Source organism: Protopterus annectens, chromosome 2.part1 (assembly GCF_019279795.1).
Source record: "Protopterus annectens isolate FY-2018-M chromosome 2.part1, PAN1.0, whole genome shotgun sequence".
NCBI classification, from domain to species: Eukaryota; Metazoa; Chordata; order Ceratodontiformes; family Protopteridae; genus Protopterus; species Protopterus annectens.
The window spans coordinates 1,563,293,007-1,563,365,095 of NC_056729.1; positions in this window are offsets into that span (position 1 = coordinate 1,563,293,007).

Here is a 72,089-nt window from a genome sequence, read left to right on the forward strand (position 1 = left end):
TCTGTTATTTCTTTCATTGACTATTGTGATCTGTCTCTCTCTCTCTCTCTCTGCAAGTAGTGGGGGTTACTGTTGTTCCACTTCATTCATATTCAGTGTTAACTCGTAGCCTAGAGGTTTACTGTGTGGTTATAAGTGTTAGTCATATATCTTTGAAATAATTTCGGCAATAGCTGTTTGGCTGGCTGCTTTATACCTACAATCAACTGCATTACAAGCTGGCGTAAGTACAAACTTGCAGTGTTAAAGATAGTATTGCATTTTATTTTTTATATTTATTTGTTCACTGACTATAGTGGTCTGTCTGCAATTCTGTTTTTCTTTCATTGAATATTGTGATCTGTTTCCCACTCTCCCACCCTGTTGGTGTCTTCTTCTTATAGTTGGTGGCTTTGCAGTTGCCCGCCCCTACTGTAAATTTGATTTGGGACACTCCTGTCAGTCTAGTGTCATTAGCTCATTCTACTTAATACAAAAAGAACATTTGAGAAAGCCAACCCACTTAGTTTCCTAACCTTTTGCTTCTCTTTTCTCCCTTTCCTTTAATATAAATAAATAAATAAATAAATAAAATCTTTGCTAGAATCTCCCTGTGTTCTGCTTAACTGTAACAAAAAAAAAATACGCTTGTTTGCTGCCTTTCCTGTAACTAGTCTATTCCGATACAGATTTGATATATCCAGGACTGTTTGTAAGCTTCTGAGCCCCCCCCCAAGCCTTTCTGTGTTGGAGGGAAGCCTGCTAGCTTATCAGTGGGAGTGGTAAGCACTAGGTAACCTATCTACCACATAAGGAGTGGTTTCTGGCCCAGTAATTGTAGATGTGAAGTTGTTCAATCTCACCTTCATTCTTACTGATGGGTTTGGAGCTGATCCATCTGCTCCGATACAGCCGTATGCAAAGCTCGAGGTCTTCAGTAGCTTGAGGCCAAGCCCCTATCCCATGTTGCACTGTGAATTACCTCAGATCTAGTTTGCCGTGGCATCTGATCAGAGGTTCCAGTTCAAACTTAGGCCAGTACTTTTTTTCTAAACATATTTCGTGAAAGTTATTTCTAAAAAAATTTTCTAAATAGTTGTTAGTATTGGTAGTTAGCCTTGTATAGCTTCTTAAAAGCTCCCCTTTCCCATGTGTGGTTATTTAGAGTAGATATATCGGCCTCGTGTGTTTTTGGCCTAGTTCTTTTCTGCTGTTTTCAGATTTATCTGTAGACATATTATATATATATATATATATATATATATATATATATATATAGCCTAGTGTTGGCCTTTTGTATTTGGGCCCTAGATTTGTAGTAACTCTTTCCTGTCAGGCTCATTTTTTTCCTGAGTGCAGTTTAGAGCCTAGTACTTTCTTATAATTGGTGTGTCATTTTTTCTTAGGCTCCTTTGTGTGGTGTGCTATAGAGCCTAGGTTTTGTGTTGAATAGTGTTCTGTATTGTGTGCATTTTTTCTTAGGCGTTTTGCGTGTGTTGTGTGATAAAGCCTAGGGTAATTTTGATTATTTGATCTGTGTTTCCTCATAGCATAATGGCGGATGACAAGGATAAACACCCAAAGTCTGGGTTTAAAAAGTGTCCAGACTGCGGTCAGAAAATGTCTGTTACTGATGGACATGTAACTTGTGTCTACTAATTAGGAGCTGTCCATTTTCAGGAGTCTTGTAGCATTTGTCATTCTTTTTCCTCTAGAGTGTTACTAGAGAGGAAAAGGAAATTGGTAGATGGAGGCTTGTTATAGCACCCATTTCAGGAAGCGTTGAGTGACCAGGATGTGGCCAGTAAGTCTTCCAAGTTCTCTAGATCTTAAGGGGACTCTAAGGATCCAAGCAGTCAAAAAAATCTAAAAAGTTGGAGGATTCTGCGACATCGGCTCCACAGACCTTGGAGCCGACTGTCTTTTCTTTTCAGAGCCGGCCCACAGCCTTGTAGCCAGTATCCGAAAGGCCACTATCTCCACTACTTCAGTCGGCACCGTTGGTGCAGTCTTTTAGTTCTTCGGTCAGCCTGTGGATTTGGATATGGATTGATTGGTGCTGAAGCTTTTGCAGGCACCAGGCCTTGCTAAATTGTTGTTGGCTCCCACCCAAGCAGCTTCGGAGCCAAAGACCACTACCCCTGACTTGACTATTCCTCCTGCGAGCCATACCGGACCTTCGGGCCAGAGGGAGCTGACCTGTTGATCGTGGAGCCTTTGGAGCCGAGACCTGCTCCAGTGTCCTCGGCTCCATCCACTCTGACATCCTCAGTGCCGACCAGGGACTCTAGGAGCCGACACTCTCCAGTTGGGTCCAGGGAGGATAGTCGGACCGACTTGTCGGTGCCGACTCTTCCTCTCGGGGCTTCGACTCGGATGTGCTCGGCTACTACCTCCAGCTCGGAGCCCACGGCCTCGGTGCGGGAGGGGTTGGCGGTTCCTTCAGATCCGTCGACTCCTTCACATCGGAGCCGTGGTGCCTTCGAAGCCATGAGGAGAGCCTTGTCCCCCAAGACATCCTCGACTTCAGGACTTGCTTCCTCATCCCAAAGTGCCTTTGTCTGCTTCTGCTTCCATTGTCCAGGCTAGACGTAGAGACCCAGATCCTCAGGTAGCCCCACAGGGTGCCCCTTGCTCTTCAGAGACCTCCCCAGAGGCTCCCACTGAGGAGGTCCCCAGGAAGGGATTGTGCAAGAGGAGACACTTGTACTCCCCACAGGAGTCTTTAATGTCCGACACTGACTTGGATGAGTCAGAAGGGTCCCCGCGGTCCCCCTCTGAGGATATCTCCTTTGCTGAGATACTCAAGATCTTTAGGCAGAGGGGTGATTGGCAGTCCAAAACCCTACTGAGGATGAATCAGTTCTCCTGAAGGCTTTCGGGTCTCAACCATCTACCTCTTGGGTGTCTCTGCCCTTCGATGAGCTCATGCAGTTGGTCTGTTGGAGGGTGTGGGAGTCACCAGAGTCCATGGAGCCTGTTCCTTGGAGGCCTAATAAGTTTATATCGTCTCCAACAGATAAAACATTCTTGTCCAAAGGAGTCCCTGCTGATACCGTGGTGGTGGTGGCAGCCACCAAAAAGGAAATGTCTGAGACTTCCTCGTCTATTCATCCTCCTAATAGAGAGTCTGGGATCATGGATAGATATGGGAAATGCATGTTTAGTTTAGCGACTTTTACTCTCCGTTCACTGAACTATTTGACCCATTTCACTAGGTTTCAAAGAGATCTCATATCATATGCAGCTGATGGAACGAGTAGGTCAGCGGATACAGGAATTGCTCTCAGAAGACATTCCTGGATGCACTTGTGTTCCTTCGCGGAGCCCTTTAAGTCTTCATTCATAAACACCCCTTTTGATGGCTCATCCCTTTTTGGGCCAGAAGTGAAGGAAACTGTGAACAGGAGGGAAAGACTCTGTCTGCCGTCGGAGTCCATTTTTCCACCCCTACTCGGCCTTACCCCAAAGGCCAAAGGGGAGGAAAAATGTGGTTCCGGAAAGCCCAAGTAGCCTTTCAGGACACACGTGGTGAACCCCCCTCTAGGGGCAGAGGAGGGGGTGATAGTGGAAGACGCCGCCCTCATGGCAAAGGGGGTCCCAACATCAGTGTGACAGAGATCACTTCTCTGGTCAATCCTACCAGCACTCCTGAAAGGAGGCCCGACTGTCCTGCTCTGGAGGCAGTCGGGGGTCGCTTATCTTTGTATCCGCATGCCGGGCAAGAAATATCAAAAGACAGCTGGGTACAGAGTATTATTTCCAGAGGGTACTTCATACCTTTCGCCACACCCCCCCACCCCCCATCCACAATGAGAATACCAGATGTTCCACCTAATTACAGGGAACAAGCAACTATAGAGGTCCACAAGTTGCTAGAAAGAGAGTCATCCAGCCAGTCCCAGCAGACCTAACAGAATTCAGAATGTACTCAAGGTTCTTTTTGGTTCCAAAGAAAACAGGGAACTGGAGACCCATTTTGGACCTCAGCAGAAGTTCCGGATGGTCATGCTACAGTCTATACTTCCCTTTTTAGGGAAAGACAATTGGATGTGCTTGATAAATCTCAAGGATGCGTACTACCACATAAAAATGGCCAGGCCATCTGGAGATCATCTGTATTTCCGGCTGGGAGATAATCATTATCAATTTCAAGCCCTGCCCTTTAGTCTCACTACAGCCCCCAGAGTGTTCACCAAATGCATGGCAGTGGTCACAGCTCACCTGAGGCATCTAGGATTCCAGGTGTTTCCGTACCTAGATGATTGGCTCCTTACCGCCACCATCGGGCATCAACTGATTCAGACAACAGAATACACACTTGACACTCTGCAGTCACTTAGGGATTACACTCATCTCAGAAAAGTCTGCCTTGTCACCATCGCAGCATATCATTTTATCGGGGCAGAGTTGGACACTTCAACCACCAGTCTAAGACTACCAATCGAGAGAGTCTTTCTTCTTCGTCAGTGTGTCAGCACATTGATATCGAAAGACAGAGCACCAGCTTCAGAAGTTCTAAAAGTATTGGGTTTGATGGCTGCAGCGATCCTGGCCATACCATTAGCAAAGATGTATATGAGGATTCTTCAATGGCTGTTGTTCACTCAATGGTCTTATCAGGAACTTCCAGTGGATCATACAGTTTTAATTATGAGCTCTTGCAAGAAAGATCTCCAGTGGTGGTTGACGTCTCTTCACGTATCCATAGGACGCCCCTTTGTACTACTCCCTCCAGTGGCCACTATGACCACGGATGCTTCCCTAATAGGGTGGAGGGGTGTATTTTCAGGGAAAGACTGCCCAAGGCACATGGACGGATCAAGAGTCACATTTGCACATCAATGTTCTGGAGATGAGAGCAGTACTTTTGGCGTTGCAATACTTCCAGGACTCTCTTCCCCTAGGAACAATTGCAATGCAGACAGACAATATGTCAGTAGTCTGGTACTTGAACAAGCAGGGGGCAAGTCTTACCCCCTTTGGCCGAGAAGCCCTCGGAGTTTGACAGTGGGCTGTTTCCTCCCAGCACTTTCTGTTGGCAACAAACATCCCGGGGAGATCCAACGTCATAGCAGACAAACTGAGCAGGGCAATCATGTTGCCGCACGAGTGGTCCCTCAAGAAAGAGATTGCAAACAGGATTTTCCGCAAATGGAGCCAGCCTTGCTGCAACCTTTTTGCCAGCCACATCAACATGAAATGCAGAAGCTACTTTGCCCTGATTCCTCCTCCGGGAGAAGCCCTGAAATACGCACTCATACACAATTGGCCCCCAGTCTCCTCTATGCATTTCCACCCATCCCATTGATACCCAGACTTCTACAGAAAGCAAAATCCCTGGGAAGGACCATCATTCTTATAGCCCCTCATTGGCCTCAGCAGATTTGTTTCCCATTCCTTCATCATCATCTTTTGGAAGATCCTTGGATTCTGGACCCAGTTCCGGACCTTCTGACATATCCATTGGGCGACCTCCATCCTTCTTTGCAGTCACTGAAGCTGACAGTTTTGCTTCTCCAGTTCCCTTCATAGCCAGGCTTCATAACTTTTCCAATGAGACAAAACAGATACTTTTGTCTTCTCATAAGCCGTCCACTAGAAGATTATATCTTAGTAAGTGGAAGAGATTTTCCATATGGGCTTCTAAGCAGAACATTGATCCTTACCAAGCCCCCTTGAGATCCATACTAGAATTCTTGACTATAATTTTTAATAAAGGAGCGGCAGCCGCAACAGTTCGCGTTCACTTGGCTGCTATATCTAACTTTCATCTCTGAATTGACAGGCTAAACATAATGTCCCACAAGTTATCCAAGGCCTGCCTTAAGGGAACATTTCATATGAGACCTCCAGTGAAAACTCCCTATTCTTCTTGGAATCTAAATTTTATGCTGTCTCATATAGTCCTCCCCCATTTGAACCAACATCATCTTGTGATCTCAAATATTTGTCGTGGAAAACCATTTTTCTGGTAGCTATCACTTTTGCCCGCAGAGTGTCAGAACTTCAAGCTTTATCTAACAGCCCTCCTTATTTGATTTTTCATGCTGATAGAGTTTCTCTTAAGACAAACCCCTCTTTTTTGCCCAAAGTTCAGAATCTAATATCAACCAATGGTGGCCTAACGGTTAAAGTGATTGCCTTATAAACACAAGGTGCAGGGTTTGAGACTCACAAGGGATAATTGACTAGGCTTACAATGGCTCGCAAGGGCAGTTAGCCTAGTACTAACCTAGGAACATATTGGATTGGGGGTGGCCTAATGGTTAAGGTGTTTACCTTATAGACACAAGGTGCAGGGTTTGATTCTCACATGGGGTAATTGGCTAGGCTTAAAATGGCCCACAAGGGCAGTTAGCCTAGTAGTAACCTATGAACCTATAAAGTCATTGAGTTACCAGTTTTCTTCCCTAATCATTCCAATAAATTGGAGTGTATGCTGCACAAACCTGATGTTCACAGACAGCTCAGATTTTATTTGAATAGAACAAAAGATATCAGGAAATCAGACCAGCTCTTTGTTTCATTCTCTGAAGCCAGAAAAGGTAGACCAGTGGCTAAAACAACTCTTTCTAAATGGTTATCTGATTGTATCACCTTTGTCTATTCAGCTGCTAATATGCCTTTACAACACAAGATTAAAGCGCACTCAACCAGAGCAGTTTCTACATCTTCTGTGTTCCAAGCCAAATTGCCCCTTTATAACATTTGTGCAGCAGCCACTTGGTCTAAACCTCAAACCTTTATCACTCATTACAAAGTTGATAAGGCCTCCAGGGACAGGGCTTCCTTTGGGTCTATGGTTCTGAAGAATGTACTCCCGTGAGCCACCCGAGATTGATGGTGCTAGGGACGGTAACCATCAGTAAAGAATGAATGGTGAGATTGAACAACTTCACATTAAGAAGTTATGTACTCACCATAACGTTCCATGTGTGTTGTTCATCTCGCCTTCATTCTTACGTACCTCCCTCCTTCCCCCTCCTAGCTGATAGTTGACCTAGAGTTAGGTCTCATCCTGGATGCTCAATTCTTCTTCCCCTCCATAGGAGGACAGCTGATCCATATGGTTATAGTAGACGCAGCAAACAAGATCTGAGGTAATTCACAGTGCATCATGGGACAGGGTCTTGGCCTCGAGCTACTGGAAGACCTTGAGCTTTGCATACGGCCGTACTGCAGCCGATGGATCGGCTCTGAACCCATCAGTAAGAATGAAGGCGAGATGAACAACTCACATGGAACGTTATGGTGAGTACATAACTTCTTATTATTGGCCGTTTGGTCAGTTTTACCATCTCTCTGAACTTCCTGATTTAAAACCCCGCATTTGCACTTGTCCCCCCCTTCCTTTTACTAGTCTAGTCCAGATACAGATTTGCTGTATCCAGGACCTTTTGTAAGCTCCTGAGCCCTCAAATCCTTTCTGTGTTGGAGAGAAGCCTTCTAGCTTATCAGTGGGAGTGGTAAGCACTAGATAACCTAGCTACCACATAAGGAGTGGTTCTGGCCCAGAAATTGTAGATGTTCATCGTGTTACCCTGCTGCAGTCATCACACTCGGGTTATCCTGTCGTCAGGCGGTTCCGCAGTCGGCCGGATTTCCAAAGTCTTGGTCCGACGTCGGTTGCTGTCGCCTCATCCCTGACGTCAGTGCGCCAGGGGTACATATACTGCAACAGACGCCATTATCTTCAGTCTTTCTTGCCGCGCGGTGCCCGAAGCAGAAGCAGTTCGCAAGTGCTGGCCGGCCGACTCCTGAGATTGTCGAATTTGAATTTCAGACTGAAGTCTTCTATAAAGCTAAGTACCCCGTTGGGGAAACTTTTCTTGCCTCAGACCGATGTCAGAAAAAGTTAACAATTGTATTTCTTGTGGGAAGCAAATACCTCATAAGGATTTTCATTCTTATTGCATACCTTGCCTAGGCCCTGATCACGACGTCACTTGTCGTTTTTGTGCTAGGTTTAATAAGCGTACTATTAAAAGGCGATTTGATTTCGCACGACACTTTTTTGGTAGAAAATTTAACTATAACATGCCGTCGGAGCTACCGACTACCGGCGTGCACAAAAAATGCAGGGACAAGGACCGACAGCCAAGACCTAAACCCGATTCCGAGGCCTCGGTTGATCCGGTCTCCGGTCCTCCGGTTATCAGTGAGGCTCCGAAGCAGCCCCTGACTACCACAGTCCTGGAACCCGAGGCCGCTACGGATATTTTGACGGAATGTACTAGGCCGACGCAGCCTTTTACTTCAGGCCCTTCCGACGACATACTTTCTAAGGATGTCGGTGCTTCGGAAACGCCATCGGTTTCTGAGGGCGTTTTCAGACCAACGACTCTCACAGTCAAAACGTTTTCTAAGTCTAAGACTCCTTCTAAATCTAAAGTCTCCTATTCAAGGCCCTATGCCTAAGAAACAGATGCTCAAAATGGCTGAAGATTTGATTTCTCTTATCAGGGGTTCACAGGCTCCTCCTGACAAAAGGCCTAGACAAGAGGAAGATCCTGCTTCTTCTGAGCAACTGTCTATTTCTTCGGATTCCTCTGAAGACCAAGACTACTCCTACTCTCCTTATGAAGATTCTGATGCTGAGGACTCTATTCCCTCAGCTTCCCCTCCTGAAGACTACTCTTTTGGGGAAACTTTACACACTATGAGGGAACATTTCCACTGGGAAGGTCAAGAAAGGAGCCACTTTTGAGATTTTAAGTATTTTTCTTCATATTATTTGCTAAGTTTTTCTGCATAGCCGCCTACTTTGAGCATTTTCTGGCTTGTTAAACTTGATTTCTGCATTGGTAACTGTATTTAGAACACAACCTAGAGCTGTTTACTGAATTTCCTGTTTGCACTTATTTTTAAAATCGTTTTTTTCTTAAAACTTGCATTTTATCTGTCTCTGGCCTAGCACTCAAGTGTGGGGTCATTTACTGCACTGTTATAACTAGTTGATACTTGTGAACCTCTGCTATCTTTAAAAAAAAACAAAAAAACTTGCTTTTTTCCCACTTTTCTGAGATTTAAAAAAGTTCAGTTACAGGCTTGCTGTTCTGAACTGTTTGTAAGTTTCTTGGAGGCCATTTTTTGCTTGGGCTAAAGGGAAGTCTCTCTGTTCATCAGTGGCAGTGATAAACATTGAGCAGCCGGACTGCACCCGTGGGAGTGGTTACTGCCTTGAAACTGTAGTTTTATTGGCCATTTTGGGTCAGTTCCAAACTCCTTGATCTCCCCCTCTTAAAACCAGATTGCCTCGTGGTTTTGGCGTCTTTTCAGACTTGTTGGCTGTTGGGGAAGCACCCACCAAGAGGAGAAAACGCTGAGAGAAGAAAGGAGCCACTTTTGAGATTTTAAGTATTTTTCTTCAGATTATTTGCTAAGTTTTTCTGCATAGCCGCCTACTTTGAGCATTTTCTGGCTTGTTAAACTTGATTTCTGCATTGGTAACTGTATTTAGAACACAACCTAGAGCTGTTTACTGAATTTCCTGTTTGCACTTATTTTTAAAATCGTTTTTTCTTAAAACTTGCATTTTATCTGTCTCTGGCCTAGCACTCAAGTGTGGGGTCATTTACTGCACTGTTATAACTTGTTGATACTTGTGAACCTCTGCTATCTTTAAAAAAGCAAAAAAACAAAAATAATCTTGCTTTTTTCCCACTTTTCTGAGATTTAAAAAAGTTCAGTTACAGGCTTGCTGTTCTGAACTGTTTGTAAGTTTCTTGGAGGCCATTTTTTGCTTGGGCTAAAGGGAAGTCTCTTTGTTCATCAGTGGCAGTGATAAACATTGAGCAGCCTGCCTGCCCCTGTGGGAGTGGTTACTGCCTTGAAACTGTAGTTTTATTGGCCATTTTGGGTCAATTCCAAACTCCTTGATCTCCCTCTCTTAAAACCCTCTTTTGCGCATTTTTGTACATAGTGCAACAACGGGCAGCGCCGCCTAATTGGGTTTAAACTATTCCTGGCTCCATGAAGTCTGCTCTTCACTTTTTTCCCTTAGAACTGCTCTATCTCTCAAATTAAACACCATATTCTCATTCTAAGGCCCTTCACTGGTCCAAATAAGTAATCTTACAAGTTAGCACTATTAAACCATAAGCACTACTTACTCTTATACTCTCTACGATTACCTTGACCCCTATTGGTCCGTCTTAATTCAGTTTCCCTATATTACTCTAGCATGTCCAAAGGTCAGTCAATGGTTTCCTCTCCAGTCCAGCTAGTGAATCTGGGAATTTTGAGGCAATGTTACAACTGTCTCATGTACACGGACAACCCTCTCCTCCTCCAAACAGGTTCAAATATATCGTAGGTAAGAACTGCTGTTGGTACTCAAAGACGCCTTCCGACAAGTGAGAAACTGGTAAGCAATGTCAGGAAACAGAAGGAGTCACCACGTAAAAACCAATACTCCGTTTGTAGCAAGGAATAAAGTAACGTTTAATAAAATAAAATGAGCGCTTTCACATAGCCAAGCTGTGCTTCTTCAGATTAAATTACATATACAAATAGATCTTATTTATATATAAAGAAACATTTTTGGCGGGCTCCTTAATTGATACAATTAATGAAGACATTATAGTTGTTTTAGTCTGGAACGGGAATGAAACACTGTTACCGTCTATAACTTCTGTTGGAATATGTCATAGGACTTTTATATCAGTTACCTTATAGGACTTCCGTGATTGCTAGATATGATGTTTCATATTTTTTATATATTTTTTATATATTTTTATACATTTTTCTATATCTCTCATATTTCCATATTCTTATGTACTAAGAGTGTTATGAGCACTTTAAATGCTGCAAGTTTCAAATGCTGCAAGTTCTAAATTTTAAATGCTGAAGTTCCGGTAATTACTTTGATTGATTAATTGTATCAATTAAGGAGCCCGCCAAAAATGTTTCTTTATATATAAATAAGATCTATTTGTATATGTAATTTAATCTGAAGAAGCACAGCTTGGCTATGTGAAAGCGCTCATTTTATTTTATTAAACGTTACTTTATTCCTTGCTACAAACGGAGTATTTGTTTTTACGTGGTGACTCCTTCTGTTTCCTGACATTGCTTACCAGGTTCAAATATATGTGAGAGATGCAACCATATAGCCAAACTGGAGGCTGAGCTCTCTCATCTCAAAACTGGTGAAACCAGTCAGGAGGAGAAGGTAACCTCACACAACACAATTCCAGTATCACATAGTCCCACCACATCAGCGAACCAAACACATAAATACACAAAAACATACTCAGAGGCTCTAAATAAAAATCTGCCTAAGCCACAGAGACCTCCAAAGCAGACATCCAAGCAAACACTACCCCAAAACAAAACACGCACAACACATAGCCCACAAAGTCAGTGTGCCATGCAGCCACAGCCCTTAAGGCTGAATAACACACCTGATACTCTTGTAATAGGTGACTCTATTGTCAGACACACTGACGTCCCGCTCACCAGGCTGAACAAAGAGAAGGTCACAGTGAGCTGCCTGTCTGGCGCTAGGATCCGCCACATAAAGCAAGCACTCAGGTCACTCCAAAGCAAATACAAATATGACTCAGTCATCGTACATGCTGGTGTGAATGACCTGAGACGTACCTCCCTGGACTACATGGAAAGAGACATAGAGGAGCTCTCTGATCATGTAGCCCAGGCCGGTGTGACCCTGACCTTGAGCAGCATCTTACCCTCGCCTAGAATGATGCCACAGTACAAAGACAAAATGATCGATTTTAACAAATGGCTAAAATTTTGGTGTCATTCAAAGGGGATCCAGTATCTGTCAGCCTGGGATGACATGCTCGACAAGCCACGTTGCTTCACAAGGGACGGCTTTCACCTGTCACCAATGGGCTTTTGGATGTTGGCAAAGGCTCTTGCCACCCCCATAGTGCCTTTTTTAGGCAAGGCTCAAAAGTCAAACCCACCTCCATAGACAGCACAAGGAACAAGAAACTAAGGGTAATGCTGCTAAACGCCAGAAGTCTTAATCTCAAGATGCACTCACTCGAAGCTCTCCTCAGTATGGAGAACATCGATATCTGTGCAGTGACAGAAACCTGGTTCAAGGCTCCAGAGAGCACCCCAGCACTACCAGGGTATACCTCATATCATGCTTTTCGGCCCCAAAACCCGGACCGAACCACAAAAGGAGGGGGAGTTTCCATATTTATCAAGGATATCCACACCTCCAGGTTAGTGGCATTGCACGAAGTATCGGAGATCATCCATGTGCAATTAACAGTGGGCAAGACTGCTTTTCAGTGTATAGCATCCTACAGACCACCCTCTCAGTCAGGAATCCCACTCTGCTTTCCTGAAAACATTGGAGAACATGAAGATCTCTCCGAACACCATTATATTGGGCGACTTCAACTACCCAAACATAGACTGGGAGCACTACTCAAGCCCCAGCACCTTAGCCCAAAGGTTCCTGGAAATTATAAACTCAAATGCTATGGAACAACTAGTCACCACTCCCACAAGAGGGGATAACATACTAGACCTGATCATTACCAACATGGGTACTCTATGCTCCATACCAGAAGTATATCCCTCATTGGTAAGATCAGACCATAAATTAATTTCACTGGATATCCACATCCCGACCCCACCCCCAACCCAGAAAACCACAGTGAAAAACTTCTCAAAAGCGAACTTCTCACTTCTCAAAACGAGTGGAATCCTTCAAGGCCCCAGGGCCAGTGGAAACTACGGCCCAAACTGCAGAATCCTATATAAACGCATTCTACGGACATCTCCAGGAATGCATGGATCATGCTATCCCAAACAAAACCAAGACCCAATCATCCAAAGGCAGGCGTCCAGTCTGGTGGACCCCAGCCATAAATAAACTGTACAACAGAAGGAGGAAGCTACTACATGATAGAGCAAAATCCCTAATAGGGAAGGCAGCTCTGATCAGTACTAGCAAAAAATTACAATCCCTCATAAAATCCTCCAAGGCCAGCTTCGAGAGAAAAATTGCACAGGACACTAAAGACAATCATAAGGCTTTTTTCAGTTTTGTTAGTAACCTGGGATGCAACTCCCAGACTTGTTCTGAGTTGATTCTAAACGACAAAAAATACACTGAACCCACAGACATCACCAATATCCTGGCAGACAGGTTCAGTGCAAACTTTTCCACCCCCAAAAGAGCAAGTATCTATCCCGGCAGAGGGCTGCCTCCCAAACATCTCTGATGCTCAGGTGAAGGCTGCCCTCTCCAAAGCAAAAAACACTGCTTCCATGGGACCAGATGGCATCCCGGTTGCGTCCTACATGAACTCCAAGAAGAACTAACCCCTCAAATAAAACAGCTGTACAATCTCAGCCTCACTACAGGATATGTGCCCACAGAATGGCGTACAGCAACAGTGGTCCCACTCCACAAAGGTGGAGCCTCTACGGACCCTGGAAACTATCGCCCATAAGCCTGACTAGCCTAGTCTGCAAGGCTATGGAGAGGATCATCATGGAGCTCATAAACAAAGACATTGGGGACCTACAGACACTAGATCCTACCCAATTGCTTCAAGGGCAGATCCTGCCTTTTGAACCTGGTCGACTTCTTTGAAACAGTCACCAAAGCCATAGATGAAGGGAAGGTAGTCCACACAGCCTATCTGGACCTAGAAAAGGCATTTGACACAATACCCCACTCGGGCATCATAGATAAGCTATCCAGCTTAAATATAAACCCCTATGTCACAAGATGGGTCACAAACTGGCTCAAAGACGGAACCTACAGAGTGAGAGTTGCTGGAGCCATGTCAGACTCGAAACCGGTCACAAGTGGCGTCCCACAAGGTTCTGTCCTGGGACCGCTCTTGTTCGGTATACACTTTTCCGAGGTACAGGCCAACGTGGGAGGACTATGGCTCACCAAGTTCGCAGATGACTGCAAACTGGGCGCCATAATCGACTCTCCAGCTGACACAAACATCCTTCAAAAAGGTCTCGCAGAGATGGATAACTGGTGCCAGAGCCATGGTCTAAAGCTAAATGCCAAAAAGTGTATAGTCATACCCTTTGGCAAAAACAATGTGCCCACAAATTACCACATAGGTGGTAACCCATTAAGTACAGAGAAAGTAATTAGGGATCTGGGGACCCAAGTTGATAGCAATCTCTCCTTTGACAACCACATTGCCAAAGTGGTTAGAAAGACCTTCTACATAGCCCACCTCGTCATGAAAGGATTCACATCTAGATCAAGAGAGGTAATCGTGCCCCTTTATTCATCCGTCATCAGGCCTATCATAGAATATAATGCCCCTTTTGGGATGTACCTTACCCGACACCTGCAGCAATTAGAAAGACCCCAAAAGTACCTCACCAAGAGGATCAAGGAACTCAAGCAGATGCCATATGCTGCTCGGTTAAAAAAACTCCAGCTCTACTCAGTTGCATACCGCCTACTTCGAGGCGATCTATGCCTGACATATAAAGCTATGTCCAATCCAGAATTAATGGACATGCTCCACCTCAGTAAATCTAAATCCCTTAGAGCCACACGCTCGAGGGACTTGAACCTCAGCACAGAAATAAATAGAACTTGCTGGAGGGACAGATTCATAACCCAGAGGCTCCCTTCGCTCTGGAATAGAATTCCAATTCATGTTAGGCAGAGCACCTTACTGAATCTCTTCAAGAAGAATCTTGATGAGTGGATGGGGGATCGTAGGTTTGTCCCGGGGATTACTTCCGTGTCACTGTTAGACAGAGGCACAGTAAACTAAACCTTAAAAAGGGCACAGTGTACTCAAATCAAGGGGTGGCGTAAGCCAAACAAAATCGGGCTAGGCTTGTAATTGTCCCAGGGCAGATAGCTTCCTATGAACCTATGATTTCTCTGATTCCAAGAAAAGGCTCAGAGAGTTTCTTTTACTCCCCCAACACATACCTCTAGCCATCCCACCTGTTTTGGATATTGTGGATTATGTCTATTTAGAATCCAGTTTCAACCCAGACTCTCTACCTCCTTCTCCGGCTAAGCCTGACAGATACTACAGAGTACCTGATTCCCACAAATTTCTTTACAAAAGCCCAGTAGCTGACCCAAAAACTATCTCCCAGGGTCCCAAGGGGGCTAAGGCTTCCATGACTAAAAACCCAGTACCTTCTGAGAGGGACTCAAGAGCACTAGACAGGTGGGGGAAAAAGGTTTACACCTCAGCCACATTAGCTATGAGAGCACTAAATTGTCAATTTCATATACTCAAGTATCAGCAGTTTCTAATCTCTCAGTTAAAACAAAAGATAACCTCCCTTCCCCAACAATCTGAATTGAAAGAAGTACAGGATTTGTTGCACGCCACCGAGCAGGTGGGCAAACATACCTTACAATGTGGGTTTGATTCTTTGGAGGCCTCCTGCAGAGCAGCTGTCACTGGATCAGTTATGCGTAGGCATGCCTGGTTAAAGGAACAAAGTCTACCTGATCATGTCAAAGCAAAACTACTGGATGAACCCTTATAGCAGGATGTTCTTTTTGGAGTTAAAGCAGAAGAAGTGCTAAAGAAAATGGAAGATAAGGCGAAATCAATGCAGACAGTCAAAGATTTCCTACAGGTACAACCCCCTCGCTTCAGCAGAAACTGGCCAACAAAAAATTGGTCCTTTCCAGCCACTGACAGACCTCAGAGGGGTAAATACAGGCGCCCAAGGGGCAGAGGACAACCACAAGCCCAGTATAAACCTCGCCAATGGGGCACTCCAACCCAGAAAGGAGGAGAAGACAGGTCTCAACCCACCAGAAGGCAAACTCAATGACTTGAACCTCAACTGGTCAAACAAAGCTCTTTTGTTAGCCCCCTTGGGGGGATAACTAGCACTTTTTGCAGACAACTGGCACATGGTCACAAAGGACAAATGGGTCCTAGACATAATTTTATGAGGATAAAGATTCCACTTTCACACCTTGCCAATGAAAAGAGGAATGCCAAACCTGCCACTAAATCAAAGGGCAGAGGCTCAAAAACAAATTACAGCTCTCATGGCCATGAGAGCCATTCAACGGGTACCGATTCAAGAGCAAGGCCAAGGATTTTACTCAAGGCTCTTTCTAGTACCCAGAAAGGACAATGCTTGGAGACCAATTCTGGATCTTTCAATTCTAAACACTTACCTACAAGTTCCAAAATTCAAGATGCTAACACGACAGCAGCTACTTCCCATGTTGGGCAAGGAAGCATGGCTGGTAACGTTGGACCTCAAGGAGGCATACCTGCATGTCCCTATCAGACAAAGTTGCAGAAGATACCTCCGTTTCATTGCAGGTTCAACCCATTACCAATTCTCTGCACTGCCCTTTGGCTTATCTACTGCGCCCAGAGTTTTCACAAAATGCCTGGCACCAGTAATTGCATACTGCAGACAAAGAGGAATTCAAATATATCCATACCTGGACGACTGCCTCATCCAAGCAGAAAGAAAAGACATTCTCTTACATCATCTGGCTTTTGTGAAGCATCTACTAAATTGTCTGGGCTACACAGTAAACAAAAAGAAGTCAAAACTAGTACCCTCACAAAAAATGACATTCCTGGGTGCCAGCTTGGACACAACGGCCCAGAATGCTTATCTTACACCAGACAAACAACTACAACTGACTCAATATTTCAAGACAATGGCAACAAAGACCCAATTAATTGCAAGAAAAATTCTGCAGGCTTTGGGCTTCATGGCATCTTGCATTCTGATAATACCATTTGCAAAACTGCATATGAGGAAATTACAGTGGTACCTAAAAAGTGTATGGTCTCAACACAGCCACAGCTTGGACACGGTGATATCTCTCATTCCCTGCCTTCAACAGGAATTTCTATGGTGGGCACAGGCATGTCACCTCAACAAGGGTCGGCCTTTCACCTTGCCCCCAACCAGGCAAACTATCACAACAGACGCCTCAGACTATGCCTGGGGGGCACACATGGCAGGGCAATGCATTCAAGGCCTATGGACTGCAGAACAAAGAAAACTGCACATAAATCAAAAAGAGATGCTAGCTGTACAGAAAGCTCTGACAGCCTTCAAGGATCTTCTACATCCAGGACAACTTGCAATAAAGACGGACAACACCACAGTAATGTGGTACATAAACAAACAAGGGGCACACATTCCTACCCTCTTTGCAGGCAAGCAATAATCTTATGGAACACAGCTCTGGCCTACCAAGTCCAGTTACAAGCTCAATTCCTGCCAGGACAGAAAAACACATTGGCAGACGACCTAAGCAGAAACATCAAAGATCCCCACGAGTGGAAGCTAGACCCACAAATATTTACAATGATAACTCAAAAATGGGGCCTACCAAATATAGACCTGTTTGCCAGTCCTCAAAACTACCAACTGACAAAATTTTGTACAAGGACATTCCACCAACAAGCTTGGAAAGTGGACGCTCTCTCCTTCAGTTGGAAAAACCTGACAGCATATGCCTTTCCTCCATTACCTCTTCTCACAAAGGTTCTTTTGAAGGTCAAAAAGGAGAAACCCCGACTGATTCTCATAGCCCCAGACTGGCCACGCCAGCACTGGTACCCGCTATTGAAGAATATGGCTCACAACCCACCATGGATATTGCCTCAAATACCTCATTTGCTCATGCAGCAAAACAAACAGATTCTACACAGCCAGCTAAAAACCTTAAACCTGGCTGCATGGCGAATCTTTTAAACATCCAACCAGCCCCTCTTTCACAAGCAGTTCTGGATGTTATTCTGGAAGCCAGGAGGCCAAGCACCAGGAAGGCTTACTCAGACAAATGGAAAAGGTTTTCTGCCTGGAACCAAGCTAAAGGCCAAGACACAACTCAGCCTCATATGCCTCACATTCTGCAGTATTTAGCAGAGATGTTGCACAAAGGACTTTCCTTCTCCTCTATTAAAATCCATGCTTCAGCTATTTCAGCTCACTACGACACAAATCCACCTTTATTTTCACATCCTCTTCTAAAGCAGTTCCTCAGAGGGTCAAAAACATTAGACCACCTAGAAGAGCTCCTACACCAACATGGGACCTCAACTTTGTTCTGGAAAAACTAACGTTACCTCCCTTTGAACCAGCTTTCTCTGCAGACCTTCAATTCCTATCTTGGAAGACTGCCCTGCTCCTGGCAATAACTTCTGCTAGGAGAGTCTCAGAATTACAGGCACTAATGGCAGTGGAACCTTTCCTCATTTTCCATCAAGACAGAGTTTCTCTACAAACTAATCCTTCCTTCATGCTTAAGGTGGTTTCCAGTGTAGCTTTAAATCAAACCATCCATCTACCCACCTTCTTTCCCAAACCACAGAACAAAGGTGAGAGACTCTTGCATTCCTTGGACATTCACAGGCAACTTCGTTACTACTTGGACAAAACTAAGGGTTTCAGAAAAACTGACCAGCTCTTTGTATCCTATGCTACAGCTTCTCAAGGGAGGGCTATATCCAAACAATCCATTTCTAAATGGATAGGCCATTGCATACGGTTCTGTTATACCCATCATGGGAAACCAGTTCCTACTACCATTAGATCCCACTCTACCAGGGCAACAGCTACCTCTACAGCCTTTCTCAGAGGGGTCCCTACCAAGGAAATTTTAGAAGCTGCAACTTGGAGTTCAGTACACACCTTCACCAAACACTATCACCTACCTCTTTATTCTAAGTCCAGGGCAGGCTTCGACACTGCAATTCTGCAGGGCCTCATTGCCTCCACTAACCCTCTATGATACCTCCACCCTGCCTTAGCTTTGGGACTCAACCCAAGTGTGATGACTGCAGCAGGGTAACACGATGAACATAGTACAGTTTTGTACCTACCATAAATGTAGATGTTCGAGTGTTCACCCTGCTGCAGTCCAGGTTACCCTCCCTCCAAACCCTCTGATCTTTTGGCTAAATCTCTGCTATACCTTACTGATGTATTTGCTTATAGCTGAAGGGATTTTGTGTTTGTACAGTGTTCACACCATTTGGTACTAATTTTGATCACCTTTTTGGGGGCACCTGACATCTGGGGCAAGAAAAACTGAAGATAATGGCGTCGGTTGCAGTATATGTACCCCTGGCGCATTGACGTCAGGGATGAGGCGACAGCAACCGACGTCGGACCAAGACTTTGGAAATCCGGCCGACTGCGGGACTGCCTGATGACAGGATAACCCGAGTGTGATGACTGCAGCAGGGTGAACACTCGAACATCTACATTTATGGTAGGTACAAAACTGTACTTTATTGGCCGTTTGAGCAGTTTTTCCATCTCTCTCAACTTTGATTTAAAAGCCCGCATTTACACTTGTTTCCATCTTTTCCTGTAACTAGTCTAGTCCAGATACAGATTTGCTGTATCCAGGACTGTTTGTAAGCTCTTGAGCCCCCCAAGCCTTTCTGTGTTGGAGAGAAGCCTGCTAGCTTATCAGTGAGCGTGGTAAGCACTAGGTAACCTATCTACCACATAAAGAGTGGTGTCTAGCCCAGAAATTGTAGTTATTGGCCATTTGGGCAATTTTTCCATCTCTCTCAACTCTCTGATTTAAAAGCTGCATTTGCACTTGTTTCTTTCCTGTAACTAGTCTACTTCAGCTACAGATTCTTGGTTTTAGTACTTGAATTTGCTTATTCGTGCTCAGCACTTGTTCAGAATTTGTTGTAAGCACTAAATAAGCTGCAAAATACTACAGCACTTACCTTCCTCATTACCTAGAGGAAAATAGTTTTTGTACTTACCTTCCTCACTTGCTTAGAGAAAAACAGCTATTGTACTCAACTTTCCTCACTTGTCTAGAGGAAAATATTTTTTTATTCAGGCATGTCCAAGGGTCAGCTCCCAGTGTTCTCTCCTGTCTAACTGATGAATCTGGGCATCTTGGGGCAATGTAGCAATTGCCTCATGTACATAGACAACCTTCTCCTCCTACCACCCAACACTACAACTTGTGAGAGATGCACTTATCTAGCCAAACTGGAGGTAAAGCTCTCTCCATCCAAGTCTGAACTTGACAGTCAGGAGGAGAAGGTAAACACTTGCACCACACCACACTCATCACATAGTCCCACTAAACCTACACCACCAAAATCCAGACATAGAAACACAAAAACATTCACGGAGGCTCTTAATAATCTGCTCAAGCAACAGATACCGCCAAAGCAGAAATGCAATCAATCTCCACCCCCAACACAACCCAAATGACACACAGCCCACAGACTCAGTGTGCCACTCAACCACAGCTCATAAGGCAAAACAACGTACCCAAAACACTAGTCATAGGTGACTCTATAGTCAGGCACACTGATGTCCCACTCACCAGGCTAAACAAGGAAAAGGGTACTGTCAGCTGCCTGTCGGGTGCCAGGATCCGCCACATAACCCATGCACTCAGGTCACTCCACAACAAGTACAAATATGACTCTGTCATTGTCTGTGTTGGTGTGAACGACCTGAGACATACCTCCCTGGGCTACATGAAAAGAGACTTGGAAGAGCTCTCCAATCTTGTAGCCCAGGCAGGTATGACCCTAGCCCTGAGTAGCATCCTGTCATCGCCCAGAATGATACCGCAGTACAAGGACAAAATGATTGACTTCAACAGTTGGCTAAGCTTCTGGTGTCATTCTAAGGGGGTCCAGTATCTGTCTTCCTGGGACGACATGGTCAACAGACCAAGATGCTTTGCCAGAGATGGCCTGCACCTGTCACCCCTGGGATTCCGGATACTGGCTAAGGCTCTTGCCATCCCTATAGTGCCTTTTTTAGGCAAGGTTCAAATGACAAATTCACCACCTTAACAGGAACAGGCAAGCAAAAACTGAGGGTAATGATACTCAATGCTAGAAGTCTAAATTTCAAAATGCACTCCCTCAAGGCACTCCTTAAAATGGAGAACATTGATATCTGTGCAGTGACTGAGACCTGGTTCAAGGCTCCAGAGTGCACCCCTGCATTACCAGGCTATAACTCATACCACACTTTTCAGCCATCTAACCTGGACCGGAACACCAAAGGCGGAGGTGTGTCCATATTCCTTAAGGATATCCACACCTCCAGGCTAGTTGCTCAGCATAATGCATCCAAGGTTATCCAAGTGCAACTAACACTGGGCAAAACTGCAATCCAAATTGTAGCTTGCTACAAATCCCCCACCATGCCCCAGGATTCCCACTTCTCATTTCTTGATATTCTGGAAAATAGTAGGGTTCAACCAAACACCCTAATAATGGGCAATTTCAACTACCCCACCATTAACTGGGAAAACTACTCATGTACCAACTCCTTCACTCAACGCTTTCTGGAATTCATAAATTCCAATGCCCTGGATCAACTTATCTAAACCCCCACCAGGGGCAACAGTATCCTAGACCTAGTTATTGCCAACATGAGTGACCGGTGTTCCACACCTGAAGTCAACTCCTCGTTGGTCAGATCCGACCATAAGCTAATCACCCTAGATATCCACATCCCACCCCCACTCCCCATTAAGGAAACCACGGTAAAAATTTTCTCCAAAGCCAACTTTATGCTTCTTAATACAGAAGTGGCGAACTTCATGACACCCATGCAAATGGACAATACAGTTACGACTGCTGAATCCTACACAAATGCACTTTATAAGAACTTAGACGAGTGCATGGATCGTGCTAACCTAGACAAAACCAAGAAGCTATTCTCCCAAAAAAGGAAGCCAGTGTGGTGGTCCCCTGCCATAAACAAACTCTACAACAGAAGGAAGGAAGAAACTGTTGCAAAAGAGAGTAAAATCCCATGAGTGGAGGAGCTCCCCTGGTTGGCCTCAGTAAGAAGCTAAGATCCCTTATAAGATCCTCCAAAGCTAGCTACGAAAACAAAATCACTACTGATTCTAAGGACAACCACAAAGCATTCTCTAGCTATGTCAGGAATCTCAATAGCATCACCTAGATCTGCTCTGAGTGACAGCACAACTGCACGAAAATTACAGAACCAACTGATATTGCCAACATCCTGGCAGATAGGTTCAGTGCTAACTTTACCCCCCTCTCACCCAATAAAGGGCCCATATCTATACAGGAAGAATGCAATGTCCCTGTAATTACAGCTGCGCAGGTAAAAGCTGCACTCTCTAAAGCCAAAAACACAGCATCCATGGGACTGGACAACATCCCAGACTGCGTTTTACACGAACTTCAGAACAAAATGGCTCCCCACCTAAGCACCATGTTCACTCATAGCCTCACATCAAGCTTTGTGCCCACTGAATGATGCACAGCAACAGTTATCCCACTCCACAAAGGGGGAGCCACCACTGATCCCGGGAACTATCGCCTATTAGCCTGATGAGCCTGGTCTGTAAGGTCATGGAATGTATCATCATGGAACTCATAAACAAAGACATTGGTAACCTCCAAACTCTGGACCCCACCCAGTTTGGGTTTGTGAAAGACAAATTATGCCTCCTGAACCTGATTGACTTATATGATGCAGTCACCAAAGCTGTAGATGAGAGTAAGGTGGTTCACACAGCCTATCGTGACTTCGCAAAGGTTTTCAACACCATCCCCCATTCTGGAATTATAGATAAACTCACTAAACTAGGTATCTATCTTTGTGTCACAAAATGAGTTGCCAACTGGCTCACTGACAGAACCCACATTGTAAAAGTTGCAGACTCCAAATCTGACTTCAAACCAGTGACAAGTGGAGTACCACAGGGTTCAGTCCTGGGACCTCTCCTGTTTGGAATCTACTTCTCTGAAGTGCAGGCTAACACAGAAGGCCTTTGGCTAATGAAGGTTGCAGATGACTGGATGACTGCAAACTAGGAGCCATAGTAGAGTCCCCAAATGATGTGGACATCCTACAGAAGGGCCTCACTGAGACAGATGCCTGGTATCAGAGCCATGGCCTCAAGCTCAATGCCAAAAAGTGCATTGTCATCCTCTTTGGTAAAAACTTTGTACCCATGAACTACCACATAGGCGGCAGTCTACTTAACGCTGAATGTGTGATAAGAGACCTTGGGACCCAGGTGGACAGTAGTCTCTCCTTTGATGATCACATCACCACAGTAGTCAGGAAATCCTTGTGTGTGGCACACCTCATCACAAAATGGTTCTCATCCAGGAAAAAAGGTCATTGTTCACCTCTACTCGACACTCATTAGACCCATTATAGAGTACAACGCCCCTTTTGGAATGTACTTCACAAGACATCTGCAGCAGCTGGAAAGGCCACAGAAGTACCTCGCAAAGAGGATTACTGGCCTTAAACAGATGCCCTACACTGGCTGTTTCAAAAAACTCCAGCTTTACTCCATAGCATATCCCCTACTCCGAGGTGATCTCTGCCTAACGTATAAAGCTATGTCAACCCCAGGGCTGTTGGACATGCTGCACCTAAAGAAATCCCAATCCCTCTGAGCTACACACTTAGGGACCTAAACCTTGTCACCACAATAAACTGGACATGCTGGAGGGATAGATTCCTGTCCCAGAGACTTCCCATACTCTGGAACAAGCTACCCATATATGTCAAGCAAAGTTCCTCATTAGCACTCCAAGAAAAATCTTGATGAGTGGATGGGAAATAGGAAATATACCCCTGGGATCACTTCTGTGGCTCTGCTCGATAAGGACACAGGAAAAAAACTTTCTTGGGTGGCGTAAGCCAGGGAACCTTGTTGACTAGGCTTACTTAGGCCTTTGGGCCAATAACCTAGTACCTACCTATGAACCTTGGATCCAACAGGTTTTGATTGTTAAGTCTACATTAGATTCTAAGTCTTGGATCCAACAGACACAAGTCATATTCCAGAGAATTAAATTTCAGATCCAAGCTCTTCTGATCCTAAGCCTTTGGCTCTGACAGACAAATTTTAACTCCAAAGAAAAACTAGTGCTTCTTTGGGGCCTAAGTCCTGCTCAGATCTGATAAGTTTGCTGTTATTTCTTCATTGGATGCTAAGCCTTCGGATCTGACAGTCAAATTTTATTCCACAGAATTTGAAAGATTTCGCAACTAAACTCTTGGGATGCTGAAACCTTTAGAACTTCCTTCAGATCCTAAGTCCTACTTGGATATGATGGGCTCTGTTCATGTGGTGATTATTTCCTTTCCTTCCAATTTTCCCTTCCTGCTAAGTTTTTTTTTTTCAGGACGTGGATAAGATGATATGAATTTTTCTGTGGCTCAAATCCAGATGGGGATCTTAACATTTCCACCCCTTCATGGATTTGTGAGTGCGTCTGCTCAGTCTAATTTGCCCCCTTTTCCTACCAGGCCAGTGGTACCCCCGGAGAGGTTCATAATCAGATAAAAGAAAGGTACTCTCATTCACTCTTTAGCTATACATTCTTTTTGATACCCTCTGTTTAGAGTGGGTCTGGAACACCAGATCTAAGAGTTTTTTGGTTCGGTCCCGACTTTTTACCTTCCTTCATTGAAAGCTGTGGTTCTGTGTAATGGGGGGAGTTTTTACTCTGTTATGTCACTTTTCTCTTACATGGTACCCAGGACCTAATTTTGGGTCCTATCCACTTGTGCCACCTACAGAGCCATTCAGTCATAAAGTACCTTTTAAGAGGTTCCAACAGATTTGATTAAAAGACTAATTCGCTTTCTAGAACCAAAATTGCTGACACATCCTCCGTAGTCTCTCATGGCTACCCTATGGACAATATCCTATTCATCCGTGAGGTTTATCTTGTATACTGCAGAAGGTGTCTCTAGGGCTGTGGATTCAGGCATTTCCATCAGGAGACATGCCTGGATGATCCTCAAATGATTTTGTGCTGTCCTTCAAGTCATGTTTCGTTAGTGCTACCTTTGACAGTTCTCTTTGGCTTGGCCCCATAGGTAAGGATGTAAAGGCCCTATTTCCCATGGGCTCCCCTTTTTTCATCCCTTCCACATTTTTTCCCAGTAATCATTCAGGTGGTCTAGGTATGCATGACAGGAAGTCTCAGGGTCCTTACAAGACACACATGAGGATAGTTCAGGCCGAGGCACAGGAGGGAGCGATAATAGCTGAAACCCCCCCTGTGGCAGAGGACTCCCACAGTTCTGAGGGCATAGAGATACTTCCTCTATTAGACCCTGACAACGCTTCTGAAAGGAGACCTCAGTGCCCTCTTCTGCAGACAGTCAGGATTATTTTATAGTATAAAACAAATTATTGGGTGGTATTGGAAATTTTTGAATACATTTCAGAAGTTGTCAGGGTTAGTACAACAGAACCCTGTTTTCTCTTGTAAGAGAGGTAAAAATCTAAAGGATATGCTAGTTTATACTAAATTTCAAAGACCCAATAATATGCTTTTACAGCAGATTCAGTTTAAGGGGACAACACCATGTGATAATTGTACAGGGTGTCAATATGTAGTACAGACGTTTTCAAAAATTAATAATATTAGATTTGAAGTCTTGGGAGATTATTATTGCTCTACAGAACATGTGGTGTATGCAATTAAATGCAGTTGTAATAAGTATTGTATAGGGCAAACAAAGAGAATGTTTAAAAAGAGATTATTAGAACACTTAAGGGACATTAGGTTAGGAAAAACAGAGAGTCCTTTAGCCCAACATTTTAAATTATACCACAATAGTGATTGCGTAGGTTTAACAGCGACTATTTTAGAACAAGTACAAGGAGAGGGGGATAGTGAGTATATAAGAAATTTGTTGTTATATAAAGAAACACTTTTTATTTTGAAATATGGTACTTTAATTCCACAGGGTCTGAATAGAGACTGCTGTTGGAAGTGTGTTATTTAGAGTGTTGCATAGTATGTGTCTTTAAATATTTGGAGTGTTTTAAAAGTATAATTATTAAATTATTTTATTGTGTAATTGTTTGATTGACAACTGTGCGGTATAAATGGATGGGTTTGTTAATGATGAAAGTACTCCTTGAAGGCTTATGTTAAGCCAAGGCACTAGAGTGCTTTATTTATTTGTATTAATCTTTATTCGGGCATACTGGAACTTTTGTTGTGCTTTAACCTTTGGATTATTGTCGTTTGGAGGTTTAAGTTACCACGTATTTTTAGAGAGGATTTATTTGATTCCTCTCAACGAACTATGGATGGCTTTCTGAGAGCTAATGCAGAGAGAGAGAGAGAGAGAAAGATGGCGGAGAAAGATCGGCAAGCAGAGGTGAAGGGCTACCCTCGCAGATTTGGGAGAGGTTGCTGAATGAAACCAGAAGCAAGTGTTCCTCTAACCCTTTTTCGGAGGTGGGTAAGCGTTCCACTGCTCTGTCCTCAGAAGCGAGGACTTTTGTTTAATAAATTAGAACATTTGCTCAATAAGAAAACCTTGCCCCATTTTAATATACTGAGCCTCCAGAGGTATTTAGAGATAGATATAGCTCCAAGGGGGCTAAGGGTTATGAAGTGTCCCTCTCTGCCATTTGATTTGTCTAGTACAGAAGAGAAAACTTTTAAGCGGAGATGGGAAAAAGCCGCTTACCATTGTTCGCTAAAATGGACTAAAATATTGGTGGAGCGTGATGAGATGAAACTTTCTGCCTTGAAGAAGGACATTAATGCAGTGTGCAACAGTTTAGTGGTGTTAATTGATAAGTTTCAGTTAGAAATGTGCCTGAGCAATATTCAAGATAAATTGTGTGTTTGAAAAAAAAGTTATGTGAACAGAAATTGCAGAAAATTAAGAGAGACCTGAAGCGACTATGAGAATGGTACGGCCTTTTTTAGGCCAATGAATCAGAGATCGAGGTCACTAATTAGTTTTCAGAATCAGGAAGGAGAAAGGAAAACGAGAGATGAAGTCTCTTTTTTTAGTGATACCAGCCGGTATCAAAGTGACTTAGAAGATGAACAAAATTATCCTTCCTTGCCCCAACTGGACATTATCAACAAAGAAAACGACAGCATCAGGATTATAAACGTGAGCAGCAAAGAGAAGGTTCACATCAGCGACAGTGGAGAAATAAAAGGACAAAATGGTACTGATTTTGTTGCAAATAACTCAAATTTTGTCTTGAATTTGTCAGGTTGTGTGCCGGATGATAATTTGTGTGCAGTCCTACAATGTGGTTTAAAATTTATGCCCACAGTGTTGCCAAGATTACATTGTTTTAAAACTGAATTTTTTTAAGATGATTCTAAAAATGCATTTATGGTATTATTTTCATGTTTATAGAAATGTACAAAGTGAAAACTGCTATGGTGAAAATATATGTGATTTAACAGCTGAAAGTATAGATGAAGACATTTTAGTAAATGATGTGTCTGATGATTCTTTTGTTTCATGTAACAGTGATGTAAATGCCTACTGTCTTATAGAGACTTGGACTTAAATGTTACAAGTAAGTTTATACCACCATTTTATTCATGAAGGAATAAAAAAATCAGTATATGGTTGAATTTGAAATAGAGATGTTATTTAAAGGATTTGATAAGAGAAATGTGGATTATAATTTGACAAAGAAATGAATGGTTAGCGCTGAAAAAATTCTAATCAGAAAGAACTTGTTATAAAACCTTCAGATAAAGGAAATAAAATAGTAGTTATGCACCATTCACAGTATAGTAAAATGTGTTATGATTTGTTACAAGAAGACCAAGTTTATGAAGTGGTTATGAAATCTAAAGTTGAGGAAGCCAAAGAAGAATATATGTGTTTAATTAAGAAGGGGTTAAGGTTAGGGTATTGGACTGAACAGGATGTGGAGAAAAAGTTATCCTGTGACAAAACAGAAATGGCATATTTTTATTGTCTACCTAAGGTGCATATAAACCTGATTAATCCACCTGGGAGGCCAATTGTGTCTGCAAGGAAGTATTTTTTACACAATTTAGGAATGGTTTTGCATAAATGTTTATTAAAGGAAGTCATTTGTCTCCTTTCTTATATTAAAGATTCATTTGATTTTTTAGAAAAAACAAAACATGTTAATTGGAAAAGGGGAATGCACTGGGGGTAACGGTAGACGTAAAGAGCCTATATGCAAATATTAAACACATTTATGATATGGAAGCCCTGAGTTTATATTTAGGTAATAATCCATTAGCACATTATATAATGGAGTTTTTAAAATGTAGTTTAGAAAATATTTTTTTTTGTTTTGAGGATAAAATTTATCACCCATTACAGGGCACAGCAATGGGCTCGTCATTTGCACCACTGTATGCTAATTTATTCATGGGCATGTTTGAGACAGAATATATTTATACAAATATGTTTTATAGGCAATATGTTAAGTTATACTATAGATTTATAGATGACTTGGTCTTCTTAGTTGAAGGTGGAATAGAACTTGTTCAACAGTTTATAACAGAGTTGCAGTCTAATAGATTTTATATACAGTTTGATGATTTACAATATGGCAACAAAATTCCATTTTTGGAAAGAATGTTAGAAGGGGTACCTGGAAAGGGAATAAATACTGGTTTGTACAGAAAATTGGAAGTGGTTAATCAGTTTATGTTGGGTAATAGTTGTCATCCCAGACATACCTTGGAAGCATTACCATATGGTGAATATTTGAGAATCTGTAGAATATGCAACAATAATTATGTTTTTGAAAAAGAGTTGTTACATACAATGGATATGTTTAAGAAAAGAAATGATGATAGACAGGTGATAGAGAAAAGTGTTAAAAGAATAAGAAGGGAAAGATATGGAGGTACTAACAATACAGTAGATGGAGATTTTATATATAGAGAGAAGAATAACACTAATGAAAATAGTTTTTTTGTAGTAATGACTTATAGTAGTTTAAGTGATAGTATAAAACAAATTATTGGACATTTTTGAATACATTTCAGGAGTTATCAGGGTTAGTACAACAGAACCCTGTTTTCTCTTATAAGAGAGGTAAAAATCTAAAGGATATGCTAGTTTATACTAAATTTCAAAGACCAATAATATGCTTTTACAGCAGATTCAATTTAAGGGGACAACACCATGTGGTAATTGTACAGGGTGTCAATATGTAGTATAGACTTTTTCAAAAATTAATAATATTAGATTTGAAGTCTTGGGAGATTATTATTGATCTACAGAACAGGTGGTGCATGCAATTAAATGCAGCTGTAGTAAGTATTATATAGGGCAAACAAAGAGAATGTTTAAAAAGAGATTATTAGAACACTTAAGGGACATTAGGTTAGGAAAAACAGAAAGTCCTTTAGCGTAACATTTTAAATTATACCACAATAGTGATTGTGTAGGTTTAACAGCGACTATTTTGGAACATGTACAAGGAGAAGAGATAGTGAGTATATAAGACATTTGTTGTTATGTAAAGAAACACTTTTTATTTTGAAATATGGTACTTTAATTCCACAGGGTCTGAATACAGACTGCTGTTGGAAGTGTGTTATTTAGAGTGTTGCATAATATGTGTCTTTAAATATTTGGAGTGTTTTAAAAGTATAATTATTAAATTATTTTATTGTATAATTGTTTGGCAACTGTGGAGTATAAATGGAAGGGTTTGTTAATGATGAAAGTACTCCTTGAAGGCTTATGTTAAGCTGAGGTGCTAGAGTGCTTTATTTATTTGTATTAAACTTTATTTGGTCATACTGGAACTTTTGTTGTGCTTTAACCTTTGGATTATTGTTGTTTGGAAGTCAGGATTCTCTTATCTCTACACCAGGAAGCATGGCTAATGATAACGAAAAATGCTTCTTTGCAGAGGGTCTTTTGCTGAGATTATATCATTCTCTTTTTTTCCTTTCCACCCCCAGTTGCCCAAGAAGCAGCTTACAGTCAGCCAAAAGTTCTCTCCAGGCGAATAGAATTGAAACTGACTCTGGATACTTCTAGTGCCTAAATAAAACAGGTGATCAATTTTAAGTCTCGGTGTGTTGAAGGATTCCGTTTGGTACACTAAGTCCTAATTTGTCTTGGTTCAGTCCACTTTCCCCCTTCTGAGCAGGAGGACATCTGTATGAGATTGATTGATCTTCAGGATTAGTACTATCAGGATTAGTACTATCACATACAATGAATAGATGCTCTAGGAAGTAGTTATAGTTTAGGCCGGAAACCAGTCATTACCAGTTCAGAGTCCAGCCTTTTGACCTAACCACAACCCAAGGGTGTTCATCAAGTGTATCACAGTACTGGCATCTCACTTAACTTTGGGATGACAGGCACATTATTGCTTCAACCAAGGTTTTACTGGTGCAAATTTGAGATTGTGCATTAAGCTTGTCCACAATTTAGGATATCCATCAGTAACAAGAAGTCACAATTCTAACTGACGTACACATTCGAGGTTATAGGAACAATTTTTCGGGTCTATATTACATGATCGAATGATTAGGTGATCGAACACCTAAACATCGACCATGTAATATCGAACTGCAAAATAGTAAATGCCGCCAGGAAACGTTACCATCGGCCACAAAACGAAAATTAACTTGACAGCCATCTAAGTGGGGGGTCTGTTCCCCCCACACCCCCCTAACTAAATATACCAACTCCAAGGTCGCTCCACAGTGGAGAAAACTGCAAAACAAATGGCCAAGGGAAATCTTTCCCTGCGTTAAATTGACTGTTCACTGTTTTTTACTTTCGATATTATGTGGTCGATGTTTAGGTGTTCAATCACCTAATCATTCAATCACGTAATATAGATCCCAAGTTTTTCAACATGGTGTCTATCCTAGCATCTCAACCCCTTTACAGAGTAAAAACAATAGCTCAGAAAATAGTTGGTAGTACAGAAACATCAGCATGATTGATTCCACAAGTTCAGTGTCAGTGGCAGTAGTCCTACTTCCTTACCAAGAGTAGATGCTACGAACAAAATGATAAACTCTCAACTTATGTTGATAAAGATAACAGTAACTCAGGCAAAGGTTATCTTGTTGGATGGATGCAGTCAAAACAACTGTGTTACCCATCATTTCTTTCCTCCACCCAAGGCCACAGTGACCATGAATGCTTCCCAGATTGGATGGAGTGGACAGATCCTGAGGAATACAGACCAGAGCATTTGGTCCCCCAAGAAGGTCAACTTACATGTACTGAAGTTGCAGTAATGGGTGATTTTCTTCCAACCGTTTTGTGATTGTAGTCTGTTTTCCGAGGAAGTTTTATGTGGTAGCTGTCAACTTCAGCAGATCCATCTTACTTCCATACAGCTTGTGTCTCAAGTGACGGACATGGTTTATTTATTTATTTGTTTGTCCATTTATCATAAGGACAGTTTTTCATTCTGTGCACAGGAGTACAGACTTGAGGCAAATGAAATTGCATATTTAAATGGAAGAAGCAGTTTATGCTGACATGTACAATAACAACAAGGTGGAGGAATATAAAACGTGATAAGCACTTACAATGCATCTTAATAAAGATTACTTCAGAAAGCAGCCGTGTTGAAGAACAAGCCATCCTCACTGTATCTTACTGACCCACGCCTAAGATGGTTCCCCTTCCTTTCACATCTTTTTTTCTGTACTTACCTTCAAATTTACATATGTTTGCAGAACTTCTGTCTCACCTGACAGGCATTATTCATCTGCACATCACTAGCCTAAAAGTGACTGCATGGTTTTTCTCATTTTATTGATAGCCAGGCAACCTGTGCTTCATTCACCCATCTGTTCCATTCTGTTACCTTCCCATAACAACTCTATACAAGGAATCTCTACAGAAATTTATGGAGAAGAATTTTTTTCTTTTAGTAGAGCAGTATCATGTAGAACCTTTCACAACTCTGATACATTCTGTCCTTGAATTTCTAGCCAGTTTATTTTAAGAGGGTGCTAGTTTATCGAATGTCTAACTTCTACTCACAACCTTTCTCGAATTTCTATATAGATTTTCAGAATTCTCCTCTGGCTTCCTCTAAATTTTGCAAAGCATTTTGTAATTTTTTTTCTTCTACTTAGACGTCCTCACAAAGATCCCATGTCATCATGGGATATACAGTTGATACGGCAAGCTTTGACACGGTCTTCTTTTGAAGCTATAGCCAACTGTAATCTAAAATTCTTTACCTGGTACAGTATCCTTTTAGTTGCATTTACTTCCCTTGGATAATGTCAGAACTTCAAGCATTATATTCCAAGTCCCCATCTTGTTTTTTTTTGGATAGGGACACTTCAAATATTGATGCTTCCTCCCTACTGAGGGCAATGTCAGAATCCAGCATTAACCAAACAAATGAACCTGCCATTTTTTTCCCGGACTTTCCAAATAAAGGAGAGTATATACTCCGCTTACTTGATGTTTATAATTAAGGGCATTTCTGCCTGCACAGAACTAACAACTTAGGAAGACAGATCATTTCTTGACTTCCTTAACACATCACAAAATGGGCAAATTGATCACAAATGTAACTATAACCAAGTGGCTGACAGATTATATTTTGTTTGTCTCCACTAAATTGAATTGCCCCTTAACAAACCAGTACAGGCTCTTTCAACTACACCTGTGACCGCTTCCACTATATTCCAGTCTAGACTACACATGGAGTCTAGTTATGTTACAAGTACCTGATCAAATCCTAATACCTATATAATTCATTACAAATTGGAGCCAGTCTTGAGAGTAAGAAAGACCTTTGCCTCAACCATACTCAGGAATATCCTTCATTAATATCCGCCCAGGAATTTATATAGCTGGGGATTCTGTCCCATACATTGAGGAAGAATTAAAATTGACAAGATCAGATAAAGAAGTTATGTACTTACCATAACATTCCAACTGTGTTGTTCATTTTCACTCTTCCTCAGCGCCACACCCTCCATCTCCCTCCATTTATCACAAGTGAATTCTAGAGGAATGAAGTTCTTGGGGCAACATATGTCCCATGTGTTGAACAATTGGCTAAGTTTCTGGTGTCATTTTAAGGGGATCCAGTATCTGTCTGCCTGGGATGACATGATTAACAGACCATGATGCTTTGCCAGAGATGACTTGCATCTGTCACCCCTGGGCTTCAGGATACTGGCCAAGGCTGTTGCCACCCCTATAGTGCCTTTTTTAGGCGGATGCAATCTGAGGGTCATGCTGCTCAGTGCTAGAAGCCTAAATCTGAAAATGCACTGGCTCGAAACACTCCTTAAAATGGAGAACATCGACATTTGTGCTGTAGCAGAGACCTGGTTCAAAGCAACAGAAAGCACTCCTGCACTACCAGGCTATAACTCATTCCACACCTTTTGGCCCCAGAACTTGGACCGAAGCTCCAAAGCCGGTGGTGTTTCCATATTCATAAAGGATGCGCACACCTCCAGACTGGTAGCTCAACATAATGCATCAAAGATACTTCAGGTGCAGCGACTAACTTCTGCCTACACTTTGTTGTTTCGTAACTTATAAATCCTATGATCTCCTTGTATCTACTACCAGGTTAGCCTACTAGGCATTCAATACCCTATCATTCTTAAAAACGCTGTCTAGAATTTTCCATCTGAGTAAAAATGTAATAATATGTTTGTGTATATCTGTTTGTTGTGTTTGTTTACATTTCTGTAAAAATCCTTTTATTTGTGTTTTAACCTGTAAAAATGTAACAGTTTGTTGAAGGTTTTTTTGGAGCTTTTCTCCCCGGGCCTCCACTGAAAATGGACATGTATCCAGTCAGACTATCCCGGTAAACAAATGTAAAATAAATAAATAACACTGGGTAAGACAGCGATTCAGGTCGTAGCCTGCTATAGGTCCCCAGCAATGTCTTAAGACTCACACTCCACGTTCCTAAGCATATTGGAGAATATTAGGGTCCAACCTAACACTGTCATACTGGGCGACTTCAACTATCCCTCCATTAACTGGGAAAACTACTCGTGTACCAATACACTTGCCCAACGTTTCCTGAAATTCATTAATTCAAATGCCCTGGACCAGCTCGTTCTTACCTCCACTACAGTTAGCAACATCCTTGACTAACATGGGCGACTGTTGCTCTACACCAATAGTTAACGCCTCCCTGGTTAGATCTGACCACAAACTAATCACCCTGGAAATCCACCCCCCCACTCCCCACCCCCCTGCAAAGGTAACCACCATGAAAAACTTCTCCAAAGCTAACTTTGTGCTCCTAAAAACAGAGGTGGCTAACTTCATGGCACCCATGTAAATGGAGAATAGTTGCATGACTGCCAAATCATACACCAATGCACTGTACAAACACGTACACAATTGCATGGATCTCGCCATACCCAATAAAACCAAGACACTCACCTCCAAAAAAAGGAAGCCAATCTGCTGTTCCCTGCCATAAACAAACTCTATAACAGAAGGAGGAAACTGATGAGGAATAATGTGAAGTCCCAAGACTGGAAAAACTCCCTTATCAGCCTCAACAAAAAGTTGAGATCCCTCATCAAATCCTCTAAAGCTAGCTATGAAAACAGAATTGCAGCAGATAGTAAAGACAACTACAAGGCCTTCTATAGTTTTGTAAAATATCTCCATGGCAATACCCAGATTTGCTCTGAGCTACTGCACAATGTTACCTCCAATACCGAGCCAACAGATATTGCCAATATACTGGCTGACAGATTCATTGCCAACTTTACCCCTGTCTCCCACCCAAAGGACCAATCACAATACCAGTAGATTGCCAGGCACCCAGTATTACTGCTGTATAGGTTAAAACAGCACTGTCCAAGACCAAGAATACAGCTTCCATGGGACCTGACAGTATCCTTGGCTGTGTTCTACATGAATTACAGAGTGAACTGGCACCTCACCTGTGTGCCCTGTTCAGTCACAGCCTCGCCTCAGGCTTTGTCCCTACCAAATGGCGCACTGCTAAAGTCATCCCTCTCCACAACGGAGGAGCGACTACAGAACCTGGGAACTATTCCCCCCATTAGCCTGACGAGTCTGATATGCAAAGCTGTGGAACGCATCATCATGGACCTAATAAACAAGGATATAGGGAATCTCCAAACTCTGGATCCCACACAATTTGGTTTTGTGAAAGGTAGATTATGCCTGCTCAACTTGGTCGACTTCTTTGAATCAGTCACCAGAGCTGTGGATGAAGGCAAGGTGGTTCATACAGTCTACCTTGATCTTGCCAAGGTTTGATACCATTCCCCATTCAGGAATCATAGAAAAACTCATTAAGCTAGGCATCAACCCCTATATCACTGGGTGGCTTGCAAACTGGTTCATAGGTAGAACCCACAGTGTGAAAGTAGCGGACTCCAAGTCAGACTGCGACCAGTCACGAGTGGAGCCCCACAGGGTTCGGTCCTGGGTCCTCTCCTGTTTGGTATCTACTTCTCTCAAATCCAGGCCAACACAAAGGGTCTATGACTGACAAAGTTAGCAGACGATTGCAAATTGGGAGCTATTATTAACTCCCCAAGTGATGTTGACATCCTACAGAAAGGCCTCACTGAGACCAATGACTGGTATTAGAATCATGGCCTTAAGCTGAATGCCAAAAAATGTGTCATCATCCCCTTTGGGAAAAACCCAGTTCCCATGAATTACCACATCAATGGCAGTCCATTGAACACAGAAGGTGCTATAAGAGATCTGGAACAAAGGATGACAGCAGCTTCTCTTTTGACCACTGCATTGCCACTGTGGTCAGAAAGTCCTTCTATGTGGCATATCTAATTACTAAGGGTTTTGCATCCAGGAAGAAAGAGGTCATTGTCTCCCTCTACTCTTTCCTCATTAGGCCAGTCATTGAGTACAATGCCCCATTTGGTATGTACCTCACTAGACACCTCCAACAACTGGAGAGGCCGCAAAAATACCTGGCTAACAAAGTTCACAGATGACTGCAAACTGGGAGCCATTATTGAATCCCCAAATGATGTGGATATTCTACAAAAGGGCCTTACAGAAACACATGCTTGGTACCAGAGCCATGGGCTTAAGCTCAATGCCAAGAAATGTATAGTTATCTCCTTTGGGAAAAAACGTGTACCCGTGAATTACCACATAGGTGGCAGTACACCAAACACCGAAAGTATGATAAGAGACTTGGGGACACAGGTGAACAGTGGTCTCACCTTCGATAACCACATAGCCACAATGGTCAGAGAATCCTTCTATGTGGTACACCTCATCACTAAGGGCTTTTCATCCAGAAGAAAGGAGGTCATTGTCCCACTGTACTCATCCCTCATTAGACCCATTATAGAATACAACGCCCCATTTGGTATGTACTTCTCAAGATATCTGTAACAACTGGAAAGGCCGCAGAAATACCTCACTAAAAGAATCACAGGCCTAAAGCAGATGTCCTATGCTGACCGTCTAAAAGAACTCCAGCTATAATCTGTCGCATATCGTCTACTCAGAGGCGATCTCTGCTTAACATACAAGGCCATGTCAAACCCAGAGCTGTTGGACATGCTACACTTAAAGAAATCCTAATCCTTCAGAGCCACATGCTCCAGGGATCTAAACCTTGTCATCACAATGAAGAAAACATGCCGGAACAATAGCTTCCTGACCCAGAGACTCCCCAGACTCTGGAATAGGTTGCCCATACATGTCAAGCAGAGCGCCTCCTTGTCCCTCTTCAAAAGAAACCTTGACAATTGGATGTGAGATAGAAAATTTACCCTGGGGATCACGTCAGTTGCCCTGCTAGACAGGGGTCCAGGGAAGTAAATATTGTGGGAAGAAATAGCCAGGGAATTGTTATGGCTAGGCTTGTATAGGCCCTAGGGCCGATGGCCTAGTACCAACCCATGAACCTCACAAAGAGGATCCTAGGCCGTAAACATTTGTCCTGTATGGAGAGACTCAAAAAACTCCAACTATTCTCTGTCTCATATAGCCTACTTAGAGGCGATCGCTGCTTGACATACAAAACCATGTCTGATCCAACTCTGTTAGAAATGCTACATCTAAAGAAATCCCAATCCCTCCGCACCACATGCTCCAGTGACCTCAACCTCATTACCACGATTAACAGAACGTGCTGGAGGGACAGGTTCATAACCCAGGGACTGCCCTTGCTATCGTATAGACTTCCCATACATGTCAAACAGAGCACCTCACTGGCCCTCTTCAAGAGAAACCTTGATGAGTGGATGAGAAATAGAAAATTCACCCTGGGGATCACTCCAGTGGCTCTACTCGACAGAGGAACTGGGAACTAAGGTCGAGTGGTGCGATGTCGGAGTAATCCTGTGGGCTAGGTTTGTAAAGGCTCCAGGGCCATTAGCCTAGTACACACCTATGAACCTATGAACTCTAATTATGACAATTCTTTATGGTCTTCATGTCAAGCTGCAAACAAGATCTGAGGGATGTTAGGGGTAGTGCATTATGAGTAGGGAAGGAGCTCAGGTGTTTGTTGGTGGCCATAAACTAGAATGGCCAAGTCAAATCAGAGTATTTGATCCAAACCCATACTTAAAGGAAGCCTGCTACAGACCACCCTCCCAAACCCAGGAACCCCACTCGGCCTTCCTGAGAACGCTGGAAAATATGAAGGTCTCTCCAAACACCATTATATTGGGTGACTTCAACTACCCAAACATAGACTGGGAGCATTACTCTAGCTCCAACACCCTAGCCCAAAGGTTCCTAGAATTTATAAAATCAAATGACCAAACTGGGTAAAAACCACAAAAACTGATAAATCTCACGAAAGGAGGAAAAAAACAACACTAGACACCAAATCAAAAGTAAAAGTTAGCGCTTTCGTTTACTACATTAAGTAAACTTCATCAGACAATACAAATAACAAATGTGCTCATATTTAAGCATAAAACACTTAATTAGGATGACATCATTTCCTTCAAAGGCCAAACCTCCTATTAAAGAACCAACCTTAAAAAACTTCAAAAATACATATTATAAAACACTTATAAAAAGTAATACATGCCATAACAAATGCAAAAAATAAATACATATATGTATAAATATCAAAAAAATAAATAATAATAATAAATGAAGATCATCTCATTAAAGCCTTCAATTTTAAAATACTTTTAATGGATACAGAATCATTCAAGCCAGGGGTAGAAAGGGCATTTAACCTAAGTTGCCAAATTAATTCCCTTTCTTCAATTTTTAAATCCATGGGTCCCCCCCTCAAATTCTCATAATTTTTTTCAATACCTAAAAATCTAAATTCATGTTCGGGGAAAGTGTTAATATGTCTAGCCAATGCATTGTTGAAATTTGATTTATCTATCGCATAAATGTGCTCATAAATCCTGTTCTTAAATGGCCTCTTGGTTTTACCCACATAAAAAGCTGGGCATTTTGAGCACATGGCCAGATACACTAATCCCTTGGTGTTACAATTAAATTTATCCTTGATGTCATAAATTTTCCCTCTAATGGTAAATTTACTACCCACTTGTATGTAATGACACCAACGACAAGCCTGACATTTGAACATACCCCGGTGAGGTCCGTGACATCTCACATGGGACTCCTCAATCATGTTTTTCAAATTTAAGCCCTTTCTAAAAACTATTTTAGGACCATCCCCTACCTGCTGTCTAATGTTAGTATCATCAGATAAGAAACTCCAATTCTTAGTCAAAATAGATCTTAAGATGTGGGTGTCACTAGAAAAGGTGGTAATGAAACTCAAAAATACTTGATTCTTATCAAGAGATTTTTTTGAAGTTGTGAAATCACCTATTCTTTCCTCATCAATCCCAATAAAGGTTTCTTCAATTGGGATGCAAGAGATTTCAGGTGTAATGTTAGCTTGGGGTCTAACATTATGGGTGTCATTACTCAATAAAGGTGTAAAATATCCATTAAGTCTTTTATCAGAAACTTCTATGATCAAATCATTCACTAGTTTATTAGGATAACCTCGTCTCAAAAACAAACTTTTTAGAAAAAGACACTCTTCATGGAAGTCAGAATCAAGGGACACCATCCTTGCAGCTCGCACAAGTTGTCCCTTGACTACTCCCTTTTTCTGAAAATGGGGATGACAACTTGAAAAGTGTAAGTAAGAGTTAGAATAGGTAGATTTCCTAAATATTTTAGAGTTGAAAGAAAGAGTATTTCGGTTCTTACTTAAATCCACATCTAAAAAGGAAATCCTATCCGTACTAAACTCCCATGTAAATTCCAAAAAGTCAGTGAAGTTGCCTATATGTTTAACAAAGGCTTCAGCTGATGCTAAATTACCACGCCATAGGATAAACATATCGTCCAGGTAGCGGGTATACCATACTGCTCGCTCACAGAATAGCTTATCCAGGAAAAGATAATTAGTTTCCCAGAAAGCCATCACAGTATTGGCAAACGTAGCTCCACAAGGAGAGCCCATTGCTACACCAGTCCTTTGCAAAAATAGTTCATTATTGAACATAAAGAAGTTGAAATTCAATACCAATTCTAAAAGGTATATGACTAAATCAATACATGCACCATCAATGTGTTTTTTTAACATGAAATCCCTAACCCATTCACACCCAAGATCCTGTGGGATAACAGTGTATAAATCACGCACATCTATGGTAAGGAAATTCAAGTCTTCTGAATATGGGAAACTGTTCATTGCTGTTAAAAAGGCCCATGAATCTCTACAGATTTGCTTTTCTTCCTTCAAGACTAATTTCAATTTCGTGTCCACAAATTTGGCACATCCATATGTAATTGACTGCCTTCTGTCAATAATTGGACGAAATGGAGGGTTGGTAAGGTTCTTATGAATTTTCGGTAAACCAAAAATCATAGGAGTAAGTGGATAATCCATTATTAAAAAATGGTATAAGTCCAGGTCAATTCGGCCATCAATGAACAAATCATTAATAAATCCCTTAAGGCGTTGATATGCCCCATTCATTTCATTAAGAGAAATCTTAATGTAAGAATCAGATGCTAATAAAGAAGTCATGATATTATTATAATGTTCCTTATCCATAAAAACCAAACCCCCTCCTTTATCGGGTTTCATAACCCGAATGTTAGCAAACTTAAAACTTATTAACACATCCCTTTCAGTTTTAGTAAGATAAACTCAAATGCTATGGAACAACTTGTTACCACTCCCACAAGAGGGGAAAACATACTGGACCTGATCATCACCAACATGGGGACTCTATGCTCCAGACCAGAAGTGTATCCCTCACTGGTAAGATCAGACCATAAACTAATCTCACTGGATATTCACATCCCAACTCCACCCCATGCCCTGAAAACCACAGTGAAAAACTTCTCTAAAGCAAATTTCACACTCCTCAAAACCGAGGTGGAATCCTTCAAAGCCTCCGGGCCTGTGGAAAATACGGCCCAGACCACAGAATCCTTTATTAAACGCATTCTATGAACACCTTCAGGAATGCATGGATCATGCAATCCCAAATAAAACCAAGACGCAATCCTCCAAAGGCAGAAGTCCTGTCTGGTGGACCCCAGCCATAAACAAACTATACAATAGAAGGAGGAAGCTACTACATGGTAGAACAAAATCCCAAAAAGGGAAGGCATCTCTGATCAGTATTAGCAAAAAACTACGGGCACTCATAAAATCGTCTAAGGCCAGCTTCGAGAGAAAAATTGCACAGGACACTAAGGATAATCACAAGGCTTTCTTTAGTTATGTTAGGAACCTGGGTGGGAATTCCCAGATATGCTCAGAATTAGTCCAAAATGACAAAAAATACACCGAACCCACAGACATTGCCAACATCCTAGATGACAGGTTCAGCGCAAACTCCCCCCCCCCACCACCACCAAAAGAGCAAATATCTACCCCAGCAGAGTGCTGCCCCCCCTGATACCTCAGATGCTCAGGTAAGAGCTGCCCTCTCCAAAGCAAAAAACACAGCATCAATGGGACCAGACGGTGTCCCGGGCTGCGTCCTAAATGAACTCCAAGAAGAGCTAAACCCAAACATAAAACTACTGTTCAATCTCAGCCTTACTACAGGATATGTACCCAAAGAGTGGCGTACAGCAGCAGTGGTCCCTCTCCACAAAGGTGGTGCCTCAACGGATCCTGGAAACTATCGCCCCATAAGCCTGACTAGCTTGATCTGCAAAGCTATGGAAAGGATCATCATGGACCTCATAAATAAAGATATTGAGGACTTACAGACACTGGATCCTACCCAGTTCGGCTTTGTTAAGGGCAGATCCTGCCTCTTAAACCTGGTTGATTTCTTTGAAACAGTCACCAAGGCCATTGACGAGGGGAAGGTGGTCCACACAGCCTACCTGGACCTTGCAAAAGCCTTCGATACAATACCCCACTCGGGCATTATAGATAAGCTCACCAGCTTAAATATAAACCCCTATGTCACTAGATGGGTTGCAAACTGGCTCAAGGACAGAACCCACATGGTTAGAATTGCTGGAGCCATGTCAGACTCCAAACCAGTTCCAAGTGGGGTCCCACAAGGCTCAGTCGTGGGACCTCTCTTGTTTGGCATATATTTCTTGGAGGTACAGGCCAACACGGAAGGACTGTGGCTGCCCAAGTTCGCAGATGACTGCAAACTGGGTGCCATAATCGACTCTCCAGCCGACACAAGCATCCTCCAAAAGGGCCTCATAGAAACAGACAACTGGTGCCAGAGCCATGGCCTCAAGCTAAACGCCAAAAAGTATATAGTCATCCCCTTTGGCAAAAACAAAGTGCCCACAAATTACCACATAGGTGGTAATCCATTAAGTACAGAATAAGTAATTAGGGACCTGGGGACCCAAGTTGATAGCAATCTCTCATTTGACAACCACGTGGCCAAAGTGGTTAGAAAAGCATTTTATATTGCCCACCTAATCATGAAGGGATTCACATCTAGATCAGGGGAGGTCATCGTGCCTCTTTACTCATCCCTCATCAGGCCCATAATTGAGTACAGTGCCCCTTTTGGGATGTACCTTACCAGACACCTGCAGCAACTGGAAAGACCCCAAAAGTACCTCACCAAGAGGATCAAAGTGCTCAAACAGATGCCATATGCTGCCCGGTTAAAGAAACTCCAGCTCTACTCAGTGGCATACCACCTGCTCAGAGGCGATCTGTGCCTGACTTATAAAGCCATGTCCAACCTGGAATTAATGGACATGCTGCACCTCAGAAAATCCAAATCCCATCGAGCTGCGCTCGAGACTTGAACCTCAGCACTGAAATAAATAGGACATGCTGGAGGGACAGATTCATAACCCAGAGGCTCCCTTCTCTCTGGAATAAAATCCCAGTCCAGGTTAGGCAGAGTCCCTCATTGACTCTCTTCAAGAGGAATCTTGATCAGTGGATGGGAGATCATAGGTTTACCCCGAGTATCACTTCTGTGTCATTGTTAGACAGAGGCACAGTATACTAACCTCGAAAAAGGGCATAGCAAAATTAATTTAAAATGGGTGGCAAAAGCCAAACACACTCTGGCTAGGCTTATAAATGCCCTAGGGCAGATAGCCTAGTATGAATCTATGAACGAAAATGGACAACCCAGATGAAATGTTATGGTAAGTCCATACATTTTTGGTAAAACATAAACGTTAGCGGTTTGTAAAAAATTGTGCGTTTGGGGGGGGGGTTACCAAAATTCAGTATTTTTGACAGAAGGTTACTTCTAATGTTTGATTCCTAAACACGACACAGCACTTTACAACAGGTACCAGTTTTACACAAATAGGATGAGAACCTTTGACTCTCCTTAGCATAATCAATGATAACTCAGAATAGATGCTATACCTTTCAGAACTTTGGGATATCTTCCAGATTTCAAACTTCAGGACACCCTTCAGACTGCTCTCATAGCTCCCTAAGGACTGCTCTCTGTTATCCTGTCTAAACCCAAATGTCAGGAATCTACTTCCTCAAAGTACAGTGACTCTGATATAGATCCTAGAGGCAGCTGCTGCCTATTGTGGAGATAGTTTTCTATCTGCTTCAGGCTGCTTGCCTGCTTCTAACAGAGCAGTTGTGACACATGCTTTGCTGCAATATACAATGCATTTCCCTGGCTGAACAGCCAGTCAAACAGTCACTATATCACATGACCCTACCACCACCACCAAACAGAGAACCTCCAGTTCCAGCCATGTTGGATGAGTTGTAAAATCAAGATAAGCCACCTGCATTTAAGTGACTGTAGCAAAAACAATGGTGGATCTTGTTAACAGGCTGTAGGGTCAAATCCCATTGGTCAGTTTTGGGTTCCAGTCTTTCTCTCGGTTGAAACATTGTAGAGGGGCATTGTCGGTGATTAAGATAAACTGATCTTCAAGACACTGAGTTAGTTGAGAAAGTCAGCAATGTATTCTCTCAACTCTCTCTCTCTCTCTCTAGCCAAATAACTTATCTTAGTATTGCTGAGTTTTCTACTTTCATAACCAAATTGATACACAGCTCCTCCTTTAGTCTGATGCAGAATTTTCCCTATAGCTATCTCTGAGGCAACGCTGTTTACTAAGAATTGCTTGGAAAAGTCTGAAGCTATTAGGTTTGGGCCTGAAAATAAATATTTTTTTGCTGTCTAAAGGCTCGCCCCATTTCAAATGCTTATTTAACCTTCAAGAGAGCCTTAGCCTTGTTCATGTTAGGAGGAAAGCATTGATACCAGAATTAGGAATAAATTTATGATAATACCTTGCCAAGCCTAAGAAAAATAACCCTTAACCTGTTTCTTAGTGGTTGATATAATTTAGTTTTGTACTGCTTCATTTTTTCAGTTTTTGGTTGCACCGTCAGTTAGCTTATTTCATAGTGCAAATAGCAGGAGTCTGGCTTAGTGGTCAGGTCACCTTGATGCATGGAATCTAATGGCCCCTTCATCTTTAGGGATATTAATTTCCCAATCTTCAGAAGAAAAATCACTCTATTATCCAGATAGTGTGTTGAATACCTGGTATGGGGTCTAAAAAGGTTGTCCATCAGACTCTGGATTGTTGCAGATGTTCTGTAAAGACCAGAAAGTAAGACTGTACAATGTATTTAATGTCCATTTTATATGGAAAGTGCTATTTTCCTTAGTTTCTGGAGTTAATGGAATTTACAAGTAGCTTCCAATTAAATCCTAAGTGGACAGAAACCGAGGCTTGCGCAGTATTTGATAGTTAGTCTCCTAGTCCCATCAGAGCATGGGTAAAAATTCAATTTACATATGCTGTTTAATTTTTTGTCATTATTGCAAAATTAACTAATAAACCAGTTGGGCTCAGAGACCAGTACGATCAGGATATGCTGCTTGCTTTGTGATTTTTCTATGACCCCATGTTTAAGCATTTTCTCTGCCTCTTAAGTGTTTGGCATTGGGATTCTGGTATTCACTACAATTTCAAATTTACTTTTTCACTCGACATGGTTTCCATAATGTGCTGAGTTAAACTGGATCTACCAGGTAACTCTAGAGAATATGTGACCTTATACCAGAGTACACATTATTTTTTTCTGAGACATTGATAATATCCATTATTTTGATTTCAAAGTTAGTCTGAAACAGCACCATCCCCAGTGTCACAGTTGTTGACATTAAAGATGAGGTCATAGTACTGCGCTAGATATGCATTTTTGTAGATCATCTTGGAGACCTTCAACATCTTTTACTGAAATCCGTATGTTGCATAGTTCACAGTCATCAGCATACAGTGGATATAAAAAGTTTACACACCCCTGTTAAAATGCCAGGTTTTTGTGATATAAAAAATGAGACCACAATAAATCATTTCAAAACTTTTTCCACCTTTAATGTGACCTATAACCTGTACAATTCAGTTGAAAAACAAACATATCTGTTAGGGGAAAAATATAAAAAAATAAAAAACGTACCATATAAAAAATAAAAAACGTACCATAAGCTAGTTGCATAAGTGTGCACATCCTTAAACTAATACTTTGTTGAAGCACCTCTGGTTTAATTACAACATTCAGTTTTCTTGTGCAAAAGAGTTCCAAATCTGTCAGATTGCGAGGGCATCTCTTGTGCACAGCACTCCTCAGGTCACCCCACAGATTTTCTATTGGATTTAGGTCTGGGCTCTGGCTGGGCCATTCCAAAACTTACATTTTCTTCTGGTGAAGCCGTTCTTTTGTTGATTTGGATGTATGCTTGGGGTCATTGTTGTGTTGAAAGGTGAGATTCCTCTTCATCTTCAGCTTTCTAGCAGACACCTGAAGGTTTTGGGCCAAAAGTGACTGGTATTTGGAACTGTTCATAATTCCCTCCACCTTGACTAAAGCCCCAGTTCCAGCTGAAGAAAAGCAACCCCAAAGCATGATACTGCCACCTCCATGCTTTACCATGGGGATGGTGTTATTTTGGTGATGTGAAGTGTTGTTTTTGTGCCAAACTGACCTTGTGGAATTGTCACCAAAAAGTTCAATCTTGGTCTCATCGGACCATAACACATTTTCCCACATGCTTTTGGGAGACTTGATGTATTATACTGCAAATTTTAGCCAGCTCTGGATGTTTTTCTGTGTAAGAAAAGGCTTCCGTCTTGCAAGCCTATCCCATAGCCCAGATGTATGGAGAATACGGGAGAGTGTTGTCATATGTTGTACACAATCAGTACTGGTCAGAAATTCCTGCATCTCCTTCAGTGTTGCTGTAGGTCTCTTGGCAGCCTCCCTTACCAGGTTTTGTCTTGTCTTTTCATCAATTTTGGAGGGACAGCCAGTTCTTTGCAACGTCACTGTTGTCCCATGTTTTCTCCACTTTTTGATGACTGTCTTCACTGTCTTCCATGGTATATCCAATGCTGTGGAAATTTTTTTGTACCCTTCTCCTGACTGATACCTTTCAACAGTGAGATCCCTTTGATGCTTTGTAAGCTGTCTGCGAACCATGGCTTTTGCTGTAGCAGGCAACTGAGTACATTTCAGGAAAACCCTACTAGGACAGCTGAACTTTATTTGGGGTTAATCAGAATATCTTTAATTGATGGCAGGTGTGTACCCAAGAAGACTGAATGCTGTAATTAAATCAAAAGGTGCTTCAACAAAGTATTAGTTTAAGGGTGAGCATACCTTATTACTCTCATCCTTTAAGGTCAAGCTGACTTCATAGTTAGATGTGGTATATTTTGTAGGGAAATACATTGTTTCGTTGTTTAAGCTTCACTGTGATTTAAAATGTCGAATAGTGCCTCTTTTTTGTTGTATTTCATGACTAATTTTCTGATTCTACCCAGCAGATATTCTTTCTTGAATTTACTCTTACTGGTATGAATGCCAGAGTTAATATCATTAACTTGAACATATTTATATGGGTCATTCACGACAATATCCCAGACTATTTTAATAAGTCTGTCACTCACTGTATCTTATTTCCATTGGTTTACTCTTGTGAGAATTATTTATTTATGTTTAGGTTTGATTTTAATAGTAGGATAAAGATGATGGTGCCAAGAACGTTGTTAATTGCAAAGTTTAAAACCATGGGTAGAGAGCAGAAAGATGCTAAATTTTCAGTATGTTTTTAAGATAATGCCATCCCTGGATGGATTTCATACTGTTTTTCCCCACTTTATTCTGCTTAATACAGAAAATTAATGTTTGGTATTATCTATTTGATGATGAGTGTCTTATCTAGTCAGTGTTTCAGCATTTAATATCATTCAAGAGTTGTAATTTCATTGATTTTTACATCCTGGTATGAAGTTAGGAAATCCTTATACAGTGTATGTTAGTTTATTAAATTAAATGCCAATAGTATTTAGTATGTATTAGCACTTTCTAAACGTTTGTTTCTGGCTTTAGGTGTTCTTTTCCAAGTATTAAAATATCACCACCTATCCCATTAGATCTCCACCAGTAAAAGGAGGCCTAACTGAAATTTGTAGTATGCATTTTGGATCTTTAAGCTATGTTTCACTTCTGACACACACAGCAACATCATCAATCACTAGTAAACCTTTATGTCACCCATTTGACTGCTGAAATTGCAGGCATTTAGGAAAACCATCTTCATCTCTGATGCTTTATCCTGTGTGTTTGTGAGCTTTTTTGTATGTTTTTTGGAATGTAGGGAGGTTGAAAGAGACAATAAGGAGCTGAACAGTTTCCTTGTCAGTACATGTATTCCCCAGGGAAAGAGGTAAGGTCCATTGAATGCAGTATAATGAGGTGAACTGCAGATTTCAGTTGAGGTTGACAATCACTTAATCCCTGGCTGTGCTTAGCCTCTGTCTTGAGTTTTGTCTTGATAAGACAAAATAAGTCTTCCACTCCATATAAAGCATAGTACTTCTCTTAATCTGTTCAAACATAATTTGGATGAATGGATGGGAAACTGCAAAGTCGCCCTGTTTTAACACATTGTCCATCATGGATAAGAGCAACAAGTAAATGTCCCAACATTCCCTTGTTCTGCATGCCTACGGGTTATTCATTCGCAAAATAGATGGGCTAAAAACTACCCTGGGAAAGTAAGGTTAGGCTTGTTAAGCTCCTCACAGATCAGTAGTCTAGTTAAGCACTTGTGAGCCTATAAGCAAGTGCCGTATTAGGTTATGGTAGGATTTTGCTAACCAGATGTGTTTTCCCCATGATTGCTAGGTTGTACCATGTCATAATTACCCCTAATCCTTTTTCAGGCTAGTTATGCTAGCTCTCCTTTTAGTCCTAGACTGACATGACATTGTCGCAATCCTTCTACAAAGTCCAGTGAGGCATGTTTCTGTTATACACACTGTGCCCAGGTCAAAATGTTAACTTCATGGGATTTCAGGCCTAGCTTGGTACCGTTTCAACCCTAAGTATTTTTATAGTGGACTTCCCTCATTTCTCACTGCTATGGTGACTGTGTATCCTTGACGTACTGTGGTCAATGAGATGTCTGTTTAATGCGTTACATGTAGGAAATTCTGGCTTTATCAAGGATAAGGTTTCTTTTTTAAACATCTTTATTAAATCACAGTTTACAGAATTACATAGGGATATATACATTAATAGAAAAAGAAAAAAAAAACAGTGGCATTTTCATTTTTTTCATGCAGCATTCATATATGTTTTCTTTTTAACAGTTATCACTCCAGCATTAGATAATTGTGCAATTCATGCTATCCATTCAACCTCACTTCTCCAGAACATTATTCTGCATGTATTGTACCCACAGATTCTGTTTATTTCTATGTAATTTGCTCGTACCCTTTTCAAAAGACCCACCTTCAGTTCTTTACTATATTCAGTACTTTAATTACAGTTGTTTAGATTGTGATTTCCATTTTTTAGCATTTTTTTGGCACCCATTAGCATTAAACTTGGTAAGGCCTTACCAAACTTATGGCTTCCTGAGGTACAGATGAAGCTTTTTATATACATAGTCTTTAGAACATGTTACTATGTAGTGGTAGGTGCATGAATGAATTCTCACAGGATGGAGCTAGTTCTGAAAGTTTAGTCTAAATATTTGGGATACCTATAGCAGATAATGTATTAGATCATGACAAAAGGATATTTTTTCTTTGAACATAAAGCAGTTTATACACTGGTGGAGATGATCGTCATCTGCAGAGGCCATCCCCCTTAACTCTGCTTATACATGGTTGTCGGCTGATCAACATAGCCACCTTTCACTGAAGACCCTTACTCTATCCCCAGAGCTCATTTCTAATCCACGAGTCATTACTGTTTGGCACTTCCCAGTATAGTCCTTTTCTGGGTTGGTACATTCTTTACAAATAGAATGAGCCTGTTAGCTTTGATATGGTATCTCACAATAGGGGAGTGGAGCACACAAGTGAGAGGGACATACTGCACTCAGTTGGTTGGAACAGGTTAGTGATGGCCTTCCAGCAAGGGATGTGCTAGTTTTAGACACAACTGTGTTTATGGATCTTCATTAGGGCCATGTAAGGACAATACCCCACCTATTGAGTGACTTGCACTCTTCTAAGCCCCATCTACATGTCTTGTTGGCAAATGCTGATTTCCTGCACTCCTGGCTTCCAGCAAAAAAAAAAAAAAAAAGAGCCTCTTCGGAATGCCTACCATTTCCTCTTTCCATTGAGAGTGGTGAGCAGATTTATTCAATCACCATCCCGCACCCCGATGTAATCCTCGCTAGCTTACAGGCTGCTAGTTGAAACACACCCCCGGATTTACAATGCCTTGTAGAGCATGCAGGATTAGTCTAAGAGCTATTTTTGGCAATATGGCCGACGTGTGATCCAGGAACAAGCTCCCAGTACGTGCATGTGAGCTCTTAGACTAATCCTGCACGGACTGAGCTCCTGCATGCAAATTACTCTCATTTGCAGGTGAAAACCATGCAAATGAGGGTAATATGCGATCCAGGAAGCTGGTAGCTGTCCGTGCAGGGTGAGTGCAGTGTGCAGAAATGTACTTGGTTAGTAACCGAGTACATTTCTGCAATCTACAAAATGGAGCTATGACAGCTCCAAATAAAGGCTGCATATCATTGAGGAAGCATGCCAGTGGCCAAGTAGAAGGCCATTGGCATTGCAAACTGTTAAAAAAAAAAAAAAAAAAAAAACTTTTATTTTTTTTTTCCACCAATCTCACCTGTTTAAGCATAGAGCAGCGGCGTGCAAACGGGATCGGGGGAAATAAGAAAATAAACCTAAAATAAGCATTCTTACTAAAAATCAGTATTCTGCCAAGCAAGTCAATGGCTGGCAGAAGACGAACCTGGCCAGTGAGTAATGGTTGCTAATGGGGGAGGCTCAGTGTGGGACATTTAACTATGCATTAGCAGGCAATCGTATGCAAATGAGGGAAAGGTTAGTGAATCCCAGATTTCCCCAGGGTGTGAAGCAGGTCCTAAGAGTATATGAGTATAAATAGCTGGGTGCAAGACTAGGATATAGGTGACATCATGGGGGTGTGTGTCAGGCATATACTGTAAGTGGATTGGAGACCTGTGGCTCGGGATTGCTCCTAGCTTAGCACAGCTAAGCTAGGGGTGTGTCTAAACCTGCCTAGCACTCAAGTGTAAGTGGGTGTGCGCGCTGCGCATTGGGTTTTACTGGAAGAAAAAGGAAGTTAAACCAGGAAAAAGCAGCTCTGTGCACATTTGAGCACTCCGTTTGAGCAGCGCACACACGGTCTTAAACAGGGGAGGCAAGGGAAGGGAAAACAGCAGTAGGAAGGTAATGAAGGAGAACTAGTTTAGCTGACAGGTGAAATGTATCAGAATCAGCCAATTACACAGGCAGCAGACCAGCCCAGCACAGCACAGCACACCACTATAAACTAACACCTTTTCCCCTTGTTTTTCTCAAAAACTCTGCACTACTGGTGTATACAGACAGGGAAATTTTACAAAATGAAAGCAAGAGAAAAAATGTTAGGGGCTGCTTTTGCTATCATAAACCAGCATGTGCAAGAGGCTGAGGGTGGTGAGGATGTGAATGCTGCTGAGCAACCCACAGTGAGGAGACGGAGAAGAGTGTACAGACCCAGGGTAACCTACCAAGGGCTGTATGAGCCGGAGATAGTGGAGTGTTATAGGGTGGACAGGGATCTCCTACAGCAAATTGTTGAGCTGTGCCGGGCATGCCTGACACACAGAACTAACAGAGGGGAACCCATCCCAGTGGATACCAAGGTATGTGTAGGCCTAAGAATACTAGCTACAGGTACCTTCCAAAGGCCAACTGGGGATATGATGGGGATTTCACAGGCATCAGCATCCAGTGTACTCCACCAGTTCCTGGATGCCATGTCAGCACATGTCAGTGAGCATGTATATTTCCCCATCACCCGTGAGGCATTGGCCAGCAATATGCGTCTCTTCCACCAAATAGCAGAATACCCTGAGGTAGTGGGTGCAATAGACTGCATGCACATATGCATTAAAGCAACACTAGGTAAGCGAGGTAGGGTCTACATCAACCGCAAGGCTTCCCCTCCATCAATGCCAGGTCGTGTGCGATGCCCAGGGCATAATAATGAATCTGTGTGCTGGCTGCCCTGGAAGCTACCACAATTCCCACATCTGGCATCTGACACAGCTGTACCTGACATTTGCCAATGGGGACATGTCACACGGTCAACTAGTGGGGGATGCTGGATATGCACTGGAGCCATGGCTGATAACACCCATCAGAAATGCACACACCCGAACAAGAACTCTATAATGAGGCACACGCACAAACACGAATCATAATAGAGCTTGTCTTTGGGATGCTCAAGTCATTGTTCCGGTGCCTGGATACATCCGGTGGAGCCTTGCAGTACTCACCAACTACATGTACCCAAATTGTCCTTGTATGTGCCATGCTATACAGTATGATCCTGTGGAAACAGCTGCAGCAGGAACAGCATGGGGCAGGGCCTCACAGCTCACCACCAGTGCCAAGGCCTGCACAGGTGCAGAGTGACTCAGAGTAGGAACAACCTGAGCCTGCCCCAGTAGGCAGAAGGAGGCGTGCCCAGTATGCCCTGGCCTTGGCAAAGAGGCAACACATAGCACATGCACTGACACAGTAGGGACCCAGGGAATGACACCTCTCTCCGACTCGCACATACAATAAAAGGGGTGCCAAACTATGTGCATCCGACATAGGAAGCCCTGCAGCACCACCCTCAATACTGGGACACCCACAAGGTAAGTGACTCACACATGCCAGTTGGAGGGGGGGCACATACCCAACAACAGTCACAGCCAGCAGGATAGGTGTAGACAGACACAAACAAATGCAGTACTGTGGCTTCTGAATGAACCCTATGGGTAACCCCTACCCCAGGCCTACACAGACAGACTACAGCAGGCCAGCCAGTTGGTTGTAAGTTGTGAAGGCTAGGAAGTCAGAAACTAATATGTGGGTAGTTAAAGCTAAGATCTGTAGTACACTGGTATGCCTCTAGCCAGCATTATAGGTAAGACTACAGACTGAAATGGTTTACCCAACATACCAGTACAGTCCTAGCAAATGTGTAAAAGTGTAAGGTGTGCCACACCATCCTACGTACACTTATAGTAACAGTCAGGTGTGCCCCCCCCCCCCCCCCACTGTGCAGAAATGTAGCAACAGTCAATGCCAAATGACCGATGTATACGCTGCAGACACAGCATGCTACCGGTTGGTGTAAAACACAAAGGTCAGCACCGCAGTACAAACTACCTGGACTTGATCCACACATGCAATATAGATGGCCATACTGAGCATGCTCACACACTTAGAGGAATGAAGGCAATGTCAGTCAACAACATACTGAAAGGTCATACTGGGCATGCTCACACACTTAAACACATGAAGGCCAAACACATGAAGACCATGTCAGCAAATGCCAGTGGACCAGACATATCTGGCAGTTGCAGTTCTTAGTGCAGACACATGTCAGTATGCACCACTCCTGCCTTGCACACACAGTGGATAGGAATACAGACATATATGTAAGGACAACACACTATAATAAGCCAAAGCTAGACGGACATAGATATGTGGAAGAGGGTGAACATGATAAGGAGCCACCTGGGCCTGTCCCATCCAGCACACAGCCAAAGGGCCCCAAACACATGAGGTGCAGGTGTCACTCACTGCAGATACTAGCCACCAGTATCTGTCAGCATGACAGCGTGTTGCATGTGCCAGCTGTGCAACATGACTGTACAAGGAAGTAGTCACCTAGTAGCTGTATACACGTACCTGTGGCATATGACCCCGTGTGTGCCCGCATGCGGCATGTCAACCCATACATGAATGGGTTACGGCCCATGCACACACACACACCCCCCCCCCATAGCAGTATCATGACAAACCTGCTGAGATCATCCAATCTGCAATGCACCTTTGGGAGAGCTGTAGCTCTGTAATCCCTATGGCGCGTCCCATAACTGCGTACTGCTGTAGTGATAAACTAGTTAGGTAGTAGTCCTAACCCCGGATGTGGCAACTGTGTGAGTTTGTGTGAGTGTCTCTCTGTTTCTGACTGTGTAGAGAGAAATGCTTTTTAGGCTACTCACACTCCGTACAGTTCGTATACACAACTTTGGCAAGACTGCTGTTGTCACTCACCTAGAAATACACCTCTGGGGAAATCAAAGCCCAGTAATCTCCGTAGCGCGTCCTGTAACTGCGTACTGCTGTAGTGTGATAAAGTAGTTAGGTAGGTGTTCTAACCCCAGACCTGGCAACTGTGTGCTTGTGTGTGAATCTGTGTGTGTGTGTGTGTGTGTGTGTGTGTGTGTGTGTGTGTGTGTGTGTGTGTGTGTGTGTGTGTGTGTGTGTGCCTGACTGAGTAGACAGCAATGCTTTTTAGGCCACTCACACCCCGTACAATTCATATACTCAACATTGGCAAGGCTGCTGATGTCACTCACCTAGAAATATAACCCTGGGGAAATCATAGCCCAGTAATCTCCGTAGCGCGTCCTGTAACTGCGTACTGCTGTAGTGTGATAAAATAGTCAGGTAGGTGTTCTAACCCCAGACCTGGCAACTGTGTGCTTGTGTGTGAATCAATGTGTGTGTGTATGTCTGACTGAGTAGAGAGCAATGCTTTTTAGGCCACTCACACCCAGTACAATTCATATACTCAACTTTGGCAAGGCTGCTGATGTCGCTCACCTAGAAATAAATCTCTGTGGAAATCATAGCCCAGTTTTCTCCGTAGCGCATCTTGTAACTGCATACTGCTGTAGTGTGATAAAGTAGTTAGGTAGGTGTCCTAACCCAAGACTTGGCAACTCGTGTGTGTGTGTGTGTGTGTGTGTGTGTGTGTGTGTGTGTGTGTCTTTTTGTGTCTCTTTGTGTCTCTTTGTGTCTCTGAGTGACGAACAATGCTTTTTAGGTCACACACACTCCTGAGAATTCATATACCCAACGTTGGCAAGGCTGCTGATGTCACTCGCCTAGAAATACACCTTTGGGAAAGCCATAGCCCAGTAATGTCTGTAGCGTGTCCTGTAACTGTGTACTGCTGTAGTGTGATTTAGAACTGTGGTAGGGTTCCATCACCACCCATGGCGGTTCTGGATGTTTTGTGTGTGTTTCGATGTCTGTGTATGGAGCGATGCATCATAGGCTACTCACTTGCAGTACATTTCAAATGCCCTACTTTGCCAATCCTGCTGATGTCATTCATTGTGAAATACAACTTTGGGGAGAAAGTTCCCTGTAATCCCTGTGGTACGACCTATAACTGCTCCATGCTGTAGTGTGATATAGGACTTGGTCAGGGGTTCTATACCCACACATGACAGTTGTGGATGTTTTGTGTGTGTCTCACCGTCTGTGTAGGGAGCAATGCATTTAAGGCTAGTTACTCACAGTACAGGTGAAATGCCCTACTTTGGTAAACCTGCTGATGTCATTGAGTGTGAAATACATTTTTGGGGAAGGATGTCTCTAGTAATCCCTGTGGTATGTCCTATAACAGCTACATGCTGTAGTGTGATATAGGCCTTGGTCAGGGGTTCTATACCCACACATGATAGTTGTGGATGTTTTGTGTGTGTCTCACTGTCTGTGTAGGGAGCAATGCATTTTAGGCTAGTCACTCGCAGTACAGTTGAAATGCCCTACTTTGGTAATCCTGCTGTCAGTCACTGTGAAATACACCTGTGGGGAAGAAGTACTCCAGTAATGTCCGTGGCGCGTAGTATAACTGCGTAGTGCTGTAGTATAATAAACTAGTTAGGTACGGGTTCAACTCCAAGACATGACAGGTGTGTGTGTGTGTGTGTGTGTGTGTGTGTGTGTGTGTGTGTGTGTGTGTGTGTGTGTAAAACTCGTATCTTGTGTAGAGGTGAGTGTGTGACACCTGTGGCCAATGTGGAGGGGGTTTTGCTTATTACTTTTATGGTGGCCCTACTATATATCACAATGTCAACCATACAGGGATAACAAATGTAAATTAGCTGGGAGGCTGGGGTGCAAAGCTATACCCATACATGTGACATCAAGGCCAGCCAATCCAAATTAGCAACCCCACTATTACCCAGAGCACACACTCAACCCATGTGTCATACGCACACACATGCCTAGGCAACAGCCAGTATGTGGTAGTACACTGCATATTGGCCACTGATAGTAACTATGCAGTGATAGCAATGGGCTACAGAGGGCATGTCACCCTGCCCATCTGTCCAATATGCACGTACATGCAGACAGTGCACCTCCACCATGTTCCCCAATAGACACCTGTACCACCTGTGGTGCCTTCACATGTGACTCACAACAGACATACCATGCCTGACAACATGCCCTGTATCGACAGATGACACTGACATCAGGGAATGCTGTTGACATGCTATCAATGTAGGTGAAGGGTAAACCTGCTGCCCATTACCAGTTCCTGCCACAGGTGGACAAGACTGGTGAATCTGATGATAATCTGTGTTCACAACTTGGGCCAGACACCTCAGGTACAGTTGCACATATCACTGTACATGCATGTGGGAGGTGTGCACATCCCATACACTATCCATGTCATGGACTAAGGAACACATACATGGCATGTGGTGTACAGCATTGGCCACACACAGTAGTCACCCAGCTGACTGGATGGGGATGCAATACCCACCTGTGTGGGCAAATGCAGTAACTACAGGCCTGAGCCACAATGCAAACCATTGTCATGTGGCCTGATGCCAAGGTATACCCTTTGCCTACCCCTGTACAGCCTGCTTGCACAGTTGACCACCACACACCCATGTAGACATGCACCCATGCATGTCAGAACTGGCACCCTGTGTGTTCGTGTGTCTGTGTTGTATGGTATGTATGTCCCCGTCCACACTCACAACCCCCCAGAGCATACTGAAGCATGCTGTCTGATATCTCCTCATACTCTTTGCCCTTATGGCCTCCATATGACCCGTGTGGTGCATGTGATAGGTTCATAGGTTGGTACTAGGCTATCGGCCCTAGGGCCTATACAAGCCTAGCCATAACAATTCCCTGGATATTTCTTCTCACGATATTTACTTATCTGGACCCCTGTCTAGCAGGGCGACTGACCTGATCCCCGGGGTGAATTTCCTATCTCCCATCCAATCATCAAGGTTCCTTTTGAAGAGGGCCAAGGAGGCGCTCTGCTTGACATGTATGGGCAGTCTATTCCAGAGTATGGGGAGTCTCTGGGTCAGGAACCTATCCCTCCAGCATGTTTTGTTCATTGTGATGACAAGGTTTAGATCCCTGGAGCGTGTGGCTCTGAGGGATTGGGATTTCTTTAAGTGGAGCATGTCCAATAGCTCAGGGTTTGACATAGCCTTGTATGTTAAGCAGAGATCGCCTCTGAGTAGAAGATATGCCACAGAGTATAGCTGAAGTTCTTTTTTAGACAGTCAGTATATGGCATCTGCTTTAGGCCTGTGATTCTTTTAGTGAGGTATTTCTGTGGGCTTTCCAGCTGTTGCAGATGTCTTGTGAGGTACATACCAAACTTGGCATTATACTCTATAACGGGTCTAATGAGGGATGAGTACAGTGGGACAATGACCTCCTTTTTTCTGGATGAAAAGCCCTTAGTGATGAGGTGTGCCACATAGAAGGATTTCCTGACTGTTATGGCGATGTGGTTATCGAAAGTGAGACCACTGTCCACCTGTGTCCCTAAGTCTCTCATCACACTTTCGATGTTTAGTGTACTGCCACCTATGTGGTAATTCATGGGTACATGTTTTTTTTCAAAGGGGATAACTATACATTTCTTGGCATTAAGCTTGAACCCATGGCTCTGGCACCAGGAATCTGTTTCTGTAAGGCCCTTTTGTAGAATATCCACATAATTTGGGGATTCAATAATGGCTCCCAGTTTGCAGTCATCTGAGAACTTTGTTAGCCAGAGTCCCTTAGTGTTGGCCTGTACTTTAGAGAATTAGATGCCAAACAAGAGTGGTCCCAGGACTGAACCCTGAGGTACTCCACTTGTCACTTCTCTGGAGCTGGATTTGGAGTCGGCTACTTTTACAATCTGGGTTCTGTCAGTAAACCAGTTGGCAACCCATCGAGTGACGTAGGGATTTATGCCCAGCTTAGTAAGTTTATCTACGATTCCAGAGTGGGGGATGGTGTCGAAGGCCTTGGTAAGGTCCAGATAGGCTGGTTGAACCGCCTTACCCTTGTCCACAGCTCTGGAAACTGATTTGAAGAAGTCAGTCAGATTCAGGAGACAAGATCGGCCCTTCACAAACCCAAACTGGGTGGGGTCCACTGTTTGAAGGTTGCCAATGTCTTTGTTTATAAGTTCCATGATAATGCGTTCCGTGCCCTTGCAGATCAGGCTTGTCAGACTGATGGGAAGGTAGGTCCCGGGATCCAAGGCGGATCCCCCCTTGTGGAGTGGGATAACTGTAGCTGTGCACCATTCAGTGGGCACGAAGCCTGAGGTGAGGCTATGATTAAACATGACACTTAGGTGAGGTGCCAGTTCATTTTGTAGTTCATGTAGTACACAGCCTGGGATGTCATCTGGTCCCATGGATGCTGTATTCTTAGCTTTGGATAGTGCGGTTTCTACCTTTGTGGCCGTGATTACCGGAATTTGGCAATCTTTTGGTATTGAGATGGGCCCTTTAGGGGGTGAGAGGGGGGGTGAAGTTGGCACTAAATCGATCTGCCAAGATATTGGCAATATCCTTGGGATCAGTATATTTAATGCCCTTCTGTTGTAGCTCAGAGCAGATCTGAGCATTGCCATTTAGATTCTTGACATAACTGTAGAATGCCTTGTGGTTGTCTTTGGAATCTTTGGCAATTTTATTTTCGTAACTAGCTTTTGAGGATTTTATGAGGGATCTCAGCTTCTTACTGAGGCTGGTGAGGGAGTTTTTTGCATCCTGGGATTTTCCTCTTTTCTGCAACAGTTTCTTCCTTCTGTTGTATAGTTTGCTTATAGCAGGGACCACCAGATAGGCTTCCTTTTTTTGGAGAAGAGCATCTTGGTTCTATTTGGGATGGCACGATTCATGCACGAGTGGATGTACTCGTGCAGTGCCTTAGCGTAGGATTCTGCAGTCGAACTTTCAGATCCCATCTGCATGGGTGTCATAAAGTTTGTCACTTCTGACTTCAGTAGCATGAAGTTGGTTTTGGAGAATTTTTTTAAGGAGGTTTCCTTACTGGGGGGTGGGGGTGGGATGTGGATGTCAAGGGTGATTTGCTTATGGTCAGACCTGACCAATGAGACCACTGGTGTGGAGCATCTGTCTCCCATGTTGGTAATGACCAGGTCTAGGTTATTGGAGCCCCTGGTGGGGCAATGGATTAGTTGATCCAGGGCGTTGGAATTTATGAATTCCGGGAATCGTTGGGAAAAGGAGTTGGTACCCAAGTAGTTTTCCCAGTTAATGGCAGGGTAGTTGAAATCACCCAGTATTAGGGTGTTTGGTTGTATCTTAATATTTTCCAATATGTTTAGAAAGGTGTAGTGAGAATCTTGGGGCATGGTGGGGGATCTGTAGCAAGCTACAATTTGGATTGCAGTCTTACCTAGTGTTAGTTGCACCTGGAGAATTTCAGATGCATTGTGTTGGGCAACTAGCCTGGAGGTGTGAATATCTTTGGTGAAATGGACATTCCTCCACCTTTAGTGTTTTGGTCTTGGTTTTGTGGCCGAAAAGTGTGGTTAGAGTTGTAGCCCGGTATTGCAGGGGTGCTCTCTGGAGCCTTGAACCAGGTCTCAGTTACTGCACAGATATCAATGTTCTCCATTTTTAGGAGTGCCTTGAGTGAGTGTATTTTGAGGTTTAGACTTGTAGCATTGAGTAGCATTACCTTCCGATTTTGCATGCTTGTATCTGTTACGGTGGTGATTTTATTCTTTGAACCTTGCCTAAAAAAGGCACTATAGGGGTGGCAAGAGCTTTAGCCAGTAACCTGAATCCCAGGGGTGACAGGTGCAGACCATCTCTGGCAAAGCATCTTGGTTTGTCGATCATAGTCTTCCCAGGCAGACAGATACTGGATCCCCTTTGAATGACGCCAGAAGCTTAGCCAATTGTTGAAGTCAATCATTTTGTCCTTATACTGTGGTATCATTCTGGGCGAAGGCAGGATGCTACTCAGGGCTAGGGTCATACTGCCTGGGCCACATGATCCAAGAGCTCTTCCATGTCTCTTTTCATGTAGTCCAGGGAGGTACGTCTCAAGTCATTCACTCCAGTATGGACAATGACAGAGTCGTGTTTGTACTTGTGGAGTGACTTGAGTGCATGCGTTATGTGGTGGATCCTGGCACCTGACAGGCAGCTGACTGTAATTTTCTCCTTGTTCAGCCTGGTGAATGGGACATCAGTGTGCCTGACTATAGTCACCTATGACTAAAGTGTTGTGTACATTGTCTTGCCTTGGGGGCTGTAATTGGGTGGCACACTGGTGTTTAAAGCTATGTGTCACTTTGGTTGTGACTGGTGTTTGCTTGCGTTTCAGCTTCGGAGGTCCGTGTTGCTTGGGCAGGTTAATGTTAAGGGCCTCCGCATATGTGGGTTTAGTGTTGCTATGTGTGGGTGTTGATAGTGTGGGTTTTGAAGGGCTATGAGTTGCATGAGGTGTAGTGCAGGTGTTAACCTTCTACTCTTGACTGTCTAGCACAATCTTGGTCGGAGAGAGCTTTGCTTCCAGTTTGGCTATGTAAGTGCATCTCTCGCAAGTTGTAGTGTTGGGTGGTAGGAGGAGAGGATTGTGTGTGTATGTGAGGCAGTTGCCCCATTGCCCCAGTATGCCCAGATTCACCAGGTGGACAGGAGAAATCACCGGAAGCTGACTCTTGGACATGCCTGTTTAGGTGCTTTTTTTTGTAAAGTATAAGAACTGTTTTCCCTTACCTTTGCAAGGTACTTTGCAATTATAGGCTGTTTAGTGCCTACGATTAATTTCTCCTTATTGACAAGGAGAGTTGAGTGCGTGTATCAGTTTCAGGCTTCCTAGTGCTTTCCAGCAGGTTCTAGAGCAAGTGCTAGTCATAGGGGTTCAGATTATAGTGCTACTACTGAGAAACCAGCTAATTCTAAGGGAAAATTTGAAGAGCAGATTTTCTGGCACCTGGAATAGTTTAACGTTAGCCTTGCAGTGCTGCACAATGCGAAAAATGTGCGAACACACATGCTTTTAAGCCAGAAAGTTGAAAGGGATAGAAATCAGCCCAAAAAGGCTAATAAAATTACAATTTCAGAGCTGGAAACCACTCCTCTAGCATTAGATAGGCAGTACAATGCTCACCACTCCCAATGGTAAGCAGTAGGACTTCCCTCTACCACAGCAAGGTCTGGATAGCTCTGAACACAGAAAATAAAGTGCTGAGACAAGCAAAGCCTGGGATCTGAACTGGCTAGGAAAGGTGGGAAACGAGCAAACAAGATAAGTATACATTTTTTTTGTTGTTAAAACAGGCTAAACAATGCATAAAATGCTAACACTTGAGTGTGTAGTCCTAAACAGTAAGTGCAATGAAAACTCTACAAAATTAGCAATTTAAAACTTTTTAAATGAAGCAAGCCAAGTGCACAACTGAAAAACGATTTAAGAGGCAGTAATACAGCAGAATAAGTAGCTAGTCTACATATGCAGAGAAGTCTATGTATATACAGAAAAGCAGCTAAAACACACAAACAATTCAGATGCAGTGCAACCTAGAGCACTTGAGTTGTAGCAATATTAAGGCAATTACAGTTGTAATAAATGCTCTAAAATATACTCTGTGCTTCTCAAACATTTTGGAAATATAGTCAGAACACAAGGAGATACCTGCACATTGATTATTTGTGGCAATCCCACTACTGATGAGTTGCACTCCTGTCCCTGTCAAGTGTGTCAATGTGTGTGCGTCAATGTGTGTGTGTGTGTGTGTGTGTGTGTGTGTGTGTGTGTGTGTGTGTGGCTGTGTTGACGCTGGCACCTGTTCATGCAGACAGGCACGTGTACGACATCTACCGTATCGCTGTTGCAAATGTCACTCACCCTCACATATATGTTCTGAGTGCTCCACATCAGGTAACCCATGTGGTGCATCCAATAACTGCATCGAACTGTGATAGCACTACATAGTTGTCATGGGTTTGATACCCTGTGCTGGTAGGTGTGTGGCACAAACATACTTCAGTTTTACTCTCCCACCCCTCCCTGACATGTATCTGCCTCTGTCTGCCTCCCCCACTCCCTCTCTGATGGATGTGGAGACCCACACCTGCCTTGCTTAGGCAGCAGCATGTGTATTTTACGTGATGCTCATGATCAGCTGATGGCCTCTGCATGAATTGCAGCCCTCTCCTAGCTGATTGCATGTGGAACAGCTGTGGTAACAATCCCATAGCCAATTGCATGGAAACACACTCCAATACCTAGGAACATCATGGTGGTGTTGGGCCTTTGCAGTCACTGTGAGCAGGACCTAGATCTAGTGTTTGGCAAACAGCATCCCAGATGGATTGGGGATTTACCTCTAACAACATACACTGTGGAAAGAGGGCAACAAACAGGGGGTTGTGCCTGACCCGACTACAGACTGTAAGTATTGCTATATTGCATTTGGAGTAATGTTGGTTTAACAGTGTTTGTCTGGATATGCCTGTCGTACATGTTGCAATACCTCCCATGTCAGTTCCATGTATATGAGGAATCCCCATCTGCAGGGTCATCTGCAGACTGGGCTGTGTTGTGCCTATGGTTTTATGTGTTAGCCACAGTGCATAAATCTGTGAAATGCAGAAGATAGTGTGAGGAATGCAGTCTGCAGATGAAGGCCGTGACAGTTACTGACTTCATATTCCTCATAGGACACATGTTGCAACAAACCCTGTTACAATGGAAAATATATGAGGTTATCACAGCAACATGTCTATACTAGTTCTGTGTATGTGCTGTCAGCCTTTGTACATATAGCGTGCATGAAGTGGTGCATATGTGCTGTACACCATGAATACTGTTGTCATATCTGATAACAAGCCAGTGATATATCAGATTGCTACACATGTCATGTACAGTAGTGGTTATATTTCATGACATAAGCTGGATATTCTGTGGATGTTTGTACAGTACTGAGGTCTGTTTAGTGATGGTGAATGTCGGCAGTGTGTGTATTGTTAATATGTACTTCAGCCTGTGTACAGACTGTGGTAGATGTCATTGTTCTAGCTCCCCTTCTATCAGATGTTACATGCTGCCCCACTGTATGGTACCGTTTTGCCGTACATGTTTGTAGGGCCATACACACACATGTTCCATACCACAGACAGCCATCATACCAAACTGTGTAGCAGCCCAGTATATGTAGGGTCATTATGTGAGTGGCACATATGAGGATGGTGTAGAACAGGTAGTCCATATACTGTAATATTATGCTAGCTTACCATATTTGGCTGTGGCTGTGTTCACATTGGTTGTGGTTATGCACTGTCACACAGGTGTATCTTACCCTGTGCTGTGTGACATGGCTGTCGAGCCTGCTATATATGCAGGTACATGTGCATTCCCCCATATGAGATGTAGGCCAGTGTTGAGGCAGTCTGCCTGTAGCCTGCACAGTGCATTGTTACATGTCTAGCGGATTAGTCTACTTAACCAGTGGGATGTTATGTTCAGATACTTGCCAGATGTACTGCTGCTGGGCCTCCCTTAAATGTCATGTATGTCAGACAGAACAGTGGGATGCTGTACAGATGTATGTCAATATCTAGTGGGTGGTATGGGTCCATGGCACCCCTGTACCAGCAGTCATTATGTGTCAGGCCAGACAGGAGTGTCTGAATCCATGTATACCAGTCGTTATGTGTTATACCCATCTACATGGTTGTTTACATCCATATTGTCAGGCCTGGTACACATGTGGTGCACTAAGGGATTATGTGTATACCTCTGGACTGTACAGGGTGTGTCCGAAGTTCCACATATAGTGGCCAATATCTCTGCTGCACTCCACAGGGGCATTACATGCTAGCAGCGGTACCTTACAATGATTTCCTTAGGATGTCTGTCAGTAGCCAATGGCACACATGTTATAAGCAGATATCAGCATCCACACACACCATGTCTGCGAAAAAGACAGTCCCAATGACAGTAGCAACAGTCTAATAATATATCTGGTATACATACCTGTCATCCCCTTGCACTACGACTGTGGGATTGTAGGGGCTGGTGTATGGCTACACTCCATGTCCAGGACATATGGTGGAAATATATGTACATATACTTATCCAGATAGCCATATATATATATTTACACATGTGTACTACATTGAATTACCACTGTCATGGCAACCACCCACTATATATCCCTACAGCATGTGGGTGTGGTCCCTTTACATTTCCTGTGTGATGGACATCCTTCCTGTGTGTGGGCATCAGTGATACAGACAGCAGGTAGCAATACCTCTTACAGGGGAACCTGCACTCTCAGAGCAGCCACATATTTGTAGGAGGATCAGGAACTACATACAGACTGTGGGTAGAGTTGTGTAATGCTTTGCATAGTACTGGTGTTACAGGGTGCGTGTGTGTACATACTAGTGTACCTTGGAATACAGTCTGTCTGCATAGTTCACTACTGTGGGCCTAACCTCTTGCTGGACAGAGGTATGGCTATCATGTGTTGTCCATCCACCACACAGGTCCTGCATCAGATATTACACTGGCAGTGTGTGTGTTGCGTGCTATCAGTACATGGCTACATCCATGTCTATTTCTAACTTCAATTCCCTGACTAAGGGTATGTTGCAGACTATCCTGTAACACCATCACCTTGCTTAGTGTATGGCAACTGTGTTCCACATATGTGCCTGTGTTCCAGGCTTTGTCCCCCATCTACATACCAAGCTTTGCACATATGTCATACTGTTGGGGGTTGTTCTGTAGTGGGCTGTGAGTATATCACACTGCCATTAGTCCACTGCTGTTTTATCCCCCACACATACAGTGGGGCTGGGGCCATATATGTGTGGGCGTTACCTACACAACACATATGCACCCCTATGCACTGCAGAGGCCAGTGTATATGGGCCTGTATTATTGAGTCTAGGTGGGGAGCACCATAAATGACCTAGGCTGTTATAAAATGTGGGGGTATCAGGGGTGAGCTGCCACAAGGTATGTGGATGTACAGCACCGTATACCCCACCTATATTGACATTACTTACATGACTTGGAGTACTGCAAGCCTACTGCCATACAGACTGTTCTGTGCGTTATGCCTTGTTATGTACCGGGTACAACCCATTTGATCGCAAAACGTCTTTCCCTCTGGAGTTTGTACAGAGTGTAGCTAGAGGCTGCTGAACTGCACACCTGCAGTAATTACTGTTGATTGTGTGGTACCCTGCGTCCCAGTCTGTCTGCACCATTGTACAGTCTGAAGGACTTGGCCTGGACAGCAACAGTTGTGAACCTTTCCAGACTAATGTATTAGTGTAACTGTTTCACAGTTGCAGTACTCCGTTTATATGGTTGTCAGTATTTGAATGGCTATATGATATGGCATATAGAAATGTTATAGTACACGATTAAAGGATTCCCATTTCTGCAAACCTGTGTGTGGTGTCTTTCCTATGACCTTTCTATGGGTATATGTTGCAGGCAACTATTGACATTAGTATGTGTTGCCCATACAGTGTCCACTTGTTCAGGTGTTAACGGTAGGCATAGTGGCTGTTCCATATTGTGTGCACCTCCTACATATGTATCTTACTGTACATATATCTACGTGTGTATGTGTAGTCACATGTGTGTATATATATATATATATATATATATATATATATATACATACACATCTGTATCTGCATATATCTGTCTGTGTATCTGTATCTTGGGGATGTTGATGGCTTCCACATATTACATGTCCTATGGGAGGCAGACTGTAATTGTTAGTGTATTGCAGGGCGCATGTGTTTGGCTGTGGGGGATGTGTTTGGGGCCTCTCAACCCCATTAACGGTGCATGTGGACATAGGTGTATTTGTTAATCTGCAATTGCTATCTACAGGTGTATGGCCATATATACCTGTATAGATATATTTATTTACTAACAGATACATAACTATATGTGCATAGATAGTGATATATATGTATATAGAGTTAGTAAAACATATATATTTATATATATATATATATATATATATATTTATATATATATATATATATATATATATATATATATGTTGTATCTGTTAAGATTGCAATATAGTTACACACACAGACATCTAGATGTTGGTATACATTCTCTGTACTGTTGCATGACAGGACTGGCTATGTTTCTGCAACATTGAATATCTGTGTATCTGTCATGGCTTGGTGGTACATCACTTTGTCTAGGGTGTTCAGGGTCCTTGGTTTGAGCCTTGCAAGAGCTGTTTATTTTGTTGCTGGGCAGAACATGGCCCATTGGATACAGAGTGATTAAGGTACCTTAAAGCAGTTGTAAGCAGGTTTGCTTGGAGCTAAGCACTGCCTATACAGGTTAAGCAATTTAGAAGCTAACTGAGTGTATAAAAACGTAGCCGGAGGGTAGCAGTGCTTGCTGTCGCACAAACCCGCTTATAACTGCTTTAAAGTGCCTTACTCACTCTGTATCCAACGGGCTGTGTTCTGCCCAGCAACAAAATAAACAGCTCCTGCAGGGCTCGAAACCAGCGATCGATATCATCCAGCCCAGGTATACAACATTACAGGGAATGTATTCCACCATGTTGATGTATCTGTGTGTGTGTGTGTGTGTGTGTGTGTGTGTGTGTGTGTGTGTGTGTGTGTGTGTGTGTGTGTGTATAGATATATATATATATATATATATATATATATATATATATATATATATATCTTTATATATATATATATATATATATATATATATATATATATATGCCAGTAAATACATATATACATAGATACGCATACATCCATAGATATATATGTATACATCCACGTGTCCACATATGTACAGCACTAGGAATGCATATATGTCAGTATATATATATATATATATATATATATATATATATATATATATATGGCTCACCTTTCAAAGGGAGAAATCCATGTATCCGAATGCTGGAAGGCCAAGAGTATGTTCTCAACATAGCACAATCTTGCAATACATGCATCGAATGTGCAGTGAGCGAATGTCACTATGCATTCGCTCATTGCAGATTAGACAGTTTGGTTGCGAATGGCACTGTAGTGGGGATGGGGAATATTTGCCTATCCCCACTGTAGTGCAAACTAGGAGTTAGTATATCACAGTAGGGGGGTTGTGGGGGGCCCAGCCCCTCAGACTGGGGGTGCAAGGGGGGCATGCCCCCCTGCATTACAATATGTATTCCAACTTGCAGTTCGAGAGCCAGCGAAGGTGCCTTTAGAACTGCTGTGTTTTGAACTGTGGTGCAGTAAGAAATGACGAGTTTGTCCTTTCGGTTTGCAGAAAGGGCCATTCGAAGAAATTATTGTCTCCCTGTCAAAGGTGAACACATATATATCAATATAGGTATATATGGACATACATCTGTAGAAGTAACTGGGAATGTAACCACAACATACATGTCCACATGTACCATTGATGGGTTTGAGAGACTCAAACAACATACATCTGGCACAGATAGGTGCCCCCCCCCCCAGCCAAACACGTTTGGCCTCAATACAATACCATCCTTAGCAGATCCCATAAGCAGGACCCTACACGACAAGGGCAGTACATGTTAACAGTACTCCATCCCACCTGTAGGATGTTAGGCTGGCATTACTAACATATCATGCAGTACAGTTAAGTGATGTGTCATGCTTGGGGGACCCCCTGGGCAGCTGCAGTAAGTAGCAGGGATCGCTCATACAAGCCAATAGGCCTACACCTGACAATGGATTCACCTATGTTGGCAAGGACGACCACAAATCCACCATGTCAGCTGGGAACTACCACCCAGTAGCCTGATGACCCTCGTCCGCAGGGACATGGAACATATCAACAATGAACCCATGACCAATGTCTCTGGTAATTTTAACACACGGGACCCCACCAATGTTGGACTTGTCAAAGGCAGAAAATACATCCTGAACCTGGTATACCTCCTTTACCCAATCATGACAGGTGTAGATGAGGGTTAGGAGGTGCACAATGCCTATGTAGATCATAGCAGGCTTTTGTACACCATCCCACATTTTGGAATGTGTGTAGTTGTTAAGGGATCTACCCCCATTCACAGAATATGTTTCCACCAGGACTGCTTGGCAAATGCCAACATTCCACAGGTGCCATCCCGTGGACATACAGTGCTTTACAGGTCATAGATGTGTTAATGACCTCCTCCACATTGTAGAGGTGTGCAGCACTACTGCGGTTGCTATAACTCACTGGGTGTGGCTGTTGTGGACACAACTGCCATTATTGCATTTACTGTTGCGTCTATCCCCCCACATAGCTGTCTCTAATACTGTACAGTGTATGTAATCAGGTTGTTAGTTGTTTACACCATTAACAGTAGTTGAGTGCCTCACACCCTCCTAAGGGTAGGGCTATGCCACCGGCAATGGCACACATGTTACTTAGGTGAGGATCGCAGTAGAGTGAGGAGAAAGACATACATCCTGCTCTTAGCATGTTCAGTGTCATCCACATTACAGACTGCATATATAGCACTGTATGGTTGTGCCTATCCTGTCTTGGTGGGATTACATGTACAACAGATGTGTTACCTGCACGGAGACATACCTCCATGTGTACAGTCTTGTACCTGTATTGGATCCAAACCAAAGGCTCTGTGTGTTGTACCCAGCCATGGCATGTGTACCCTCACTACACTTACTGGTGTCCACTGTAGAAGGCCTGCTGACACCACTACACCCATCAGCCATGTGGAACATGGACAAACACAACACAATCACGATAGATACTGGTGACAGTACAACATTGCTAATTATAGGTATGATGCATCATAGCTGCACAGCTACACCTTCCAAGATATTAGCATTTCACTTTACTGTAGACAACATGCTACACATCATTCCATTGCTACACTTTTGTACAGTTACCCTGTGCATCAACACCGTGTTAGCCTGTCCCTGCATCGATGTTACAAATGTCGGGGAGTGGCACAGGTATCATATGCACAGGGTGTGTTGTTGGTTTGCCAGAGACCTAGGCTGAGCTGTACAATTGACAGCATGTGTGTGTGTGTGAGGGGGCTGAGTACTGTTATGGGCCACTGGTGATGTCATGTGTGCAGGTATTTGGTTGCCCTAGGTTTGTTGTTTGTGTGTGTGTCTGCATGTGGCTGCCGTATACAGGGAATTGTGAGACAGCTGCAGACTGTACCTGGCAGGGTTTGCAGTTCACCGTCTCTGTCCACGGACACAGGACCTGTGCCTGGCAGGGGTGCTACAGGCAGTATCAGGTACAAAGCCAGATTGAGTACTGTCCCTCGAGTTTGACAGACGTCCACTGGATCCAGGTCCCTCCTGGGACTGGCCAGGGCCATGTGCATGTCATCTGCTATGATGGTCTGTGGACAGCACCCCCCCACACACAGTGCTGGAGCTGGTACTGCCGCTACGGGAGCGGCTGTAACTGGTGGGACGTCCACGGCGGCCTCCAGCTGCTGGTGTTGCTGGCAAATGTCCATGTGCCTTCACAACCATTCTGCCCTGTCCTCATGCATGGACATGACATTGTGGATGAGATCCAATGTCTCACCCCACCATCTATCCATGACCTCAGTGTAATTACAGTTGGCAGCTACTAGGTCACGGATGCTGTCATTTACAGAGGTGTGATGAGCCCTCTGTGCCCTTAGACCTTGCCTGGTGTACCATTCCATTCGTGCCTGTGTCTCCATGACAGTCTGGAACATGAGTGTGGTTGAAATAGATTTGGCACATCTGCCAGGGGCATGATGACCAGCAGTGCTCCGATGAGCAGTCCTGAACATCTTCCTATGTGATACCCTGCCAGACATCTGGCTATGGCTGCTGTGTCCTGACACATGTGCCATAGATACCGCACTCTCCTGGCCAATGCCAACCGTAGACTGTCCCTCAGCTAGGGTCAACGGTGATGAGGTATGTAGAGTCAGTGTGACACTGTGCGTGGATGAGGTGGATACGTGTGGGTTGTCAATTGGTGGCCCAACGGCAGCACCTGACGACCCTTCCTGTGCCTCAACACACCTATCCTCATGGTCACTGTCTGTATCAGTGACATCAGATTCAATGCGGGGGGGGACCCAGCCACACATTGCCACCTGTGAGTGGAAAACAGGGAACAGACTGTAAGACCTGTACATCACCGCTAAACAGTATACACACACACACACACGTGTGGAGACATGGCCACACACACAGACATACACACATGCAGTCGACATACATGGCAACCCATACACTCCACCAGACAGTACCTACAGACAGCTCCTGCACCCTTATAACACACGCAATAGCAGGCGATGGTTCAGTACAGTATCATACACAAACCTGTAATTACACACGTCAGCATGCAGGACATGTGGCGCTCAGCAGCATGCAGTGCAACTGTAGTCAATCCCCGTTACTAACATTATACATGGCTATGATGCATGGCTTCTGTTAGGTGATGGCCCTCCCCCTAGAACTCACTGCACCCATGTCCACAGCATTGCTGTGCATCTGTTCAGCACCCTGGCATGTACTATGCACCATACCTCACAGGTGTACACACCATTGCAGGATGTGTATCTGTGTGTCAGTTGTGTTTTCACTGCTGCTCACAGCTTCTGTGTGTTTCTGGATCACATGTGGACACGTGTTTACTAAATGCTTGATGTGTATTCACAGATGTCATCACCAGTGGTGCATGTATGAGTGATAGACTACCATTAGACCGACCACAGACACAATGTACTGTACCTATGGTGAGTGTAGAGACCATTATTGAGCCCGGCTGATATTGTCTGTGGTACACATAGGATCATAGGTGAGTACTGGCCTATTGGTCCTGGGGCCTTCATAAGCCTAGCCACAGGGGTTCTCAGCCATGCACCACCCACTAATGTTATTCCCCTGTGCCCCTGTCAGGCTGTGGCACAGACATACTACCCTGGGTGAATTCCCCATTTCCCATCCAATTGTCAAGTGTTTCTGTAAAGAGGGCCAATGAGTAGCATTGCTGACATGTATGGGTAGTCCGTTCCAGAGTGTGGGGATTCCCCAGGACAGGGCCCTATCCCTCCATTATGTTCTGTGTAATGTGTTGATGAGGTTTAGGACCCTGGAGCATGTGTTTGCAGGGGGAGTGGGATGTCTTTATGTGTAGCATGTTCAACTGCTCTGTGTATGACATAGCTGTGTATGTTGGGCAGATGTCAGCTGTGCCTGGGCAATGTGCACTGGAGTGTAGCCACAGTTGTCTTAGATGAACTGTGTATTGCATATGTTTGAGGCTGGTAATCCCATTAGTGAGGGGTGTGCTCTGTCAATGCACATGTACAGCATGCATTATGGGTAGGTGTGTTAGATGTGTACATGGCCTACACTTTAGCTATTACATGCACAGTGAATTGCCAAGCATAACGTTAAACCATACTCACCGTCCGTTGCCTTGCTGGTATCCCAGAGGTACCTACATTGAGATGGGATAGAGTTGATGTCAGTGGCCACAGTTGTGGCATTGCTACAGGGTGGCTGCAATATTACAGTACAACAACAGCTGAAGTACACAGTACTATAGATTATGCATTACTGCTTATCAGTACTACACAGCAACAGACCCCACATCTCACATATGCATGATCTACCTGTACAGATGCATACACTACAGTAGTCTACTGATATGCCCTGGAACCTTACCTGCATGCTCCATGTCTGGTGTGTGTGTAGCACTCACCTCCATGACTGTATAAATCTGTAGCTCTTGTGGCTGGGCAGGTGCTACCAGGCTCATGAGCAGCTCTTCCACTCTAGATGTTATGGCCCCTCCCTGTTGCAAGGTGGTCACCCCGCATGGCAGCGGCACGGCAACGTACTTGGCGTAGCAGTTCACTACAATGGTGGCGGACCTGCTCATATGTACGGTTGTGCATCCTCACCTCATTCACCCTGCGGACCACATCATTCCACATGGCTGATGTTCATCGTGCATACAGCTGCAGTAATCACAGATGGGTTTTCAGCCGTCAGGCGGTCCCTCGGTCGGCCGAATTCCAAAGTCTTGGTCCGGCGTCGGTTGTCGTCGCTTACTCTTCTGACGTCAGTAAGGCCAGAGTATATAAGACACAGCCGACGCCATGTTCTTCAGTCTTTTTTGCCGCGCGGTGCCCGAAGCAGAAGCAGTTCGCAAGTGCCGGTCGGCCAGCTCCTGAATTACGGAAAAAAAATTGGAACCGAAGTCTTCTTTAAAGCTAAGTACCCGTTGAAACTTTTCTTGCCTCAGACCGATGTCAGAAAAAGTTAATAATTGTATTTCTTGTGGTAAGCAAATACCGCATAAGGATTTCCATTCCCGTTGCATACCTTGTTTGGGCCCAGACCACAACGTCTCGGGCTGTCGCTTTTGCGCTACCTTCAATAAACGCACTATCAAGCGTCGGGCGGAGTTCGGCCAACAGTACTTTGGTAAAGCTTTTGATTATAAGATGTCGTCGGACACTCCGACTACCGTTTTGTCCAAAAAAACGCAAGGAAAAGGACCGACACGCGAGACCCGCTGTCTCCGCCGACACCATGCCAAAACAGGTTACACATGGTCCGGTTCTCAGCGAGACGCCTTTGCAGTCCCTGACTACCGACGACACTCCTTTGGCGATGTTCTCTGTACCCGAGACCGCTGGGTCCTCGGTCCTTTCCCAGACTACAACCGAAGCCCCTGCTAATGTCGAGCCTACTAATGTGGACAGGTCCACCTCCACCCATGGTGTATTTAGGCCCTCATCTTCTTTTTCAATAAAGGCTTTTACTAAATCCAAAGCAGCCAGGCATCCCACGAGGCCTGTTGCACAGGGCCCATCTCCTGGACCCATGCCTAAGAAACAGATGCTTAAAATGGCTGAGGATTTAATTACTCTTATCAGAGGTTCTCAGCCCCCTCCTGACAAGAGACCCAGAGTGGAGGAAGAATCTCCCTCTTCTGATCAGGGATCCATTTTATCAGAACATTCTGATGCAGAGGAACACTCTTACTCCCCTTTTGAGGATTCGGATGCAGAACAGTCCATTCCTTCTGTATCCCCTCCCGAGGATTTTTCTTTTGGGGAAACCTTGCACACTATGAGGAAACTTCAATGGTACCTAAAAAATCTATGGTCTCAACACAGTCACAGTTTGGAAGCAATTATACCAATAATTCCATGTTTGCAAAAGGAATTTCTATGGTGGGCCCAAGCATGTCAAGTAAACACAGGCCTTCCATTCTGCAAGCCTCAAGCAAAACAAGTCATAACCACAGACG